The sequence below is a fragment of the Saccopteryx bilineata genome, chromosome 1 (genome assembly GCF_036850765.1).
Source record: "Saccopteryx bilineata isolate mSacBil1 chromosome 1, mSacBil1_pri_phased_curated, whole genome shotgun sequence".
Taxonomy (NCBI): Eukaryota; Metazoa; Chordata; class Mammalia; order Chiroptera; family Emballonuridae; genus Saccopteryx; species Saccopteryx bilineata.
Window position 1 is genome coordinate 95,324,366 of NC_089490.1, and position 71,151 is coordinate 95,395,516.

General features: G+C 40.9%; 2 protein-coding genes and 2 non-coding genes across 6 annotated transcripts; 1 reads left to right on the forward strand and 3 right to left on the reverse strand.

The window, feature by feature from the left end:
• Positions 1–2,367: 2,367 nt before the first annotated feature.
• On the reverse strand, positions 2,368–12,543 carry LOC136319972 (single-stranded DNA cytosine deaminase). Its single transcript, XM_066253116.1, has 5 exons — positions 12,460–12,543; positions 6,748–6,895; positions 4,915–5,185; positions 4,520–4,635; positions 2,368–4,083 (listed from the first exon to the last, which is right to left on the reverse strand). The coding sequence occupies exons 1-5, from the start codon at positions 12,465–12,467 to the stop codon at positions 4,030–4,032; spliced, it is 597 nt and encodes a 198-aa protein (XP_066109213.1). The 5' UTR covers positions 12,468–12,543; the 3' UTR covers positions 2,368–4,029.
• A 23,077-nt stretch (positions 12,544–35,620) lies between these two features.
• On the reverse strand, positions 35,621–49,805 carry LOC136325981 (microfibrillar-associated protein 5-like). Of its 3 annotated transcripts, XM_066261238.1 has the most exons (10): positions 49,616–49,791; positions 49,022–49,081; positions 48,044–48,079; positions 44,756–44,800; positions 44,392–44,424; positions 43,916–43,951; positions 41,884–41,913; positions 41,060–41,147; positions 39,994–40,067; positions 35,621–38,312 (listed from the first exon to the last, which is right to left on the reverse strand). In XM_066261238.1, the coding sequence occupies exons 2-10, from the start codon at positions 49,077–49,079 to the stop codon at positions 38,200–38,202; spliced, it is 513 nt and encodes a 170-aa protein (XP_066117335.1). In that variant the 5' UTR covers positions 49,080–49,081; positions 49,616–49,791; the 3' UTR covers positions 35,621–38,199. The 3 variants fall into 3 exon arrangements, with proteins under 3 accessions (XP_066117335.1, XP_066117354.1, XP_066117345.1); XM_066261257.1 differs by lacking the exon at positions 43,916–43,951 and having other exon boundaries at positions 49,616–49,805; XM_066261248.1 differs by lacking the exon at positions 44,392–44,424 and having other exon boundaries at positions 49,616–49,801.
• On the reverse strand, positions 42,261–42,368 carry LOC136321731 (U6 spliceosomal RNA). The gene has a single exon (XR_010728848.1). It is a non-coding gene; the product is annotated as a U6 spliceosomal RNA (small nuclear RNA).
• LOC136321644 (U6 spliceosomal RNA) lies at positions 46,987–47,092 on the forward strand. The gene has a single exon (XR_010728789.1). It is a non-coding gene; the product is annotated as a U6 spliceosomal RNA (small nuclear RNA).
• Positions 49,806–71,151: the final 21,346 nt, after the last annotated feature.

The following is a 71,151-nucleotide window of genomic DNA, read 5'->3' on the forward strand; positions in this document are numbered from 1 at the left end:
ATTGAATTCCTGACCATTTTCATCATCCCCCCCAAACCCCCACACCCATTAAGTAGTTACTTTATTTTCTTCTCCCTCTAGTGCAGGGGTAGTCAACCTTTTTATACCTACTGCTCACTTTTGTATCTCTGCTAGTAGTAAAATTTTTGAACCGCCCACCAGTTCCACAGTAATGGTGATTTATAAAATAGGGAAGTAACTTTACTTTATAAAATTTATAAAGCAGAATTACAGCAAGTTAAAGCATATAATAATAATTACTTATCAAGTACTTTATGTCAGATTTTTGCTAAGTTTGGCAGAATAATTCTTTATAAAACAACTTACTGTAGTTAAATCTATCTTTTTATTTATAATTTGATTGCTCAGCTACCTCCCACCATGAAAGCTGGAACGCCCACTAGTGGGCAGTAGGGACCAAGTTGACTACCACTGCTTTAGTGCCTGGCAACCACTAATCTTTTTGCCTCTATGGGTTTACCTATTTTGGTTATTTCATATACTGTAAATGGAATCATACGTATAATATGTGGTATGTTTTTCTGGCTTTTTTTTCCTTAGCACAATGATTTAAAGTTTTATTCATGTTGTAGATGTATCAATACTTCATTTCTTTCTATGACTGAATAAAATGGATATACTACCTATGTTTATCCATTCATCAATTGATGGACATTTGAGTGTTTCACTTTTTTGGCTATTACACATAATACTTCTATGACTATTCATGCACAAGTTTTTGTTTAAACATATGTTTTTAATTCTCTTGGAAATATAGCTAGAAGTAGAATTGCTGGGTCATACAGTATTTCTATGTTTAACTTTTAAGAAACCAACAATTCCTTTTTCATAATGACTACACAATTTTATATTTCTAACAGTCAGTATAAGAAGTTTCAGTTTCTCTACATTCTCATCAACAACTGTTATTATTGACTTTTTGTTTGTTTATAAGCCATCTTAGTATGTTTGAGAGATATCTGTTTGTGATTTTGATTTGCATTTTCCTAATGACTAAAGATGTTGAGCATTTTTTTTTTAATTTAGAGAGAGAGGAAGGGAGAGAAAGAGACATAAACATCAATCTATTCCTGTATGTGTCACGACTGGGGATTGAACTGACAACCTCTGTGCTTCAGGGTGATGCTCTAACAAACTGAGCTATTTGGCCAGGGCCTTGAGCGTCTTTTTATGTGGTTGTTAGCCGTATATCAATCTTCTTTGGAAAACTATCTATTCAAGTCTTTTGGCCATTCTTTTTTTTTTTTTTTTTTTTTTAGAATTTATTTATTAATTTTTAGAGAGAGAAGAGAAGAGAGAGAGAGAATTCTGGCATAGAGCACTGTCATTAACTGCTGATTTTCTTTGCTTTTTTAGATTTTATTTATTCTTTTTTTAGAGAGAGAGAGAGAGAGAGAGAGAAAGAGGGGGAGGAGCAGGAAGCATCAACTCCCATATGTGCCTTGACCAGGCAAGCCCCGGGTTTCGAAGCAGTGACCTCAGCGTCCCAGGTCGACGCTTTACACACTGTGCCACCACAGGAGATGTAAGCATTCTTTATATTCTGGATACTAGACTCTTATCAGATATATTAGTTGTAAACTTTCCCCCTCATTCTGTAAGTTGTCTTTTCACTTTCTTACTACTGTCCTTGGATGCACAGAAGTTTCTGATGAAGTTCCATTTCTCTTGTGTTTTTTCTTTGTTGCTTATGCTTTGGGGGTCATTTAAGACAATGATCATTTCCAAAGTCATGAAGACTTCAACCTATATTTCCTTGTAAGGCTTTTATAGTTTTAATTCTGAAATTTAGATATTTGAAAATTTTTGAGTTAATTTTTGTCCATGGTATGTGGTAGAGGCCCAACATTATTCTTTTTCATGTGGATATCTAGTTGTCCCAGCACCATTTGTTGAAAGACTATTCTTTCTCCCATTAAGTGGTCCTGATGTCCTTGTAGAAATTAGTTCAATGTAGATGAATGGGGTAATTTCTGGACTCAAGTGTATTTCATCATTCTGACTTTTTTTTTCAAATTGTGAGAGAATGTTTATTTAGAAAGTTAGAGAGTTAGTAGAAGTGAGCCAGCTAGGCTGCACAGGCTCAGTAAACAAGTTACAGAGGGAGAAGAAAGGACCTTGGAGCTTAGGAGAGAGAAAGGCAAAGGTAACGAGACTGGGGTGGGGAAGGAAAAGGTGGAGGATTGTTCCTAAGAGGAAGAACGTGCTCCGTATTTTTTGATTTAACTTTATAAATCATTTTTAGAATAATTTTGTTCAGCTTTTATCTCCAACACTATTTGTCATTTATTCAGTTGATTGAAATCAAATTTGTTGTGAGAAAAATTCACCAAAAATCAAGAGAATGGATTTATAGCAATATTATGACATGTTAGACTATGTTACAATTATGTACACTTTGTTATTAGCATCATTTCAAAAGGTATAAATGTATGAGACATTAAGGGATTCATTTCAATATCTCTAAAAAGAAAATTATAATAGTAAAAATATTAGATACTATATAGCATAATAGAAAATATGAATGGATACATGAAATAAGAGTTTTAATATTTAACTTTCACAAAGTTCAGTACTTTGATAATCACAAAGTTAAGATGAAAACAATACAATTGTGCATTCAAAATTCCCTGCCTTCCCAAATATTATTCTCTTCTGTTACATTTTCTTATATAGTAAACTTTTTTTGTGAGAGAAGCATCATATACATACAAAAAGTAGAAAACCATGACCTGGTTGACACTACTAAGGTTAAAAGACCCATAGCAGAAAACAGATTTTTCTCTTCTCAATATTCATGACACACCCTTCCAAACACTCATTAATTATCATGTGTGAAATTTGGGTTGCGGTTTCCAAAGTATGGACTACTTTAAAAGAATGTGTGTTTCCAGATTTGTTACTGGAAGCATCAATTCATTTTGGATATCATTTGCACAATCCTCATATTAATTTTTAAGGTCCCTTATTATAAAATAGCCTGATGGTGACCATGTATATTTCATGCCAAGAAAAAAATTATCTTATGTACAAACATAAAAACATCTTTCAGCTAATTAAAGCATACAGCACATGCTTGGACAGTAATGCTTTGAAGATTTGGCGTGGAGTTACAATTAATCCAGAGTTTCTCATTAAGAAGTTCTACAGATCATGGCCTGATGGAAGTTTGTTCACTTGAAAAATGAACACACACACACACACACACACACACACACACAAAAGAGTGTAAAAATATATCACTGATATCATTGAAAACTCAGAATAAATCTGATTTTGAAAACATTTTAGCACTGGCCAGTTGGCTCAGCGGCAGAACGTCAGCCTGGTGTGTGGAAGTCCCAGGTTCAATTCCTGGTCAGGGCACACAGGAGAAGAGACCATCTGCTTCTCCATCACTCCCCTTTCTCTCTCTCTCTCACTCTCTCACTCTCCCCATCCCGCAACCATGGCTTGTTTGAGCAAACTGGCCCTGGACACTGAGGATGGCACCATGGTCTCGCCTAAGACGCTAAAATAGCTTGGTTGCCAAGCAATGGAGCAAGGGCCCCATAGGGGGCTTGCAAGGTGGATTTTGGTTGGGGGGCACGCAGGAATCTGTCTCTGTGCCTCCCTGCCTCTCACTTTAATAATAATAGTAATAATAATAATAATAATACCCAAAACATTTTATCCTCTCTATTCTTTTGTGGATTTATCCTCTGCTTTTTCTCCCTGCCTAAAGTCAAAGAACATTGACACTTTAGGTGCTCCCAGACTCTGCAGTTCTGTCATTCGCCAGTAGGGGACGCTGTTGCATTAAAACTGCACCAGTTGCAGCATTACTCTGCTGGGTCTGTATTTCTTTATTTTCAAGGCAAATATTTTTTTAAAAGTCATATATATTAATATTATTTCTCTAAAATCTAAGAAATTGCGAGTTGAAGAAAAACAATTCTTGAAGGATTGTTCATTTACCCACTATCTTCAGAGATATTTCATTCTACGTAACATTCTTGAAGGTTGGTATCAAAGTCCCAAAGTACGAAATGCATCTCGTAAATCATCAACCTCATATAGGGGCTGTAGAGAAAAAGAGATGTAAACTGAGTGGATGGCTCTGTAACGTTTTGGAAGAAAGTAAGTTGGGAGGGAGGAGGAAGAAGAGATAGGAAGAGGAGAGGAAAGTATTTCACCAGGAGGGAAATAAATCCGGAGGAGGGTCTAACAGCACAAAACATGTGGGTGAGGAGAGAGAAGGGGAGTGAACAGAGGGCTCTGACTTGTGAAACAACAGAAGAGCAGACTCAATCGTAGGAGAAGGTATAACAAAAAAGACAAAGAGAATATAAGGTTTCCATCAGAGGAGAAACAAGGAGAGAGTGAGAAATGGACAAACACACACAAGAAATGTACAGACGCACATATGGACACGTAAGAAAGATAAAAAACAATATAAACGTAGTTCTAGGAAAGGAGGACTCGGAGGAAGAAAACGAGAAGCGAAGGAGCCCCTTACCAAAAGGATGCGTCGAAGCTGCCTGGAGAGACGAACCGAGTTTTCATGCAGTCCCTCCCAGGCTCTGAAAGTTCTCTCACGATTTTCCACAAAAGTATTCCAGCAATAAAAATAATCTTTAAAAGAGTAGGGGCAGAATATAGCTCAGATCCCAGATCAAAAGGAAAGAAAGGCATCCCCAGCTCCTTTTAAATTTTCATTTCCCCCAAAGCATTGCGTCCAAGCCATTCATTTCTTCTCTCCAATTCTCGCTGATAATTTTTGGCTCCAAAGGTGAACTAGAACCCTGGTACAATTATGTCCCCTGAATGTGCCCCCTGATTTTTCTCTGCCTGAACTGCGATCCTGAAGGACAGCTGCTGCCCTGAGCCGGAGCAGAAAGGCTTCCCTCCTACCTTTGAAGGTCATGACGGCGATTTGGACCCCCGCGCGGTGCAGCCGCCGCAGCCCCTCGGGCTCAGCCTTGCGGTCCTCGCAGAAGTAGAGGCGCGCAGTGAAGATCCTCAGACTGAGGTTGGGGTTCCCTCTCAGAAAGTCAGCCACGTGCCGGGCACAGTCGTAGCAGGGACTCCAAGAGGTGAACCAGGTGACGCGGTAGCACCTGCCGGGGTCCAGGTCCCAGGCGGAGATGTAGCGCAGGAAGAGCAACTCCACGTGGCAGCCCACCTGGGGAGAGAGCAGGGGACGCCGCGCACCTTCACTGACCTGCACTGCGGGGCTGGTCGCTTTCCTGTGGTTAATTCATCTCCCTCCCGCAGTGATCTTTTTGGGGGGACGTCTACAGTTTTGTTCTTAGGTCAAACAACTGCAGGAAAAGACACAGTGGTGAGCCAAAACCCTTTGCACCCTTGGTGCTGCAGGGTGGAGAAAGGCTAAGGGTTTTCTGTGGAACCGGGAGGATCAAATGAGTTGAGTTTGAATGGAGTAGCCTCACACAACCTCAGTAGAGATTTAATTTGTGTTTGTGAGGTTAGGTTTTGTGTTTTTGAGGAGGAAAAATGGCTTGTAAGTGACCACTACATGGAAAATTGATTGTTCGGAGGGCTGGAAGAGGTAAAATAGATTTTCATGAGGCAGCTGGTTGAATGTTGTAAAAGCAATCAAATAATGTGTTTGTTCATCGTATAATCCCTGTGATTGTAATAATAATTACATTAGTGAGATACAGCAAGTCCACTTAGTATGGTAGAGAGGTCAGAAGTCCCAGAATCTGAAGACCTTGGTTCCATCACCCCTCATGAGACTTAGACAAGTGACCAAATTCTTGGATCTTGTAATCTTATCAGTAAAATAGGCTGGGCTGGTGTTATGAGGATTACATGAGAGGGGAGTAAAGGGTCATAACAAAAAGCCTTCTATGCTTAGAACATATACCACCAAATAAGAAAGGGATTAGAAAGTAGAACAATTGCAGCGAGATAATTTACACAATGCAAAGAAGGCAAAGAGAACTAAGTAGTAAAATCAGCAGTCACAGGGAGCCAGACAATATCATCCCACCCATGGGCTCTTCCCTGGGATTCCACCAAGACCAGATGTCACCACATGTTATTAGAGAGGAAATATTCACTGGCAAAAGATTATGTAAACCCATCTGGGTTTTGGTGATGACATTCCTTACAAATGTTATTCTCTGATCTTCTAGGTGTTGAGAGATTGATTTAATTAATCAACCAATTGTGGCTTCCCTGCATTTTCCGGGGCTTGCCATGCTGAATGCACTCACTGGCCTATGCTCTATGTGAGCAGGAAGAACTAGAAATCATTTGGAAAACAGAATAGATTATCATTCATTTTTCCTAAATTTTTCTTCCTTAATTTTCAAAAATTTTAAAGACACAATTTGTTTTCACATTTAAAGCTTAGCTTGAATGAGCTGATAATATCCCCCTAAATCAGAAAGCTCTTACCTTTGGTTTCCTCCTTAATCTCAAAGGCAATTTGGATGCTGGGGAAAGGGGAGGAAAGTTTGGGGGCAGTTATTCTTGGCACAGAAGTAAGGCATGGCATAATGTGGCCAGCATGATGGGGAAGACAGTAAATGACATGCTTTGGGAACTATCTATTATGGTTGCATAGACATGTAAAAAAGGAAAAACCAAATTTTGAGGATTCTAGAGAGGACAAATACAAAACAGACAGAAAGTAGTATCATCAGCAGGTAGGTGGCTCTAAAAGTGCTCACAGTTTAACTTTTAATTGTCTGAGAAGCAAATAGTAATTGATACCTTGTTTCGAAGGTGACCAAAGTCCAATGAGAAGGAGGTGGCACTGTCTCGCCGCTTCACCACATAGCACAAGTAGGTCTCACGGCGCCCCCTAGCCCAGCGGACATTTTTGAATTGATAGAGAAACTTCCTCTGCTTCATCAAGAGACTGTGGATGAGAGGAGGAAGGAAAATGCAGGAGGACTGCTAATTCTTTGGTCACTCATGGCTTTCCTCAGCTGTTTTTAAATCAACAATTACTTGGGCCAAACCAGAGAAGATGCTCTTGCTTCCTTTTCTAGAAGCCTGGAATCCATTGTAAACCCCCCCTTTACATGGCCCTGGCTGATTGGCTCAGTGGTAGAGTGTCTGCCTGGCCTGTGGATGTCCCGGGTTCGGTTCCCGGTCAAGGCACACAGGAAAAGCACCCATCTGCTTCTCCACCCCTCCCCCTCTCACTTTTTTTTTTCTCTCTCTCTCCCCCTCCTGTAGCCATGGCTCTATTAGAGCAAGTTGACTCGGATGCAAAGGATGGCTCTAAGAGCTTGGTTGCTGAGCAATGTAGCAATGCCTCAGATGCCTCCCCTTCTCTCTCTCTCTCTCTTTTTTTTTTATTATTTTTTATTTTTCTGAAGCTGGAAACGGGGAGGCAGTCAGACAGACTCCCGCATGCGCCCTACCGGGATCCACCCGGCACGCCCACCAGGGGGCGATGCTCTGCCACAATCAGAGCCATTCTAGTGCCTGGGGCAGAGGCCACAGAGCCATCCTCAGCGCCCGGGCAAACTTTGCTCCAGTGGAGCCTTGGCTGCGGGAGGGGAAGAGAGAGACAGAGAGGAAGGAGAGGGGGAGGGGTGAAAAAGCAGATGGGCGCTTCTCCTGTGTGCCCTGGATCGGAATCGAACCCCGGGACTCCTGCACGCCAGGTCGACGCTCTACCACTGAGCCAATCAGCCAGGGCCTGTCTCCCTTTCTCTCACTGAATGAATAAAAAATTCCAAAAAAACCTAACACTTTACATGCTTATATATAAGACCAATTGAGAGAGAGCAAGAACCCCAAAGCCATCTGGTTCACAGGACAGTTCCCTCCCACAGCTGTCTTCTAGATGCTGACTGATTACTTGGAATGACAACCTTGCCCCTCGGTCCCATAATTCTATTTCAGGTTTCCCTTGCATCTCTACCTAAATGCCCGATCTGTACTTCAAACTCTATGTGGTCAAAACAGTATTTCTAAACTGCTCTTGTCCTGACTATCTTGCTTCTCCTGACTTTTCCACCTCAGGTAACCAGGCTTGAAGCCTGAAATCATCTCTGATTTTTCTCCCTCTTCACTGCTTATATTTAATTAATGATCTACATTTATTGATTCAAACCTCCAGATAGTTCTTGAATTTGTACCTGCTCTACTCTCTGTTCTCTGTGTCAATCCAAGTCCTCATCTTCTTTATCTGTTGTCCTGGCCTCCTAACTGGTCTCTCTGTCTCCAAGTGCCTCCAAAATAACATTTTCCATGCTGGACCTGAGTAATCTTATCCAAACCTGGTGTGGTCATGTCATTCCAGTGCTGAGAAACCCTTAGGGATTCCGTTTGGCTCACAGGATAAATGCCAAATGTTTTAATGTATTATGTAGGCCAGTTTTTACCTTGGACATCACTCTGCACTTCTGGCTTCCTTTCCTAGTACTTTCATCCTTTCCCCCCCTTCAGGTCCCCTCTTGGAGCAAGGCCTCTGCTGCTAGTCTCCTTTCCTCTTTCTGTCTAGACATTTGCTGATGGCACTTCCTCTAAGAGCTTCCCTGTCTTTCCGCTGGTCAGAACCTATACATCCTTCAAAGCCTAACCACAGTTTCAACTGTTATAGTAAGACCTTTCTCATCACCACTATCCCAAAATCACTAGGCAAAAATCGAATGATAACAACAAAACACCCTTCTGTAGTGTTCCATTGTTTTCCAGCTTATCCCTATCAATGCATTCCTCCTTTGTTATCAATTGATTGCCGATACCTGTCTCCCCAACTAGACTTTGTGTTTTGAAAGTGTCACTTCATGAGTAATATATGTACTTAAAACTATCAAAGCAATACTTTATGTTGTCAACTTGAATACTAGAAAAAAAAAAAGAAAGTTATATAAAAATTTAAATGTTAAAGAATTAAACGTTTGGAATATCAGTCAGTGTCTAATGATAATTGGACATAGTGTCTAATGACAATTACTGTTAAAATTATGTTTTTCTTTCTGATCTTTTACAAGCATATAGTTACATGGTTTTTATTAAACTGATTTCATATGTAGTTTTGTACTCCGATGCTCTTTTTCTTTTTCTTAGTGAGAGAGACAGACAGAAAGGAAGGGAGACAGATGAGAAGCATCGATTCTTCATTGCAGCACCTTAGTTGTCCATTGATTGCTTTCTCATATGTGCCTTAACCAGGGGGCTCCAGCAGAGCGAGTGACCCCTTGTTCAAGCCAATGACCTTGGGCTTCAAGCCAGTGACCTTTGGGCTTAAGCCAGTGACCATGGGGTTATGTCTATGATCCCACGCTCAAGCCAGGGACCCCATGCTCAAGCCGGCAACCTTGGGGCTTTGAACCTGGGTCCTCTGTGTCCCAGTCTGACATTCTATCCACTGTGCCACTGCCTGGTCAGGCTATTCTGATGCTCTTTTAAGTTGGCAAAGTAATCTAAATATTATGGTACATTCACACACAGGACTGGCCTGTTTTCCTCTGTTTCCTAGCTCCTAGCAAGGTGTCTTGCATATCATAAGCACTGAATTGAATTGAATATGTGGAAGTACTCTCTGCTAACTCAAGTTCCTTTGCAGTTGTGAATGTAACAGAAGTTTTACAGTGTGGTTGATACCAAATCTCTAACAGTGCCTCTGGTTTTTGTCCCTAGTTTTATTCTGAAATGTCTTTATCCAATTTGTGGAAATAATGCTGCCACCTAATGGCGTTAAGCAGAAGTGCAAAGAATTTGTAAAAATAAACACACAGGAATTTGAATACCGTTTGCTCGCAAGAGAATTGAAACTTTTTTCACTTTTTTTTTACATTGAAGTATAATTTACATACTTCACCCACTTAAAATGTACAATTCTATGAATAAGGGCAGATGTAAATACCCCAAACTGCTACCACAATCAAGATACAGAACATTGCCAGGCCACCCCTCCCCCAAAGTTTCCTCATTCCCCTTCTCAGTTCCTCCCCTTTCCTGCAGGCAACCACTAACCTGCTTCTGTAACTATTAATTACTTTCCACTTCCAGAATTTTGTATCAATCATGCATTATCTCTTCCTTTGTGTCTGCTTCTTTCACTTAGCATGACTTTGAGACTTTTGTAGTCTGTTCCTTTTTACTACACAGAAGTGTTCCATTGCACAGACAGAGCACATTCTGTTCATTCATTCACCTGTGGATGGACCTGTGGAAGGTTTCCACTCTGGGGCTATTGTGAATGAAGCTTCTGTGAACACTCATGGATCAGCCTTTGGGTGGACATATGTTGAGAATAGTTATTTTAATAACGTGATATAAGTGACAGACTCTGAATTTAAAAGTTAACTACCCAAATAGTCAAAATGCCAACCTTATTAAATAAATAAAGACAAGAGCTTTTTTTTTTTTTTTTTTTTCTTGACGAGACCTTTTTATAGCTGTCAAAATTTAAATGTCTCACATATGGAGCTTGCTAGGACATACTTTAAATCCTGAGGCAGAGAATTAGATTTGTCACCAATATACACATTATATTTGTCAAACAATAGAAAAATTAGGTAATTATATTATTTTAGAATTAAAAATGCATGTTTGGTTGGGATATGAAATGGATGTTAATGAAGATGTGATAATAATTGGCTTTATTTTAAAATGACAATAATTTATTATGGTAAGTACCATCATTACTATTACTATTGTTACATACTTAGTATATAATAACCCATGCCATATATAAGTTGAATACATAGTAAGCGCTTAATAAATACTAAAGAGGAAAAAAAAAATCTCTTTAGGGCCCAATCAGTTTGAAATAGATTAGACATTATCTCATAGCCATGAATTCCTTTTACATTTACCCTCCTAGGCTGTAGGGATGAGAAAGGCCGGAGTGGGGAGTGATGGGGGGGGATGGGATGGTAACTATATCATGCACTGAAAGCCGTGTGGCAGGGACTGTTACTATGAGGAGGAAAAAGTGTTCTTCTGAAAGTTTTAGAAAATAATATGGCATAGGAAAAGAATTCAGAGGGATTTTTACTTCCCAGTCCACATGAAAATGCAATAGTTCTTCACTGCATCTGTCAGAAGTGACTGGTCACAATGAGGTGAATTGCATGACTGTGACCTGTTAATTAACTTCCTTGATCCAGCACTTCCCTGCAACTGTAGCTAGGAGTCTGTTTCCAGCACCCTGTTCTCTTGTTGTCTCTTCTGGGCACAAAGGACTTTGCAGAGGCAGTTTGGTATGCCTACAGGTTGCCAGCTGTTTGAACAGCTGTGCTCCCTGAGGCAGAACGCTGGCTGCACCCCCAGCGATGTAGACCAGAGACTGATGGGTTAAAAATAATCATGACAGTCATTCTCTCTTGCCCTGTGCCATCACTAATGGGCAATGCAGATACTATTTTCCCTAATCTTAATTACATATTTCCCTTTTTTTCTTGTTGAGTTGCATTTTTCCTTCTTTTTAAAATTTGTCTTTTTCCAAATTCCAACTACTGATTTTACCCCTGTTATGCATTTCATTAGACATAAGTATCTTCACTGAGCCCTTGACTTCTGACTTACACCTCAGGTTGGCTTTCAAACTTTCATAGAAACTGAGCAGACATGTGACATTTTTTGCCCTCAGGAAAATTTTCTGAAGAAAACTTACTTTGCCATTAAACATCTTAACTCTGTTGTATAAATTCTTTGTCAAAGAAGTAAATTAAGGTAAAGTGTGCAGATTTGGTATCACTGTCATATAGTTGTAGTAATCATCAAAGTAGGAATAAAATAAGTCCTGTGAAGGAACTTAGCTGACATAAACTGCATGTGGAGACACTGGGAAAAATCTTACAGGACACACATTTAAGGAGAAAGTGTGGCCATGTCTAAAGTAATTGAAAGACTAGGAAAAGAATAAAAAAGCCATTAACTGCCTAACAATTGAATCTATAATGTTAAATAATTTGCTTGACTGAATTTTTTCCCTTGTAATAGACACATAGTGACTTTCAAGAAATTAGTTTTGAATACAAGCATTTCAAAAGGTAATTTCTTCACCATGTAACTAAACTATTCAGTAGAGTTTCCCTAGAAAATTTTATCTTCAAGTGGATTTTACAGTTGCATATTTACAGAATTATTATTACAATTACCACCACTGTTTTTAGTATAGCATTGTTATTTTCCTTTCGTGATTTGAGTCTCTAAACATTTACTGTGTTGGTATTGTTACCACAAACTACATAGTTCTAACTGCAGTACAAATCTCAGGACAAGTCAATACACGGTCATAAAAGTGCTTTTAAATATGAAAGTGAGAGAGAATTAGGCAGACAACATGTAAGATCTGAATAGGTGAGACAGACCCAGAGACATAAATCTACATATTGACCAAACAAATCCTATGAATCAGAGAGTGCTAGGAGAGAAAGGGACAGATACCAACCCATTACTCAGATCTGCTCTGAGAGACCAGCCAACACAGCCACCCAGGAGGAGACTGTTTACCTGTCCATAGTGGAATCCACAGTGTCTTTCTTGGCTGCCAAGTCCTAGGCCCAGGAGAACTTGCCTCCAACACAGCTGCTTCACTGACTGCCAATGCATGGGCCCCACACATTCAAATTTGAACTCACCCTTTGGGCTCCTCCCCCCACAGAACCATCACCACCAGGTACCCCACAAATCTTCCTCCTGTTTGGGTTCAGTAAAGATGGGCGGGGTTGTCATAGACAGAGTCACATAGGTAAGATGATGGAGGGCCACTCTGCTTAATGTATAGATAGGTTCCTTTTGGGAATCTCTATTTGTATGCTGGACATTTTATTTTATTTATTTTATTTTTTTCTTAAGTGAGAAGTGGGGAGGCAGAGAGACAGACTCTTGCATGGGCCCAACTTGGATCTACACAGCACCCCCTGTCTGGGGCTGCTGCTCCTTGCTCGTTGCTCAGCAACCAAGCTATTTTAGCATCTGAGGCCTGGCCATGGAGCCGTCCTCAGTGCTGGGGCCAACTTGCTCAAGAGGAGGGAGAGACAGAAGGGAGAGTGAAAGGAGAGGGGGAAGGGTGGAGAAGCAGATGGTCACTTCTCCTGTGTGCCCTGACTGGGAATCAAACCTGGGACGTCCACACACTGGGCTGATGTCCTACCACTGAATCAACCAGCCAGAGCTGTATGCCAGACATTTTAAACATGCCTAAAATTGAGTACCTGTTCTCTCTTGCAACACATAACCTGCTCTTCCTGCCATCTTCTCTACCTCAGTGGCAATGTCATTCTTCCCACTGCTCAGGCCAACCTGCCAGTTTTCCTTTATTGCTTTCCTCCTTTTAAATCCCATGCCCAATCCATTAGCAAGTCCTGTTAACTCTGCTTACAAAGTAAATTCAGGAACTGGACCACTTTTTGCCACCTCTAGGTCCAAGCAATCTGAATTATTGCATTTAGCCTACCATCTGGTCTTCCTGCTTCCATCCTTCTTCAGTTACAATCTGTTTTCCACACAGCATTCAAAATAATCCTTTCAAAACATTGGCGGCATGTGTCAGGCAAACTCAATAAATGGCTTATGCAATATAACTTTTCTCTGCTGAGGTTGCAGGTTCAATCCTCAGTCAGGGCAGATAGGAGGAGCAATCAATGAGTGTACAACTAAAAGGAACAATTAAGTAGAACAGGGAATTGATGGTTCTCTTTCTCTCCCTTCCTGCTCTCTCAGATCAATGAAAAACTTAAAAAAAAAATAAAACTTTTCTCCCACATAACAAAATTTAGACAATTGATCTAGCAAGTAATTCTTTCTAAATCTAACCGAAACATGGACTTTGAGCTCTTTGTTTTGACAAAAGAGTACCTGTTGGCCACATTTTTAACAGAAATGTTTTCTTCATCTCTTAGTTCAATGATGAGCCTCATTAGCCTCAGGTGAAGAGAAATAAAATACTGCATATTGGAAAACATACAAGACCAGGCAGTGAGGAAGAGAATATAGAAAGGTGGCTATTGAGTCAATTCCTCCAAATTAGTTTTTGAAGCAGATTATCTGTGGATATTTGTTCATCCCATTTTATAAAGTAGATTTAATAGAGTGATGGCCTTTTTTTTTTTTTTTTTTTTTTTTAGCGAGTGTGAGAGAGACAGAGACAGACATGAGAAGCATCAACTCATAATTGCAGCACTCTTAGGTGTTCATTGCTTGCTTCTCATTGTGCCTTGACCAGGGAGCTCCAGCTGAGCCAGTGACCCCTTGCTCAAGCCAGCAACACGGGGCTCAAGTCAGCAACCTTGGGTTTCAAGCCAGTGACTTTTGGGCTCAAACCAGTGACTATGGGGTCATGTTTATGATCCTACGCTCAAGCCAGTGACCTCAGGGTTTCTTTTAAAATACTTTATTAATTTTAGAGAGGAGAGAGAAAAAGAGAGAGAGGATGGGAGGAGGAGCAGGAAGCAGCAACCTCCATATGTGCCTTGACCTGGGAAGCCCAGAGTTTCTAACCAGCGACCTCAGCATTCCAGATTGACGCTTTATCCACTGTGCCACCATAGGTCAGGTGACCTCAGGGTTCGAACCTGGGTTGTTCCAGGTCGACACTCTATTCACTGCACCACCACCTGGTCAGGCAATATTTCTTTCTTTTTTGAAAATCTTTTTTTTTTTTTTAGTGATAGAGGGAGAGTCAGATAGAGACAGACAGACAGGAAGGGAGAGAGATGAGAAGCATCAATTCTTCGTTATGACACCTTAGTTGTTCATTGATTGTTTTCTCATATGTGCCTCGACTGGGCAACTACAGCAGAGTGAGTGACCCCTTGCTCAAACCGTGACCTTTGGGCTCAGCCAGCAGCCATGGGGTCATATCTATGATCCCACGCTCAAGCTAGGGACCCCATGCTCAAGCTGATGTGCCTGTGCTCTAGCCAGATGAGCTCGTGCTCAAGCTGGCGACCATGGGATTTTGAACCTGGGTCCTCTATGTCCCAGTCCGATGCCCCATCCACTGTGCCACTACCTGATCAGGTGAAAAATCTTACCTTTTAGTGTAGAGACTACATAAATATTCTCTCCAACACACGTTTTATATACTCAGTATTTGCAAATGAAGGCTCTGGAAAGTAAAAATATTCTGTTGTGTTTGTTTTAAGGCTCTACCCCTTTGAGGTCAATTCAAAAGTGCTTTTAAGAGTTACTTATGGCCTGTCCAGGCAGTGGTGCAGAGAGGATAGAGCATTGACTTGGGATGCTGAGGACTCACATTGGAAACCCTAAGGTTGTTGCCTTCAGCACGGGCTCACCAGCTTGAGCATGGGGTTGCCGGCTTGAGTGTGGGATCATAGATGTGACCCAGAGGTCTCTGGCTTGAACTCTAAGGTCACTGGCTTGAGCAAGGGGTCACTGGCTTGGCTATAGCCCCCTGCTCAAGGCACATATAAGAAAGCCATCAATGAACAACTAAGGTGCCACAAAGAACTGATGCTTCTCATCTCTCTCCCTTTCTGTCTGTCTCTGTCCGTCCCTTTCTTTCTTGCTCACTAAAATAAATAATAAATAAAAGTGCCTGACCTCTGGTGGCTCCGCGGATAAAGCATCGACCTGGAATGCTGAGGTTGCTGATTAGAAACTCTGGGTCAAGGCACATATGGGAGTTGATATTTCCTGCTCCTCCTTCCTTCTCTCTTTCTCTCTCTCTCTTCTCTCTAAAATGAATAAAGTCTTTAAAAAATGTTAAAAAAAATAGAAGTGACTTATGAGCACCATCTTTGAAAACTGAAATTCATTCATTTACTATTGCTTGAAAGCCTGTTGTGAGAAAGCATAAGGCAAAGCTTTGAAGGGGAACAATGATGTATATTAAAGTTCTCAAAAGACTTGATAATTTTGTTACACACTTTAAAATAAACTATGCTTAAATGACAATAAGAAAGAATTAAATGTTAATAAAGAGCAAATCTGAAAATTGCAGAATCATAGCATCTCAAAGTTGAGGGAACCTTAGTGTTCATCTAGCCCTATTCTCTAACTATGGATGTCTGGGGATAGGCCTAACTCAGAATGCATGGCAATATGGCAAGCAGTAAGTCAAAACCAGGACAAAAATGTCATGTTATCCTAGAACATAAAAGTTATCCAAAGACTAGGAGAAACCAGTATTTTTTATTTAAAATAAAAAGAGTAGATTAAAACATGCACATTAGTTTTCCTTACACTTATAACTTTCCCCCATTAACCTTTCCCACCCTCATATAAAAAATAAAAGATCTCACGACATGGAAGATTTCAATGATTTTTAATTCTCCCCTGTATGTAGAGTAAGCCCACAGGTGGCAGTCTCACAGTGTGGTTGCTGGTGTAGCACATACGAATGTTGAAGATAAAACATGGATCCCAGAGCCATTCAACCTAGCATGGGTTGCTTGGGATTTTATCCTCAGATATTTTACAGTTTAACAGGGAAAATATTTGAAAAACAATGATTCAGTAATTCTCCATAAAAAGCATGAGTCCTTGGTAAGGCATCTCGAACATCTGTCTCCTGCCCTCTGGTATAATCCAAGTAACAGGACACGTGTCACCACTTAGTGTCATGAGTTCAGAGAGAAAGGATTCTATCCTCATAGAGTCATTCCAAGGATCTGCTTAGCTACTATGTGTGAATGTGAAAGCACGGTATCTGAAATATGTGGAATATGCTTAATAAAAGATTTGTCATCCTGCCTGACCTGTGGTGGCGCAGTGGATAAAGCATCGACCTGGAAATGCTGAGGTCGCCGGTTCGAAACCCTGGGCTTGCCTGGTCAAGGCACATATGGGAGTTGATGCTTCCAGCTCCTCCTCCTTCTCTCTCTCTGTCTCCCCTCTCTCTCTCTCTCTCTCCTCTCTAAAATGAATAAATAAAAATTAAAAAAAAAAAAAAAAGACAAAAAAAAAAAAAAAAAAAAAGATTTGTCATCCTTTTTCCAGCTGATGAACAACAGGAGCGAGAACAAGACCGTTGGGATGTGCATTTTATGTTTGAGTCTGGTTTGAGTGATGGCTCATAACAAAACAATGGTGACAGATAAAATTGACATGTTTCATACAAGCTTATTATTTTTTGGTGACAGAGACAGAGAGAGAGAGAGAGAGTCAGAGAGAGGGGCAGATAGAGACAGACAGACAGGAAGGGAGAGAGGTGAGAAGCATCAAGTCTTCATTACAGCACCTTAGTTGTTCATTGACTGCTTTCTCATATGTGCCTTGATTGGGGGCTACAGCAGGGAGAGTGACCTCTTGCTCAAGCCAATGGCCTTGAGCTTCAAGCCAGCAACCCTTGGGCTCAAGCCAGTGACCATGGGGTTATGTCTATGATCCCATGCTCAAGTCAGTGACCCCACACTCAAGCTGGTGAACCCATGCTCAAGCTGGCTGAGCCTGAGCTCAAGCCGGCGATTTCAGGGTTTTGAACCTGGGTCCTCTGCGTCCCGGTCCAATGCTCTATCTACCGCGCCACTGCCTGGTCAGGCTCATACAAGCTTTTAAAGGTAAACTTAAAAACCCTAGGGCAGCCTGGTTTGTTTATTTTTTTATTTTTCTAACAAAATTGAGAGTTAAATAGCTGCATAGACTATAAAAAAAATGTTATTAGGCCCTGGCCGGTTGGCTCAGCGGTAGAGCATCGGCCTGGCGTGCGGGGTACCCAGGTTCGATTCCCAGCCAGGGCACATAGGAGAAGCACCCATTTGCTTCTCTACCCCCCCCCCCCCCCCTCTTTCCTCTCTGTCTCTCTCTTCCCCTTCCGCAGCCAAGGCTCCATTGGAGCAAAGATGGCCCGGGCGCTGGGGATGGCTCCTTGGCCTCTGCCCCAGGCGCTAGAGTGGCTCTGGTCGTGGCAGAGCGATGCCCCAGAGGGGCAGAGCATCGCCCCCTGGTGGGCAGAGCTTCACCCTTGGTGGGCGTGCCGGGTGGATCCCGGTCAGGCGCATGCGGGAGTCTGTCTGACTGTCTTTCCCCGTTTCCAGCTTCAGAAAAATACAAAAAAAAAAAAATGTTATTAAAGAAGTATGATTTGTCCAGCATAAGAAAACAATTCTATTTCTCCAAAAGCTTTATTTCTTGTTTACCTTTCTTCTTTTAACAGAAGAAAAAGTACATTTTTTTTATCATTACAATATTATATTTTATTCCTGGGGATTTGGAGTCAGTGAGAAGATCTTAAAAAAAACAACAACAAAACCCCAATTTTGTGGGGTTTCATTCAGCTATTTTTCAAGGTTATTTTTCTCACTAACTACCTTTTTCCTTTATCAACTCCTCTTGAAAAACCCCAGGACAGCCTGGTTCATTTTTTTTATTTTTTTTTTATTTTTATTTATTTATTTTTTGATGACAGAGAGAGAAAGAGAGAGACCGATAGGGACAGACAGACATGAAGGGAGAGAGATGAGAAGTATTAATTCTCATTGTGGCTCCTTAGTTGAGCATTGATCGTTTTCTCATATGTGCCTTGACTGGGGGTCTACAGCAGAGTGAGTGACCCCTTGCTCAAGCCACTGACCTTGGGCTCAAGCCAGAGACCGTGGGCTTTGAGCCAATGACCTTTGGGCTCAAGCCAATGACCATGGAGTCATGTCTATGATTCCGCGCTCAAGCCAGCGACCCCGTGCTCAAGCTGGATGAGGCTGTTCTCAAGCCGGCAACCTTGGGGTTTCAAAACTGGATCCTCGGCATCCCAGTCTGATACTCTACTGTGCCACCACCTGGTCAGCTGGTTTGTTTATTTTTTAACAAAAACAATATGACTTGGAAATTGTGCCTCTGTTGGCTATATCGTGTCTTGGACAACTGGACCTCACCACTGTTCATCTTCACGACAAGAAGCACAAGATGAGATTTCATTATGGCCAGTATGTGAGTTGGAGTGCTTCAACTTCTGCTTTTCCTGATTTTTGTTTTTCTCAGTTTACTGCCAGCCATTTTACTTTATTTCTCTGGGATATGATGTTGAGGGAAAAGGCCTTTAAACACATACAGGAGTTACTCAGCTTCTGCTGTGCGGCTGCCTAGCACTTACTGAGGTTGAGACAGCACCTAAGCAAGAATTTATCAAAAGCCGGGGGCTGGGCAACAAGCTAAAGAAAGAGAGTTATTCTGAGTGGCAAAAGTGAACTAAAGAAGCTCCATCGATCATGCATGTACAAGATATAGTAGAGAGTAGTGGGAAAAGTTCGGTTTTGTAATCAAGCACATAAAGGCTTGAATTCTATCTCCACCAAAGAAAGGGTCTTGCCTAACACTCTATGATTTATTTTTCTCATGTGTAAAATGTGAACAAATAATAACAGCTAACCTTTATTGTGCACTTACTTTATGCCTGGTTCTGTGCTAAGCATGTTGCATATATTATCTCATTTAAGTCCAACAGGTAGGAATTATTATCCAAATTTTCAGGCCACCGAGGCTCAGAGAGTTGACACAACTATCTTGCAGAATTTTTAAAAGTATAGGGGGTCCTCAGGTTAGGTTACGACAGTCTTGACATACATTGTTTTGAGTTTATGGCGCTCACTCCCATAAAAACTTAAATTGAGACATGAGTGTTTTGGCTTACACTGTTAGCATTGTACTTACAGGCTGCATGGGTGAACCAGTTTGGTTGTGCACAGCGGAAGAATACGCAGTAATGCAGCATATGAGTAAGAGAGTTGGCATCCCCCAGTATGCTTACCTACACCATTTTGTTTGTTTGTTTGTTTGTTTATTTATTTATTTATGGCAGAGACAGAGAGAGTTGGAGAGAGGGACAGATAGGGACATACAGACAGACAGGAAAGGAGAGAGACGAGAAACATCAATTCTTTGTTGCAGCTCCTTAGTTATTCATTGATTGCTTTCTCAAATGTGCCTTGACTGGGGGGCTAAGGCAGAATGAGTAACCCCTTGCTTGAGCCAGCGACCTTGGGCTCAAGCTGGTGAGCCTTGCTCAAACCAGAAGAGCTCATGCTCAAGCTGGCAACCTCAGGGTCTCGAACCTGGGTCCTCCACATCCCAGTTCGATGCTCTATCCACTGCGCCACTGCCTGGTCAGGCACCTACACCATTTTGGACTGGTAAAAGCACAAGTGTTCCGTTTGTGTTAGGCTAGGGCAAGGGTCGGGAACCTATGGCTTGTGAGCCAGATGTGGCTCTTTTGATGGCTGCATCTGGCTTGCAGACAAATTTTAATAAAAAAAAATAATGTTAAAAATATAAAACATTCTCATGTATTACAATCCATTCATTTCTTACTTCTCATGTTCATGGTTGCAGGTGGCTGGAGCCAATCACAGCTGTCCTCCGGGACAACACCAAATTTTTATTGGACAATGCATAATGTACACGGGTCGGTGTATGGCTCTCACGAAATTACATTTTAAAATATGTGGCATTCATGGGTCTCTCTGCCAAAAAGTTTCCCGACCCCTGGGCTAGGGTATGTTTTGACTTACACCAAAATTTAGGTTACTTCACTGTCATAAGGAATAAAACTTTATTCTAACCCAAGGATCCCCTGTAATGCAAACAAGGTCTTGGCCAGACAGCTCAGTTGCTTAGAGCATCATCCTGATAGTAAATGTTGCAGGTTAAATCTCCCCTCAGGGCACATACAGATTGATGTTTCTCTTTACCTTCCTCCATCTCTTTCTCTCTCTCTCTCTCTCCCTTCTTCTCCTCTAAAATCAATCAATAAATTTTTTTTAAAAAACAATGCAAACAAGTGAATCAACATGTTGCATAGTACATGAAAGAATAGCTATTTTTATAAAATATTATCTTACAATAGCTGATATATTTAGAAGACCAGACATTTCAAAGACAAATTGTGATCACCAATAAGTTATCTGTTTCTATGGTTCAAAGTTTTGTGATTAGTAACAAAATGTGTTACAAATGTGTTCTCATACTACATTTCTGTCTAAATAGTCCCTAGTAGTCATTGCAATCTAATTTCCCCACTGCTGTAGAAAGTGCTGGCATCATATTGGCAAATTCTTCTTTGGTTCTCTTGATAATTATAAATGACTATGTTGCTGGTTTATGTATTTGCTATACTACACTTCTTCTAGTTATTTTTTTCTTATTGTTGTTTTATTTTTATAATTTTTTACAAAGGATTTTATTTATTCATTTTTTTTAGAGAGGAGGGAGAGAGTGAGAAAGAGGGAGAGAGAAAGAGAGAGAGAGAAAGAAGAGAGAAGGGGGTAGGAGCAGGAAGCATCCACTCTAACAGGTGCCTTGACTGGGCAGACCCAGAGTTTCAAACCAGCAACCTCAGAGTTCCAGGTTGATACTTTATCCACTGCACCACCACAGGCCAGGCTATTTTTTTCTAATTAAAAATTTTTTTTGATTTTAGAGAGAGTGGAAAGGAGGGAGAGACAGAAAGAGGAAATATCGATTTGTTGTTCCACTTATTTATGCATTCATTGGTTGACTTTTGTATGTGCCCTGACCAGGGATTAAACCCACAACCTTGGCGTATTGGGATGATGCTCTAACTAACTGTGCTACCTGGCCAGGGCTATTCTTATTTTGGCGTACTTTTTCTACTCATAGAAAAAAGTTTGCTGTAAGCAGTGTGCCCTGTTACATGGCAGCAGCCTCACACCATCTCGTGTTTACTGAGTGTGTTTTTTTTAAAAAAAATTTATTTAGAAAGTTAACTTTAACATGGTGACATTGATCAATAAGAGTACATAGGTTTCGCCCTGGCCGGTTGGCTCAGCGGTAGAGCATTGGCCTAGTGTGCAGAGGACCCGGGTTCGATTCCCGGCCAGGGCACACAGGAGAAGCGCCCATTTGCTTCTCCACCCCTCCGCCGCGCCTTCCTCTCTGTCTCTCTCTTCCCCTCCCGCAGCCAAGGCGCCATTGGAGCAAAGATGGCCCGGGCGCTGGGGATGGCTCTGTGGCCTCTGCCTCAGGCGCTAGAGTGGCTCTGGTCGCAACATGGCGACGCCCAGGATGGGCAGAGCATCGCCCCCTGGTGGGCAGAGCATCGCCCCTGGTGGGCATGCCAGGTGGATCCCGGTTGGGCGCATGCGGGAGTCTGTCTGACTGTCTCTTCCTGTTTCCAGCTTCAGAAAAATGCCAAAAAAAAAAAAAAAAAGAGTACATAGGTTTCAGGTAAACATTTCTATAGCATTTGAACTCTTGATTATATTGTATACCCATCACCCAAAGTCAAATCATTTTCTGTCACTATATAGTTGTCCCTCTTTACTCTCCTCCCCCTGGTAACCACTTCACTTTTATCTATGTCCATGAGTCTCAGTTTTATATTCTACCTTTGTGTGAAATCATACAGTTCTTAACTTTTTCTGATTTACTTATTTCACTCAGTATAATATTCTCAAGGTCTATCCATGTTGTCATAAATGACCCTATGTCATCATTTCTTATGGCTGAATAGTATTCCATTGTGTATATGTACTACTTCTTCTTTATCCAATTCTCTATTAAGGGATATTCGGTTGTTTCCATGTCTTGGCCACTGTGAACAATGCTGCAATGAACATGGGGATGCATGTGTTTTTATGTACTAATGTTTTTGAGTTTATTGGGGTAGATACCCAGTAGAGGGATTGCTGGGTCACATGGTAATTCTATTCTTAAATTTTTGAGGAACCACCATACTTTCTTCCATAATGGTTGTACTAATTTGCATTCCTGCCAGCAGTGAATAAGAGTTCCTTTTTCTCCACAGCCTTTCCAACGTTTGTTATTCCCTGTCTTGTTGATAATAGCCAATCTAACAGGTGTGAGGTAGTATCTAATTGTAGTTTTTTTAAAAATTTTTTTCTGAAGTGAGAAGCAGGGAGGCAGAGAGATAGACTCCCACATGTGCCTGACCAGGATCCACCCAGCAAGCCCACTAGGGGGCGATGCTCTGCCCATTTGGGAAGTTGCTCTATTGAAATAGAGCCATTCTAGCACCTGAGGCAGAGGCCATGGAGCCATCCTTAGTGCCCAAACCAAGTTTGCTCCAATAGAGCCTTGGCTGCGGGAGGGGAAAAGAGAGATAGAGAGAAAGAAGGGGGGGGGGAAAGGTAGAGAAACAGATGGGTGCTTCTCCTGTGTGCCTTGGCTGGGAATCGAACCTAGGACTTCCTCACACCGGGCCAATGCTCTACCACTGAGCCAACCAGCCAGGGCCTCTCATTGTAGTTTTGATTTGCATTTCTCAAATAGCTAGTGAAGCTGAATGTCTTTTCATATATCTGTTGGCCATTTATATGTCCTCCTGGAGAAGTGTCTGTTCAGGTCCTCTCCACTGAGTGTCTTGATTGCATTATTTTTTCTCTAGTAATTAATTTAATCTCACATTTTTTTCTATAGTAACATGATATACAGGCTATGAAATCACCTAACAACACATTTCTCTGAATGAATTCCCATTGTTAAGAAGTCCCTGACTGTATCAGCAGCTCCAAATTCTTTAGTATGTAATTCAGCAGGGTTTCCTCCTCCTCCCCGTTGGTGCCCACATCCTTCCCCCACCCCTCATCCATCTACACATTGGCTAACAGTACCAGCGAATATCTCTTCCTTTGTTAGCAGAGGCGGGCAGGAAGAGTCAACTACCTCAGCACAATTAGACACTAACCCAAAACTTTATCACCCAGAAGAACCACAGATGTATTGCCAGCAACTTACAGTTGAACAGTTATTTATTTAATGTCATATAATTAGTGAGTGCCATGACAGGGCAGGCCCTGAAACACCAATTCTTTTATATTTAGATAAACAAAATGATAAAAAAGTATTATTTTTATTTTTTATTGACTTTAATTTATTGTGTTTACATAGATACAAGTGTCCAGCAGACTATACCCCCCCATGTTTCCCACAACATTCCCCTTACCCTGCTCCCCCCACCACCCTCCCCACTTCCTTCCAGGATTTGCTTTTCTACTCTCTATAATGCTGTGTTATGTATATATAATTTCACCAATCTCTTTCCCTTCTCTGATCCCATCCTCTCATCCCCTTTCCCTCTGTCCTCTTTCCCTCTGGTCCCTTTGATCCTGCCTCTGCTTCTATTCCATTCCTAAGTTCACATTATTCAGTGGATTTTTCAAATGAGTAAGGTCATATGATATTTTTCTTTCTCGACCTGGCTTATTTCACTTAACATAATACTTTCCAGGTCCATTCATGTTGTCGCAAAAGGTAAGATTTTCTTCTTTTCCATGGCCCCATAGTATTCCATTGTGTATATGTACCACAGCTTTTTAATTCACTTGTCCACTGCCCACTGTGCCACCGCCTGGGCAGTCTCCACTTGTCTACTGACGGACACTTGGGCTGCTTTACAGATCTTGGCTATTGTAAAGAATGCTGCCATAAACATGAGAGTGCATTTTTTCTTTTGAATCAGTGATTTGGTGTTCTTGGGATATATTCCTAAAAGTGGGATGGCTGGGTCAAAAAGCAGTTCCATTTTTAATTTTTTGAGGAATCTTCATATTGTTTTCCACAGTGACTGCACCAGTCTGCATTCCCACCAGCAGTCCAAGAGAATTCCCTTTTCCCCGCATCCTCACCAGCACTTATTATGTATTGTTTTGTTAATGAGTGCCATTCTGACTGGTGTGAGGTGATATCTCATTGTGGTTTCAATTTGCATTTCTCTAATGGTTAATGATGTTGAACATTTTTTTCATCTGCCTATTGGCCATCTGTATGTCCTCTTTGGAGAAGTGTCTATTCATTTCTTTTGCCCATTTTTTGATTGGATTGTTTATATTCCTAGTGTTGAATTTTACAAGTTCTTTATAAATTTTGGTTATTAACCCCTTATCAGATGTATTGGCGAATATGTTCTCCTATTGTGTTGTTTGTCTTTTGTTGTTTGTACTGTCTTTAGCTGTGCAAAAGCTTTTTAGTTTGATATAGTCCCATTTGTTTATCCTGTCCTTTATTTCACTTGCCAGTGAAGATAAATCAGCAAATATATTGCTGCAAGAGATGTCGGAAAGCTTACTGCCTACGTTTTTTTCTAAGATGTTTATGGTTTCATGACTTACTTTTATCCATTTTGAGTTTATTTTTGTGAATGGTGTAAGTTGGTGGTCTAGTTTCATTTTTTTGCATGTACCTGTCCAATTTACCCAACACCATTTGTTAAAGAGACTGTCTTTACTTCATTGTATGCTCTTACCTCCTTTGTTAAGTATCAATTGTCCATAAAGGTGTGGGTTTATTTCTGGGTTCTCTGTTCTGTTCCATTGATCTATATGCCTGTTCTTATGCCAGTACCAAGCTGTTTTGAGTACAATAGCCTTGTAGTATAACTTACTTGATATCAGGAAGTGTGATACCACACACTTTATTCTTCTTTTTCAAGATTGCTGAGGCTATTCGTGTTCTTTTTTGGTTCCATATAAGTTTTTGGAATATGTATTCTATATCTTTGAAGTATGTCATTGATATTTCAATGAGAATTGCATTGAATTTTTAGATTGCTTTGGGTAATATAGACATTTTAATGATGTTTATTCTTCCTATCCATGAACATGGTATATGCTTCCACTTGTTTGTATCTTCCTTGATTTCTTTTATCAGTGTTTTATAATTTTCCTAGCATAAGTCTATAACCTCCTTGGGTAAATTTACTCCTAGGTACTTTATTTTTTTGTTGCAATAGTAAAAAGGATTGTTTTTATAATTTCTTTTTCAGACAGTTCATTGTTGGTGTATAAAAATGCCTCTGATTTCTGAATATAATTTTAAAGATCATGGTTTTTATTTTATTTTATTTTTTTTTAACAGAGACAGAGAGAGAGTCAGGGACAGACAGACAGGAGTGGAGAGATGAGAAGCATCAATCATTAGTTTTTCGTTATGCTTTGTGACACTTAGTTGTTCATTGATTGCTTTCTCATATGTGCCTTGACCATGGGCCTTCAGCAGATGGAGTAACCCCTTGCTTGAGCCAGTGACCTTGGGTCCAATCCGGTGAGCTTTTGCTCAAACCAGATGAGCCTGCTCTCAAGCTGGCGATCTCGGGGTCTCGAACCTGAGTCCTTCCGCATCCCAGTCTGAGGCTCTGTCCACTGCGCCACCGCCTGGTCAGGCTGAATATAATTTTATATCCTGCTACTTTGCTGAATTCCTTTATCAGGTTCAGTAGTTTTTTACTGAGACTTTAGGGTTTTCTATGTACAGTATCATATTATCAGCAAATAATGATAGTTTTATTTCTTTTTTTCCAATTTGGATGCCTTTTATTTCTTCTTCTTGTCTGATTGCTGTGGTTAGGACTTTCAGAACTATGTTGAATAAGAGTGATGAAAGGGGCCACTGCTGTCTTGTTCCTGATCTCAAGGGGATTGCTTTTTATTTTTTCCCATTGAGTATGATGTTGGCTGTTGATTTGTCATAGATGGCCTTTATTATGTTGAGGTACGCTCCCTGTATTCCTACTTTGCTGAGAGTTTTGATTATAAATGGGTGCTGGATTTTATCAAATGCTTTTTCTGCATCTATTCATATAATCGTGTGATTTTTCTCTTTCCTTTTGTTTATGTGATGAATCACATTGATTGATTTGCAAATATTATACCAGCCTTCCCTCCCCAGAATAAACACCACTTCATGATGTATGATTGTTTTCATGTATTGCTGGATCTGGTTTGCTAATATTTTGTTGAGAATTCTAGCATCTAAATTCATCAGGGATATTAGCTTATAGTTTTCTTTCTTTGTATTGTCTTTACCTGGCTTTGGAATCAGAATTATGCTTGCCTTGTAAAAGGAGTTTGGAAGTCTTTCCTCCTCTTGAATTTTTTGAAATAGCTTGAGAAGGATAGGAGTTAGTTCTTTGAATATTTGGTAGAATTCACCTGTGAAGCCATCTGGCCCAGGGCTTTTGTTTGTTGGGAGATTTTTGAGAATTTTTTTCATTTCATTTGTTGTAATCAGTTGGTTTAGGTTTTCTGATTCTTCCAGATTGATTTTTGAAAGATTATATGTTTCAAGAAATTTGTCCATTTCACGTAGGTTGTCTAATCTTTTGGTGTACAGTTTTTCATAGTATTTTCTTAAAATCCTTTATATTTCTGCTGTGTCAGTTGTTACTTCTCTACTCTCATTTCTAATTTTATTCATTTGAGCCCTCTCTCTTTTTTTTCTTGGTGAGTCTGGTTAAAGGTTCATCAATCTTGTTTACCTTTTTAAAGAACCAGCTATTGGTTTCATTGATCTTCTGTATTGTTTTCTTAGCCTCTAAGTAATTTATTTCTCTTCTGATATTTATTATTTTCTTCCTTCTACTTCTTCTGGGCTTTACTTGATGTTCTTTTTCTAATTCTTTTAGATGTAGGGTTAACTTGTTTATTTGAGCTTTTCCTAGCTTCTTATGGTATGCCTGTATTGCTATAAACTTCCCTCTCAGGCCTGCTTTTGCTGTGTTCCATAGATTTTGAGTTGATGTATGTTCATTTTTATTTATTTCAAGGAAAATTTTGATTTCTTCCTTGATCTCCTTGTTAACCCATTCCTTATTTAATAACATGCTATTTAGTTTCCAAGTGTTTGAGTGTTTTTCAGTTTTTCTATTGTAGTTGATTTCTAGTTTCATGCCATTGTGATCTGAGAAGATGCTTGATATGATTTCAATCTTCTTAAATTTACTGAGACTCGTTTTGTGTCCTAACATGTGGTCTATCTTAGAGAATGTATCATGAATATTTGAAAAGAATATATATCCTGCTACTTTAGGGTGAAAGGTTCTGAAGATATCTGTTAAAGCCAGTTGATCTAATGTGTCCTTTAAGTCTGATGTTTCTTTGTCAATTTTTTTTCTTGAGTATCTATCCAGTGATGTTAGTGGGGTATTAATTCTACTATTATAGCATTGCTGTTGATCTTGCCCTTTATGTTCATCAAAATCTGCTTTATATATTTAGGTGCTCCTATATTAGGTGCATAGATATTTATAATGGTTATATTTTCCTGTTGAATTGCTCCCTTTATCATTATGTAGTGACCTTCTTTATCCATTACTGTAGCCTTTGTTTTAAAGTCTATTTTGTCAGATATAAGTATTGATACTTCAGCTTTTTTTCATTTTCATTTTCATGAAATATTTTTTTCCATCTCTTTACTTTCAGTCTCTGTGTATCTTTTGTTTTGAGGTGGGTCTCTTACAGACAGTATATGTAAGGGTCCTGATTTCTTATTCATGTGGCTACACTATGTGTTTTGATTGGAGCATTTGATTTTATTTACATTTAAGGTTATTATTGATATGTAGTTGTTTATTGCCATTTTATTCTTTAAATCTACATTCCTCTTTTACTAGATTCCCCCCGCCCCCTTTGTTTTGTTTACATCAGGCCCCTTAACATTTCTTGCAGCATTGGTTTGGTTGTAATGAATTCCTTGAGGTTTTTTTTTGTCTGGGAAGCTTTTTATTTCTCATTCAATTTTTTTTTTTTTTAACAGAGACAGAGTCAGAGAGAAGGATAGATAGGGACAGACCGGAACACAGAGAGATGAGAAGCATTGATCATCAGTTTTTTGTTGTGGCACTTTAGTTGTTCATTGATTGCTTTCTCATATGTGCCTTGACCGGGGGGCTAGAGCAGACTGAGTAACCCCTTGCTCAAGCCAGCAACCTTGGGTCCAAGCTGGTGAGCCTTTTGCCCAAACCTGTTGAGCCCGCTCAAGCTGGCAACTTGGGGTCTCGAACCTGGGTCCTCAGCATCCCAGTCCGACACTCTATCCACTGCACCACTGCCTGGTCAGGCTCTCCTTCAATTTTAAATGATAGCTGTGCTGGATAAAGAAGTCTTGGTTGTAGGCTCTTGTTCTTTGTTACTTTGAATATTTCTTGCCATTCCCTTCTGGCCTCAAGTGTTTCTTTTGAAAAGTCAGATATCATCCTTATGGGATCTACTTTGTAGGTGATTGACTGCTTTTCTCTTGCAGTCTTTAGTATTCTTTCTTTATCTCTTAACTTTGGTATTTTAATTATTAATATGATGTGTATTGGTTAGGTCTCTTTGGGTTCTTCTTTAATGGAATTCTCTGTGCTTCTTCAACTTGTGTGACTTTTTTCTGCATCCATTTAGGGGAGTTTTCACAGCTATGATTTTTTCAATCAGGTTCTCTATCCCTTGTTCTTTCTCTTCTTCTTCAGGAACCCCTATTATGTGAATGTTGTTGTTTTTTTCATGTTGTTACAGAGCTCTCTTAGAGTTTCCTCAGACTTTTTGATCCTCTTTTCTTTTTGCTGTTCTGCTTCGTGATTTCACTTATCTTGTCCTCTAAATTACTGATTTGATCCTCTGCTTCATCCAGCTTACTTTTAATTCCTTATAGTATAGTTTTCATATCTGATATTGTGTTTGTCATTTGTGTCTGATTCTTTTTTATGATTTCAATGTCCTTTTTGATGCCTGCTATCTCTTTGTTTAGGTGCTCATTTTGTCCATCTGTTGTTGCTCTAAGATTCTTGAACATCCTACCAATCATTATTCTAAACTCTGCTCTGGTATCTTGGTTAGTTTCATCTCATTCTGTTCTTTTTCTTGGAATTTTTCTTGTTGATTCATTTGAACTGTATTTCTCTGTCTTCTCATTTTGTCTCTGTATAGACTGCTACTTTGGATGTGCTGTTTGTGTAACTAGCTGAGTATAGGGTTGGTGTTGTCTGCCTCCAGCTTTCAGTTGTGTTGTTTCTAGATCTTCTTGAGTTGGCTTCAGCTGTTTGTAATCCCCTGTGGGCTACTTGTCTGCTGCTACTGCTCTTTCTGCTGTTTGTGACAGTGTTTTCTATGCCTTAGCTGGATCAGATGTGAGGAGCCTTTCCTTAAGATACCACTCTCACTAGGGTAGTTTGGTCCTGAGCTGATGCTTTTTGTATCTGGCCACTGGATGTACTAGCTCTGGACATCCCTGGCTGGAATCTGGAGCAGACCAGTGGGGGTCACTGCTTTTGACTGGCCCTTAGCAACATTCTTGGAGCTACAGGTGCTCCAGAATTTGTGGCTGCCTCTGCTGGGCCCTGATGCCATTGTAAATATCAGCTGCCCTCCTAGGCTGGCTTTTATCCACTCTTGGCCAGTGTGTGTGGCCTCTCTATTCCTAAAATGTGGTCCTTCCACTGCCCCCCCCCCACTGCCTCTGCCTCCTTGGGCATTCAGGCACCAGTGTGGACTCGCAGGCTGCAGCTTGAGCTGCTCTACTGGTGGGGGGGGACTCCTCACCTTGCTGGGCTCTGCCTTGGTTGCATAGGCTGCCTCTCCAGGCTCCACCCCCTGCAGGCATGAGGGACTTCTCTTCCAGCTCTGCCCCTCTCCTTCATCACGTGGGCCTCTGGGTACTGCCCTCCGTGGGCATGTGAGCTGCCTTTCCGGGTTTTGCCCTCTTTTTATTTTATTTTTTTACAGAGACAGAGAGAGAGATAGATAGGAATGGAGAGAGATGAGAAGCATCAATCATCAGTTTTTCGTTGCGACACCTTAGCTGTTAATTGATTGCTTTCTCATATGTGCCTTGACTGTGGGCCTTCAGCAGACCAAGTAACCCCTTGCTTGAGCCAGTGACCTTGGGTCCAAGATGGTGAGCCTTGCTCAAGCCAGATGAGCCCATGCTCAAACTGGTGACCTCGGGATCTTGAACCTGGGTCCTCGGCATCCTAGTCTGACACTCTATCCACTGCACTACTGCCTGGTCAGGCTCGAGCTTTGCCCTATGTGGGCGCATGTGATGCCTTTCCAGGCTCCTCCTCCCGCCGCCACCACATGGGCTGCCTTGCTGGGCTCTGCCTCTGTCTGCCTCGTGGGCCAAGCGCTGTGTCAGCTGCTGCAGCTGGGCCCTCTCACTCTTCAGAGGGTACTCTATAGATGGGAGAGTGTGTAACCCAGACCTCAGCACTCAAAACCTGTCTCCCTGATGCGCCCCCTGCTTCTGTCTCTCTGCACTGACTGGAGCAGGAGAGCCTCTGGTGGGTGGGGTAATTGCTTCCCTTTACTTGCTTGGTTTTCCCAGGAAAAATGGTCACTTCAGGCTTGGGGAGTGACTCAGTACAGAAGTCCGGGTGGCTGTCCCCCACACTCTCTCCCTCTGCCCCTAAGACTACACTCTCCTCTCGCAACTCCAGTCCTCTTGGCGCTCCCCACTCCTGGAGCCCCAGTAAGTGGCTGTGAATGAGGTTTTCTGCACTGTCCCTTTAAGACAGAGCCTGGGTCTGAGAGTTCTGTCTCCCTCTTGCAAACAGTAACCCGGCTCTTCTTTCAGCTAAATACTGTTTGTATGCCTCCTCTAGTCTCTGGGGCTCCAGGCTGGGGTTCTGGTCCTGTGGCTGAGGACCCACAACTCTCTGGGCAACCCACCCTGCCATGAGAGACCCTCTGGGCTGCCCCTCACTCCTGGGAGGGGGGCAGCTCTTTCCGTGTCTCCACCTTTCCTACTAGTTCAGTTCCTTTGGTGATGCTTGGTTATAGATTCCTCTTAGTTTAGTCCAAAGTTGCTTTTTCAAGATGATTGTTTCTAAGTTAAGTTGTAATCCACTTTGGTTCTGGGAGGTGGGAATTGTAATGTCTGTCTACTTCATTGCCATTTTCCCTCTCCAACATGTTTTATTATAGTTAGAATTGTGTCAATTTGAGGTCTAGATGTTCTGCATAAATGATAATAATATTTTTTAGTTATGTAGTAAGAGAGAAATTATCCTTGCTCCATGTCATTAGAACATATAGTGATTCTTATGAATTGTACTTTAATTATGAATTAAATTTATAATTTAATTTATGAATTATTGTACTTTAGTGATCAATTATTATGCTATGTCATATCTTTCTTAGCTTTTCTAAGATAATGCCAACATAAAAGAGCATATTTGTTTAACTTTATAAAGTGAGAGATTACTTATTGCAACAAAGAAATTGGTTTCTCTCTTTTTAAAAAATTTATTCATTTTAGAGAGGAGAGAGAGTGAGAGAGAGAGAGAGAGAGAGAGAGAGAGAAGGGAGGAGGAGCAGGAATCATCAACTTCCATATGTGCCTTGACCAGACAAGTGCAGGGTTTTGAACTGGCAACCTCAGCATTCCAAGTCAATGCTTTTTTAAAAAATTAATTTTAATGGGGTGACATTGATAAATCAGGGTACATATGTTCAGAGAAAACATCTCAAGGTGAGGTCAATGCTTTATCTACTGTGCCACCACAGGTCAGGCAAAATTGGTTTCTCTTAATGAAGCAGCTATTGTTCATGATTTTATATTAACAGTTTTATAGTAAGTTTTGCTTTCAATATATATATTGATTTTGATGTTAATATTACACATTTCATAAGCTTATTTGTATTAATATTACTTTATCTCTCTTCTTCCAAAAATTTCATCTATTTTAAAGAATGGATGGATACATATATGGATGTAATTTTATACAAATGAAAACAATGCTTTTTTTTTTTTACAGGGACAGAGAGAGAGTCAGAGAGAGGGCTAGATAGGGACAGACAGACAGGACAGGAGAGAGATGAGAAGCATCAATCATTAGTTTTTTATTGTGACACCTTAGTTGTTCATTGATTGCTTTCTCATATGTGCCTTGACCATGGGCCTTCAGCAGACCGAATAACCCTTTGCTCAAGCCAGAGACCTTGGGTCCAAGCTGGTGAACTTTGCTCAAACCTGATGAGCCTCATGCTCAAGCTGGCAACCTTGGGGTCTCGAACTTGGGTCCTCCGCATCCCAGTCCGATGCTCTATCCACTGCGCCACTGCCTGGTCAGGCAAAAGCAATGCTTTTAAAAAAAAAATTTTTAGCAGCGAGAAAGGTTAGAGATATGAGAAGCATCAATTGTAGTTGTGAAACTTTAGTTGTTCACTGATTGCTTCTCATATGTGCCTTGCCTGGGGGCCTTAGGCTGAGCCAGTGACCCCTTGCTCAAGCCAGTGACCTTAGGCTTAAACCAGCGACCATGGGATCATGTTGATGATCCCACATTCAAGCTGGCGACCCTCCGCTCAAGTCGATGACCTCAGGGTTTCGAACCTGGGACCTCAGCATCCCTGGTTGATGCTGGTAAGTTGGAAGCAATGTTTTTCTGTGCAGTTCTAATTTACCCTATTTGTAACTCCTGGATTTGACCATTTGAGACAGAACAACATGTTAGGAAACAGTATATAATGACGAAGTTGATGCCTCAGTGGCTGGCCATCAACCCCTTAAATACAATTCAGATTGTTTTCCATGATAATATTTCATACACTTTCTCAAAGCTGATCTGTTCCCTTTTATTAGGGGTTTAGGAGAGGAGGTGAATCTCACACAAATTTATGAGATCTTTCTTTCTCAACTCAATCTTTATGGATTATTTTCTAATTTAATAAAGTACACTCTAAAGCCACACAATATAGATGTATGCCTAAGTAAACACACAAAACAAAACAAAACAAAATTAAAGGGAAGAGAAAAACACTAGAGATAAAGGGAAAAAAACCTGCAGGGCCCCTAGGTTCGGAAAATACTAGAACCTTATTGAAAGTGATTGGACACATTGAAAAAAATGCCATAATCAACTATTTTTTTTTAAATTTGAGGGTTTGAAGTGAGGCGAAGCTTGATTTGTCAACAGGAAGATATGGGTTTTGCACCTCTATTTATATAAACATTTGCTTTTTCAACTTAGGTTCTGCCCAGAAGTTGTCGTCTGACTGATGCTTCTGGTTTTGCTTGACTGGCTTTTAGAAAAAACAACAACTGCACCCAGCTGTTTCTCCACCACCGAGAAACTCAGCAAGTCACTTTCGCTGATGCTAGGTTGGTGAAAATGCTAAAAGCTATAAGGATTTTGGTTTTTATTAGAGTGTTGTGTTTTAAACCAAATCTCTGCTTCCCTGAGTTGACAGAACTGTAAGGACAGTCCTGTCTCTCTTCCATTGTGTTCCCAATAGCCCCCCATTCAACCCAATAAGGTGACAGATTGCTCAGGCTCTCTCCACCACACTTTCCACGTTCCCTTCTCCCATACAGCTTTGTGAATTCCCATCACCTTGTCTCCTGGTTCCCCTGCCCTGATGTCAGCCTATCATCACTCTCCCAGCTGCTTATCCCTCTTGCCTGGTGCTCTTCTAGCTTCTTTTCTGTTTCTTTCCAGATTGCTTTCTTCCCTGTGTGGCAGCTGCTTCAGTACAGAGGAAGGGGGGCACTTACAGAGGTTGCAAGTTACTTGCACCTTCTGACCAGGTGTAAAGCATGTGGTTAAACATTCAACTTTTGCCGCAGCACCCTGAAGCAGAGGAGGGCGAAGCTTGTGGCTAGCAACATATACTGCTTGATGTCATCAAAAGTAAGGCCCAGAGTGGGAGACTAGCTGGGGTTTGCACCATCTGCCTATAAGTCAAAAGAATACTCAGAGAAAGTGTGCATGGAACTATATTTAGAAAGTCCAGTGCACACTTGAACTTCCAGAATGTGTTCATTCAAGAAAAAAGGAGAAGTTTCTTCAGTCATAAGTGTGAAATACAGGTATGGGAAAAGTTAGGTTCAGAATAGGATCAACTCAATTTTGGAAGAGAAAATAAGGGTGAAACTTATAGGTAGGAAGAAGAGCCTGCTATCTAATATTAATACCTTAAAGAGTAAAAGGTTTTCAAATCTTCTCATGGGAGTAGTGAGGAAAGAAAACTGGAACATCAAGGTCAAGGGTAAAAACAAAACAAAACCCATAACAAAAAGGAGGTGAGCGGGACTCTGCTAATGGGGAAGAGAACACAGAAGGAAAGAACTGGGGCCAAAAACAACCCCCTAGAAAATTTCACCTGGGACCATTCTTAGGGAAAAGCTATACAGGAAAGTAAGGCTTTATAAGGATGAGGTAAGAAAGACTGGGAAGTGAGTTAGAAATGTTGGTTTTGCCTGACCAGGCAGTGGCACAGTGGATAGAGCATCGGACTGGGACACAGAGGACCCAGGTTTGAAACCCCGAGGTTGCTAGCTTCAGCGCAAGTTCGCTGGCTTAAGCATGGGATCATAGACACGACCTCATGGTCACTGGCTTGAGACCAAAGGTTGCTGGCTTGAGCCCAAGGTCACTGGCTTGAGCAAGGGGTCACTCACTCTGCTATAGCCTTACAGTCAAAGCATGTATGAGAAAGCAAGCAATGAACAACTAAGGAGACAAAGGAGCTACAACAAAGAATTGATGCTTCTCATCTCTCTCCCTTCCTGTCTGTCCCTCTTTCTGTCTCCTGTCACAAAAAGAAAAGAAAAGAAGGTAAAAGAAAAGAAATGTTAGTTTAAATATCAAGAAGAGTAAAAGAGGCAGAGAACCTAAGAACAATGAAAAAATGGCAAAGCACAGGAATCTGATCCTGCAAAAGAGGAGTGAAAATAAAACATGAACTTCCACTTTGCAAGACAGTTGGTCTTGAAGGGGCAGAAAAGAGAAAGAACTTTCTGGTAAACTGAGATGGCTGCATCCAGAGGAGAGTAAATAAATTTGGAATGTTGGAGAACCAATGGTAAAGTTATGGAGTGAAGAAAGATACAATAGAAAATAGCAGAATAAAGAAATTTGAGCAGTTGGTACATTCAAAGTGGGATCAAAGCATGGATTCAGGTCTTTCTAAACATAAAATAGAAAAGAAATAACCAGACACAACACTTCTCTCCTCTGAGAAGGAAATTGGGAAAAATATTAGTTTAAAATATTTAATTTGTAATAGATACAATACTGGGATTGAGAACGCTACCTCTTGTTCAATATACAATATGAGGGTCAGGTTCATGAAGACATTCTGACATGATTCTTGGAAACTGTGTCTATTAGATTTCTCTACAATGACTACATTATGCATCTAATATTTCCGTGTATATATGAGTACATTTAATTCTAGAGACTGTGGAGCAGAGAGTATATGCTCTGGGCCCCCCCCCCAACATTTTCTTTTAATTAGTTGTGCAAATCCCATTAAACTAAACTGCTTCCTAACAGCAGAAATCCAGTCCTCATTAGGTGGTTTCCTCAGTAATGTGAAATTCACTCCCTGCCGAGTGGCATTCTGTCATATGTAACTGATTGTTTCAAAGACTCCTAGTTCCTACTTGAATTCCATTGGTTTTATAAGGTTACTAAATTATTCAGATGTAAGGTCCATATATGTAATTTATCACTCTAGTGAAATTTTGTTCTTTTTTTTTTTTTTTTATCGTGGACTGCGGTCCATTAAATATAGGACCTCCTATAAATATTTCCCTCCTTATAAAGCAGACATGTTTGTTGTGAATTAGACTGCATCTCTAAGCTTCAAGAAATATGAACAATGCTTTTAATTCTTGAGAATCATAGAATTAAAAGAAACCTTAGAACTAGTATAAATTAAATCCTATACGTTAAGATGGGGAAATTAAACCAGGGCCTAATGAGGAATCATGACTTTTTTTTTTTTTTTTTAAAGATACCTTTATTTTTATTTTTTTTTTACATTTTCTTTTTTTAAAAATTTTATTTATTCATTTTTAGAGAGGAGAGAGAGAGGGAGAGAAAGAGACAGAGAGGGAGAGAGAAGAGAGACAGAGAGAGAGAAGGGGGAGGAGCTGGAAGCATCAACTCCCATATGTGCCTTGACCAGGCAAGCCCAGGGTTTCAAACCGGCGACCTCAGCATTTCCAGGTCGACGCTTTATCCACTGCGCCACCACAGGTCAGGCCGAATCATGACTTTTTGAGGCTACCTGTTTACTGCTAGACCCAGGATAAGATGTGGATTGTCTAAATATTGTGCTTCTTTTCCTGTTTTCTATAAGCCGCTCAGTAAACTTTATGCCTGCCTAGTAGAGCTCAGGTCTGAATGCCCTTCTTAGGCCCCCAATCAGGCTATTGTGTAATCATTTCTACAAATCTTGGTAGGAGGTGAGAATGGAAGAAGTAGCAACAACTCACAGAAACTCAGAGCAGTGATATGGTTTGACATTAGTTGTCTAGTTAACCTGTGGAGATGGACTAACCCTGATACTCCCCTAAATGAGTAAAAAAATGAGACTTACTTTTTAGCCCTACTTGCTGATTGGACAACTGCATCAAAAGTTGAATAGGGGCCCTGTCCGGGTGGCTCAGTGGATAGACTCTCTCAGGCCAAGGTTGCAGGTTCAATTCCTCATGAGGGGACACATGAGAAGCAACCAATGAGTGTACAACTAAATGAAACAACTAAGTGGAGCAACAAGTTGATGTTTCTCTTTCTCTCTCCCTCCCCCCAACTCAAATAAATGGAAATTTAAAAAAAAATTGAATAAGGAATCATGAGTCCAAGTTCCATACCTGGCATGCTCCTTTCTCTTTACCTCAGCCTCTGAGCTTAGCAGAAGACAACATTGTGGGTCTTTATATATTGTTAGTAGGATTGTATAACTCTTGGCCCTAGAGAATTTTCTAGGACTACAAAAATTATCACAATTTTTTCTTTTTCCTTTTAATCAAGTGAGAAGCAGGAAGGCAAAGAGACAGACTCTTGCATGCGCCCCAACTGGGATCCACCCCGCAATACCTGTCTGGGGCTGATGTTCTGCCCATCTGGAGCTGCTATGCTGTTGCTTGGCAACCAAGCTATTTCAGTGCCTGAGGTGAGGCCATGGAGCCATCCTCAGTGCCTGGGGGCAACTTGCTCATTTGAGCCATGGCTGCAGGAGGGGAAGAGAGAGAAAGAAAGAGAGAAGGGGTAAGGGGAGAGTGGAGAAGCAGATGGCTGCTTCTCCTGTGTGTCCTGTCTGGGAATTGAGCCTGGGACTTCCACTTGCTGGGCCAATGGGCTATTGCTTAGCCAACCAGCCAGAGCAGAAACTTTTGAAAAAAAAGTAAATGAAGTTCTATGGCTAACCAAAATAGACAATAATAGTTTCTTTCACCTTCATTGCTAGCTTGGACAGATTCAATAGTAAATATTATCAACATTAAGTTTATTTTCCTTTGAAATTGTATGTAGAATGTTTGTATATAAGCCACCTGGTCATCATTTATCTACTATGTCTATGATATTGGGAAGCCATGGAACCATGCAGTAATACAGACTTTGTATTATAAGTACCGAAAATACGATAAATATTTCAGTCTGGGTGAAAAATCAAGGAGTAGGGGCAAAAGTTAAACATTGCAGAGTTTGGTTTAAAAAATACTCATGTGTATGGGTTAGCTGACAATGGTTAGACAGAATTTCCCCTTCCTAGAACATTCTCTTCCTCCCATCCACAAATTTTTTTCTTTTTTCTTTTTCCTTGATGATCACAGACCACTCGGTCTCTGCAAATGTACATTTTCACAGGGAGGAAGTCGGAAGTAGTTGGAGCGTCGGAGTCGCCTTGGGGGCAGACCTGCCATCTGCCGGCAAAGTTCATCTAGAAGAGAAGCAGAGCATGATGGGATGAGAATGCAGGAAGTAAGGAGGGCTTATGTTTTAAGGGAAAGAGAGGATGGCAGTGTGGTAGAAGGAAAAGGTTGGAGAAACAGATCTGAGTCAGAATCCCAGCACTGCCACTTACTAGTTATATACCACTTACTAGGAACTTTCTTAACTTTTCTGACTTCACTATCCTTTTCTATAAAATAAGCATTAAAAAAAAAAGCCTGACCAGGTGGTGGCACAGTGGATAGAGCATTGGACCGGGACACGGAGGACCCAGATTTGAAACTCTGAGGTCACCGGCTTGAGTGCGGGCTGACTAGCGTGAGCGTGGGGTCACTGACTTGAACATGAGATCATAGACATGACACCATGGTCGCTGGCTTGAGCCCAAAGGTCACTGGCTTGAAGCCCAAAGTCGCTGGCTTGAGCAAGGGGTCACTGAATCGGCTGTAGTCCCTCCCCCCATCAAGGCACATATGAGAAAACAATCAATGAACAACTAAGAAGTCTAGGGAGCCACAATGAAAAATTGATGCTTCTCATCTCTCTCCCTTCCAGCCTGTCTGTTCCTCTCTCTGTCTCTCTCTGCCACACACACACACACACACACACACACACACACACCTCCCTCAACAATTTAGTCGTGAGTATTAAAATGAAATAATGTATGCAAAGTACCTACCACGGGCATCAGTAAGTGTTAATTTCCTTTATACATCTAGTTCCCACTTTTTCTAATAGCCAAAAAATGAGTTTCAATCACTCAATACATATTTAAGTGTTTACTATGTGCAAAGAGCTAAGTTGACTCGGTCCCCAGAGACCCTTGAAAGTGCCTAGAGTCCCAAATACTCATCCTCAATCTCAACGTGCTTCCCTTGCAGGTGGCTTGTGCAGAGCAAGCGGCAGGTTTCCTCCTGCGAAGTCAAGTACCGCTCTGACTCAGGAGCCCCCGCCAGGCGGCCGCTGAGTCAGAAGCCGCTGGTCTGTGGTACCCGTTCCAACCACAGCCACCGCTGGGGGCTGGTGATGGGGAAGGTGAGAAATATCTTTGTTTCCACCACACATGGTCCCACACTTTTGACACTTCTACTTGTTCTCATAGTCTTTCTACCTTTCTCTACCTCTGAAATTTCACAATGAGCAATGTAAAGGGTGCTTGGAAGTGGTGGACTCTTTATAATGTAGCCAGTTTCAAAATATCCAGTGTATTTCTAATTTAATTAATGGCTCTATCCAAACATTATTGTCTTCAAATTAATGTGCTTTTTGTTGTTGCTGCTGTTTTTCAGAGTTGCAAACATGGCTGCAGACTAGCAGAGTCTATTATTTGTGATGGCTGACAGCCTTTTTTTTTCTGGAACTCCAGTGAATGATCTTCAAAGCAGCCAGAGCTTCTGAAAGCTCTACATTCAAGAGAGCATGGGAGTTACAGTCTAGTTGGAAAGAGATCTAGGGGCACCTTTGGTAGGGTTATGTTTATTATATATTAAGTATGCTGCTTTACTTACATCACTTATTTGGATTAACTTGGTGGGGCAGGGACTGATGGGAGTGAAGGGGTGGCCTAAAGCCCTCCTCCAAAGCCAGACTTTGGGTCCATTAGCATTGTGCTTTATCTACCTCTCTCATACCTGTCCCTTCCCCTACTAAAAACACAGACATCATCTTACCTTTCATAGCTTCATGCTCTTTACAGACAAGGCGGGAACAAATCTCCTTGTTGATGATGTACATGCGTCGTAAGCTGCCAGAGTCCCAAAGTCATGGTTAAGGAAGGAGACAGAAAAAAAGCATTCAGAGGGAGAAGTAGCTAGGCCTAAGATGCTTATTCAATTCCTGTATTCCCTATTCTCTTTCTTTCTTTCTTTCTTTCTTTCTTTCTTTCTTTCTTTCTTTCTTTCTCTTTTTCTTTTTTTTACAGAGACAGAGAGAGGGATAGATAGGGACAGAAAGACAGGAAGGGAGAGAGATGAGAAGCATCAATTCTTCATTGTGGCTCCTTAGTCTCCTTTAGTTGTTCATTGATTGCTTTCTCATATATGCCTTGACTGCAGGGCTACAACAGAGCGAGTGACCCCTTGCTCAAGTCAGCAACCTTGGGCTTCAAGCCAGTGCCTTTGGGCTCAAGCCAGCAACCATGGGGTCATGTCTATGATCCCACACTTAAGCCAACGACCCGGCGCTCAAGCTGGTGAGCCCGTGCTCAAGCCAGTCACCTCAGGGTTTCAAACCTGGATCCTCCGCATCCCATTCCAATGCTCTATCCACTGTGCCACTGCCTGTTCAGGCCCCCTACTCTTTCTTATCTGAATTTCCTTGAATATTTCAGAAAATGATATTAATTATTCTTCTTAGTGACACTCTGCATACTCCACCTAGAATAAAGCTTAATACTTACCCCTCCCCACCATTTTCTACCTTAGGCTTGGGTCTTTTATTCTAGCCTTTTGCTATGAGGTACTAAATTCAACAAACCTGTGTTTCCCCCATGACTATCCTTCCTCCAGCCCATGCCTTTATTTGCCCTCCAGCATCTGAACTTGTTAGCTTGTTCTCAGTATATCTCCATCCAGACTCCAGGTTCTGTCTGGCCCCTTCAGGAATAGCTAGAAGGGTTATGCTAAAATCTTCTGCCCCTCCAAAGACTGAAATGCCATAGTGGGTACTCAGTAAATAGTTGTTGGCATGAAAACACTATCATGGGAGATGTTCTCTGGGTAGTCCGGGCTCCCTTACCTGGTAAAGCATAACTGATGAATGCATTGCTTGACTGGCCGATGCACAGAGTAGAGTCTTGTGCAAGCAAATTTCTCATCCCGGCACTCTGAAGAAGCCCAACACAAAAATATAAGGAGAGCCATAACAAAGGGAAAGATAAAAACAAAAGTTTAAAGGGATGGAGGAGGAAAGATAAAGTGGGGAAAACACATGAAGTAGTTAGTCTCTACAAAGGATCACTGTAAACTAGGGCACCTCCTTCCTGCTCACCAAAGCCGAGCAATAAGAAATTGAGTAAACTGAAATTTAGGTGCTTCCCTATCTGGAAGTAGAAGTGACTAAAATCATCTCTGAGGGCTTTTCTAAGAAAAAGTCCTTCTAGGGTTATCCAGGTGACATAGCAAACAAACTGAAATGCTGACAACCCCATTCTGAAGAATGAGAGTTCTAAAATGGGTAACTACTTTTCTGTTGCAGTAGTTTCCAACCCTAGCTGCACATCTGAATTTTCAGTACGTTAGAGAAAGCAATTTTAGCCATGACGTTTATAGTGATATTGAGTTCTTGGAGTCAGTTCCTAACACCCGAACCAAATGAAGTCCAAAAGATTGTTTGGCATCATGCAACAGTGGTCCAATCTTTAGACCATGACTTTTAGGACAGGAGCTCATATAACAAGGTAGGGGTGGTGGTGGGAGAGGGAGAATAAAGTATACTACAAATATTCTCTGAGAAAGAATCGGAGGTGAATTAGAAGATGTACTCTCCAAAGAACAAGGAGGTAAGAAATCCTAGGGAAGAAAAAAAAGCTTAAGAAAAAGACATATAAAAGACAACCATACCTGTGGAGGCATTTTTATCATTGGGCGAGGCTGAAAGGCAGAAATTTTATTCAGTTATTATTAGTTCTAGAAAGCACTACCTCTGAAACTGTCATGTTACCTCACTTGAGACCCATGTGGGCACCCACATAGATAAGCAACAAATGAGTTGATAACTCCTTAGTAGCTCCTAAAAGAAAAGCCATAATGGTTTGTTTTGATTCCCACAATTGAAGAGATTTAGAAGTTAAGATGGGAAATATGACTGTGCTTTTCTCTCCTAGAGAGTTGAAAAATTTATTATATTGAGGGCATCTTTGTGTTGTTGATAATAAGTAAATTTAACAGGAACCCAGGCAAAGAGCCATATGCTTAGAAGAGCTTCATGCTAGAGTTAAAAAGAGAAAAGACTTTTGTCCTATGGAAGCTCTTTTCCCTTGCACAGTGGCCATGCCAACTTCTCTGTATTGTTCCAATTTTAGTATATGTGCTGCCAAAGTGAGCATTGGAAGCTCTTCAAAAAAGAAAAAAGAAAAAAATTTTAATGTAAATCAGATACACTATCATGTGTTCTTTGATAAAATGTATTCAGTAAAGAATAGCAAAGGTCATACCCATAGCAGATCCTAACCTAGGGGAGGTTAAATATGGGCCTAGTTTGTAGAATGGGGAGCAAATCAAGGGACACAGTGAATCTTGAGGGTACAGACTAACCATGGTAACCACCTGTAAAAAAATGTGATCAGGAAGTTGTTAATAGAATAATATAGGAAGTGTGCTAGGTGAGCTCATCTATCCCATAATTTCAGTTGCAAGTTTATATGCTGAGAATTCTCAAGTTTATCCTTCTAGTACAGATCTCTCTCATAAGCTCCAGACCTATAAATCCAACTGCCATGTTATGAAAGAGTTCATGGATTTTTCAAAGATCCCTCAAATCCAACACATCTCAAATTGTCTTAATTTTTTTCCCTTTACCAATTCAAATTGTTCTTCGGTGACTGGTACTATCATTCACGCAATGGCCAGCATCTACCTAATAAAAAGTTGAACAGTCTCCTCTTTTTTACAGCTCACATACAATTCTTACTATCTCTATCTTAGTTCAGGCTACTATCTTTTATTGGGACAATTGCAACATCCTCATTGGTTCCCTAATTCACAAATCTGATCTGATCCTCCCTTTGCATAAACTGTACTCTGATTGGTTTTTTCATTTCCATCCTGAAATTTTGCCCACATTATTTTTTTACCTAAAAGCACTTCCCCCTTCTATTCACTTGATTCACTTCTACTTGACTTTCAAGAAGCAGCTTAGTCGATGTGCCCTCCATAAAAACTTTGTTTTAGGAAAATAACCTCCAACATTGAATATTGTCAAGGACTTTTAAAAAAAAAATCTCTTCACTTATCTATTAGACACACACACACACACACACTTAGTAAAAAAACTTAGTTTTTGTTTACTTTTATATCTTTATATCCCCGGCACCTAAGTAACAGACTTTCAGTAAATATTTGTTTAAAAATATTCTAGTTTTTATCTCCTTTTCTCATGTCTTACCGCTTGTTTCTTATGGTTTTGACTCTAATCATTCAAAAAACTCAGATTCCCCCATACACCAAGCTCTGCTTTACTTTCACATGTTTGAAGAGCTGTTCTCCTTGGCTGGAATGCACATCCTTTCCCTGATTGCCTGGTTTGCTCCAATTCTTCTTTCAAGATGCGGTTTGACCATTACTTCTTCTAGAAAGTTTTTCTTTATCTCCCCATACATTTCTTTGTTTATATGTCTTGTCTTTACTCATCTGCTCTTAGAACCTTGGAAAGATCATGTGTTGGTATTTTGTATATCAAATACTTAGCACAGTTCTTACTTGTTAGGGGGACCAAAAATGTCACTAATTTAAATTGAACTGTTGGAAGAAAGTGTTGCACAAACTGTAACCCTGTCTAATTAGGATCCTTCACCACTGTGCTGCCTTCCATAATGGGGTCTGGGGAAAACCCAGAATGGCCCCAGTGGCCCTGGGATCCGAGATCTGAACTCACCCAGCTCATCTGTGGAAGGCACGATATCAGCCAGAACTGAAAGGCACAAAACAGCAGGTATGAGGAGGGCTTTGAATGGTCAATGGAGAAGGTAAAATAAAAAAAGGGAGAATGGCGATATTAGGGCAGGGTCAAGGCTATGGCTGGGTTTGTGTAATATGTCCAATGAAATAGAGTTAATTGAAGTAATTGTGAATATTTTTTGAAGAATATTTGTCTTATTGACATTATACTAATTTTGGGGAGCCTTTATCATTCATGCCTTATTTTAGCTATTAATCTATTGTCTCCTCTATTTAGAGGACTAAGGGAGCTCTCTTTCTTTTTATCCCACTGTCACTGAGAATGACATGCCCACAATCCCTCTATGCCTTTCCCAGAGATAAAAACATAAGATTAATTCAAGTGCTGAAATTAATATTGTGAATAATAATGAGAATAATGCCATTTTTTAAAGAACTGTAGTAAAAACCTACCTGTTTCATCTGTAGAGGGCTCATTTACCAGATCTGCAAAATGAAGGTAGGAAAAGTAGAAAAAGAAGCAGAATAAGGGATGATGATCTCAAAGGAGACAAGAAAGATTGAGGTGAAAGACTATGGATGGTGGGGCAAAAGTCAGGGACTCCCACAGAAAGAAATGGAGGAGAGAAAATGATGGGCATGCTTATAGCATCAGTGGCATCTGAGATAGACAGTAGAGCTCTGCATGAGCTCAGAGTGCCCACCAACTTCTTTTCTAGTCTTTATTTTTCTTTATACAGATATCGTCGTCATCATCAATCCCTCTATCCCCAGTATAAAAGCAAAGAAATAAACAAACAAACAAAGGATAACTTACTAGGATCTTCTGTGTATGTTTCTGGAGGCACTTGAGTCACATCAGCTAAATAAAAAATCAGAAAATATTTTCTGAGCATTCTATTTACCCTACCCACCCTTGCACTCGCAGTAAGTGGAATTGTCTAGCATGGTGGCCAACACAGAGTAAATATCCCACAATTGTTTTTCTTTGCTTCCCAGTCTAAGTTGTTTCTTCCTGTAACCCCAACAAATGTCACACTTTCCTACTTTTATGAATATACCCATGTAGTCCTTGGCCTAGAATATCCTTTTTCCTTTGTATTATTGAGAAGAATGAATAAACTAAACTGTATGCCCATCAGATAATCCTCCACAGGCGTGACTTTCTCAATTAGGTTGTTTATTTTGTGTGTGTGTGTGTGTGTGTGTGTGTGTGTGTGTGTTTTGTATTTTTCTGAAGCTGGAAACGGGGAGAGACAGTCAGACAGACTCTGCATGCGCCCGACTGGGATCCACCCGGCACGCCCACCAGGGGCGACGCTCTGCCCACCAGGGGGCGTCGCTCTGCCGTGACCAGAGCCACTCCAGCGCCTGGGGCAGAGGCCAAGGAGCCATCCCCAGCGCCCGGGCCATCTTTGCTCCAATGGAGCCTTGGCTGCAGGAGGGGAAGAGAGAGACAGAGAGGAAGGAGGTGGGGGGGTGGAGAAGCAAAAGGGGGCTTCTCTTATGTGCCCTGGCCAGGAATCGAACCCGGGTCCCCCGCATGCCAGGCCGACGCTCTACCGCTGAGCCAACTGGCCAGGGCTCAATTAGTTTTTTAATTAAGCATTAGATTTTATTGTCCTAATAGATGATAACACATTTAGCTAATCTGAGTTAACTATGTGCCAGCCACTGTTAAATTCCTGTTTTTAGAGATGATAAAACTGGGCACCAGAAGAATAAATAATTTACCCAAAATCATAGAGCTTGCTAATAAGTATAATGGATTGATGGCCTTTTTGCAATACTTACTCAAAATGAAAGTTATCTTTATCAAAGACACTGATTTTGATAATTTATCACTTTGATGTCATTGGCTATCTGTCTGCTGATAAGCTTATGTACAAAAGTGTTCACAAATATTGGTAATTTTATTACTCTCAGTGAGAAGTGAGGTGAGAGAGGGGAGGGGTAATTCCTGTGTTAATAGACAATGCCTTGTAGTTGATCATTGGAAAGTAAAGGCAGGAGATGAAGGAATAAAAATTGTCCAGGTCTTAAGGTGGAATCTATTGGTATAAGTTAAGAAAGCTATTTAAAACCACAAATAATAACACTTCCTGGAACAACTTGTTTTGACTTTAAAAAACAAAATAACAAAACAATGTTGACATCTAAATAGTAATTATAGATATCCCATCTATAATGAACCTTCATTGTAGAAAGTTTATAGTCATAATCTGTTTTAGTCACTAGGGGTCAGCAAATTTATATTGTTTGGTTTGACTTTTTTTAAAACTTTAGAATCTGTATGTCAGATTCAAATTTGGTGAGAATAGCATTTTAATAAAGCACATCAGAGTTATTGACCATTGTAGTCGAGGCAAACAGAAATGAAACATGAGGAATTTCTCTGTTTATTGCTTACTTCATCCTTTAAAAACAAATTCCAGAAAAACCATCAGTTCTGACAACAAAGCATTTTTTATCTTTAATGCTCAGCATCAACTTTCTTCTTTCAGAACAAATTTTGTTGAAAGGAATCCAGGTCTGTTTCAATCCAACAGGATTTTTAAAACCACGGATCTGAATCATTCCGGAGACTGACAGGGGAGTGGAGCCTCCCGGGGTGTAGCCCGACCTGGCCCCGTTTCCCTCGCGGAGCCTCTCGGGGTGGAGCCCGACCTGGCCCCGCTTCCCTCGCTCCAGCCTCATTCCTGGCCAGCCTCTCCCAGCAGCAGAGGAGAAGCAGAGAGGAGCCAAGAGGGCGAGGGTGCATCCCAGCCGCCTCGGGATTCCAGGGCAGAGCACTGCACGGCCACATATCCTCAGTTTACCCACCCTTTCAACAAGCTACCACCATAAAACACTTCACAAGAATTTCTGTTCTCCGAAAAGAAATCTTAAGGAGACATTTTCACCTTAGCTTATATTTCTGATTTTAAAAAAGAAGCATTACAAAGTCATAACACAGGACTGAACCTTAACCATCACAGAGAAATGAATTCAGATTTTTAGTTTTGTTAGTGCAGGAATCTGATCTAGGTTCAAAAATTTTGGGATTCAGTTCTCACCTCAGCAGCACATACACTGAAATTGGAATGGTACAGAGAAGATTAACATGGCCCCTGCGTAAGGATGATAACAAATTTGTGAAGTGTTTCATTTTTTTTTTTTTAAAAAAAAGGAAAAAAGAGAAATTTAGGGTTTCAAATCTATTTGCTCACAACAGAGAAAAAAATTAATTCCAGAACTCACATGATATAAGAAATTATATCATGCCCCAATGCATACATAAAACTGAAACAATACTTTATTCTTGCAATGGACTTGAATGTACTCTGTTTTTATTTTAGTTTATCTTAATTCTTTAAAAAATGCCAGTTGTGCCCTGGCCAGATATAGCTCAGTTGGTTAGAGTGTCGTCGCAACATATGAAGGTTATAGGGTCAATCCTGGTAAGGGCACAGACAGAAACAGATCAATGTTTCTGTCTGTCTTTCCCCCTCCCCACTCCCAAAATCAACCAATAAATTAAAATTAATAAAATAAAAAAAAATACCAGTTGTGACCCACTAATTTGATTTTATGACCTGTTTATGGGTTCCATATTGCTGCGCTCACCAGGGTTGGGAAAAGTCAGAGATAGATTATACTTATGTTGAATGTCGGGAGGCAGAGTGGAGATGTTGACTGGAGTTCCCTTCGTTAATCTGAAGGAAGGGGATCTTTGGAAGCCCAAACTTTCAGGTTCCATCCAGTTGTACCACAATTTCACTGTGGTACTGAGATGACTTTGCATTTTAGTTTCTCCATCTTTACATGGATAGCAAAATGCTTTCTGTTAGGATTAATGGGCATTTTCTGACAAGGATAAGAGTTGTAATAGGAGAGAGTTGAAGCAAAAGGTGGGCGTAGAGGAAGTGTTGGGGAAAGTATTTTAGTAGATAGAAAAAACACACATATTTATCCCATTTATGAATAGGATAATAGGATTGTGGTAACTGGTGATTAGACCCTATTTCCTACATCTTGTTGTATTACCATTTCTTTAACTCTGACCATTCATTTACATCACGCTGATAAGAACTGCTACGGAGCCCAGATCCGAGGGTTCACCTACCTTCTTCTTGACCACTGACCCCTAGAGGCGTCCAGTCTGTACCAAAGGAAGAAAAAAAAGGAATGTGAGTGACTCCAGCCCTATACCTCAAAAAGCTGTTATGAAATGAACCAGAAAATGAAGGGGAAATGTTTGTACTTTGTCTTTCTGTGTTTTATTTTTATGTGGTCCACTACAAAATGACTCAGATCATGAGTGCTACACACAAATGTGGAAACACTCAAGAAAGATAACGAATTCCTGAGAACAATCTCTATTATGCCCTGACTCAGCATGCCTCTGTCCTCCTTCCCAACCAGAAGGAATGGGGTCCTGTTGCACAGAGACGGCCAGCAGCCTTTCTCGTGTGCCCTGTCCTTCCATTCCCACAGCCGAGCCTCTAGCTACACTACTGAACAAGGCAAAAAGCATTTTCTCACAGTCTGTATCTGACAGAATGAAAACAACAAATAGAGTAGGTTTGTTTGTTTTTTAATCTAAGGTTCATTTTTTGTGGCTAATTTTCTAGCTAGCTTCTGTGAAATCTGTGAGGATCATTTGCTGGTGCTAGTGTTGGGTACGTGTTCCTGTTTTTCTGCAGGATTTAAATTTGATCTGGTTTCTTATGAGTTGGTCTCTGTGTTTATGTATGTATGCATTTGTGTGTCAGCCTTGTTTTCCTTTGGTATTTGTCTACTTGGTTATTTATATGTGCGACCCTCTTTTGGTTAATATGCATTGTGTGTCTCTTTGTTTCACCCTAGTTTCATAACTCTCTGGATATCCTTTCCCAAGGCTGAGGTCATCTCAGCCTTGTGTTTTTAACACAAAATCTGTTCCTTTCTTCTCCTTCATAGCAATTCTAGAACTCAAGAGCAAGCAGCTCTCTCCCAATTCCCCTTCAACCTGCTTCTATTCCACTCTAACTCACATCTCCAGACACATGTATAGCCGAGGAGCTGGCATTGCAGGGAGAAAAGAATAAAGGTAGGGACTCACCCGAGGGAATGATGAGTGCAGTGAGAAACAGCAGCACCTTGGGTCCCAAAAGCAGCATACCTAACAGGGATGGTGGGGAGAGTACAGATGGTAATGCTCAGGACACATCAGCATTCCAGTTCCAGGGAAGGATGTCTGTGGCCTCTGTCTCTTTGTCTTCTCAAGAGCTTTCCTGGTCCTCCATAAGACTCTCACCCTTTCTCTCTTATCTGTCACCCAACATTTATTTCTCAATTCAAAGTCTATTCTTTGATCTCTTACCAGTATTCTCACTCTCATTACTCTTCTCTACCAAGTCAAAGGAAATTTTATATTCTAAATAATCTAGGTTTGCCCCTACACTGTGGTGTTTTCACCCCTATGGTCTGATCTTCTCTTTTGATATCTGTGAATTGTTTGTATGATCTGCTCATCTCAGTGTCTTCTGTCATTCGAATTTCATGGATAATTGGGATGTCTGCTCAATTTTAAGTTCAGTGACATTCTCCATTGCCTCCCTCCAGCCCTTCAATGCATCCATTCATACACACACACACACACACACACACACACTCCCTCTGTTTATTTAGGGTTTTGAACAATCAAACAACTCACTGTCTATGGTCCTCTGCTCTTTCCACTGAGTCCTTTGGCTGCTGACTGTGTCTCTCTCCTTCTCACGCTATTTTACTTTGGCTGGAGAATAAGATGAACAGGGCCACTCCCTGGGAAGGACTTCAAATTTGGCCTCCTGAAACAATGAGATGAGGGAAAGCAAAAGAGAGAGAGAGAGAGAGAGAGAGAGAGAGAGAGAGAGAGAGAGAGAGAGAGAGAGCGCCAGGCTAGAGGAGTGCAATGAGGCTGAAGTGAGAAGGGGGATGGGAATCTGCATCACTCACACCCTCATTTCAAAGGTCATGACCACATGGTGAGGGATACTGCTGCTCCCTAGAAGGGTTAGGCCAAGCTCATGTATGCCTTTCTTCCATGAACCTGTTTTCCCTCTCGCAGTCTCCCTGCCCACCCCCCCCCCCCGCTTTCCTTGGGGTTCCTTCTCACCTAATTGGTTCTATCTCACCCTTGGAATGCTTTACTGCTCATCACCAGATTCTGTTTCTATCTCTGGCTGTCTTCCATGTCTGAAGCATTTTGTATCCTCCTTTCTCACTTTTGTCCTTTTTGGACATTCATCTCTTCAATACCAACAAATTCCTTTGTATCCTTGTATTTCTCTTCTTTCTTTGCCTCTTTCTTGACCCACACATGCAGTCTCTAGTTGGTGGTTTTTGCTTCCTCTGGGTATCCCATTTGTTCCCACATCCAAGCAAAACAGACACCACGTGCGTTTTGTCCAAGAGGAGGGCTGTCTGTCTGAAGGTTTGAAAAAGTTAAGGAACACAGTACCTTCTAAATCCCTGTGAAGTGTGGAGGAGCTCTGTGAGAGCAGATGCCAGCTGCACTCTGTCTTTTGGCTTTAAGTTTGTGCTAAGAATCTTGGTTTCAAGAATCTTTTTTTTTTTTTTTTTTTTACAGAGACAGAGAGAGAGTCAGAGAGAGGGATAAACAGGGACAAACAGACAGGAATGGAGAGATGAGAAGCAGTCAATCATCAGTTTCTCATTGCGCATTGCGACATCTTAGTTGTTCATTGATTGCTTTCTCATATGTGCCTTGACCACGGGCCTTCAGCAGACTGAGTAACCCGTTGCGGAGCCAGTGACCTTGGCTCCAAGCTGGTGAGCTTTTTGCTCAAACCAGATGAACCCACGCTCAAGCTGGGGACCTCAAGGTCTTGAATCTGGGTCCTTGGCATCCTAGTCCAACGCTCTATCCACTGCGCCACCGCCTGGTCAGGTGGCTTCAAGAATCTTATAGACAAAATGCTATCAGAAGCCCAAAGAAAATGGAAAGCCAAGTTTATGTTTACTCTGCCTGACTTATTTTCCACCAGTGCTTCCCCTCATATCACGTGATATTACTTTCTCAGATCCAGGAATTTTAAAGACTTTATTGTTCTCATTCAAGGAAACCTAGTGGTTAGATTAACTCCACTTTGCAGAGAATCAACTGGCATTTTAGAAACTCAAATACGAGGAGTTGACTTTCTGTGTCCTAGAGTGTGTAAGTGTCAAAGCGTCTGTTAACTCCTATAGTCTACGTTGTGTACGTCCCTGGTGAGCTAACTTAGAGAGGAGTACGGGTGGACACAGAGAGTAGATAGAGTTAATAAATTACAGACTAGAAAAAGGGAGGGTGAATTATGAAGGAAGGAAGGAAGGAAGGGAGGAGGGAGAGGGGAAAGAAGAAAACTAACCAGCTGTGTATTTAGAAAAAAGGGAAAGAAATGGACATAATGAGAAATAAGCAAACAGCACCTCTGGTTCCTCTGAGGGAGTTCCCAGTGTTCCATTTCTGACATATGTGGATTCTGGTGAGTTCCTAGAACAAATGTGAGTACAGATTCAGCTCTTTACTGGTCTGCTTGGCCCAGAACTTGCTCTTCTTCCATCTGCTCTACAGTGAGAGTACAGAGGCTGGAAAACAGATGTGACTCTAGTCTGGGGAGAGTCAGAGAAAGAAAAGGCAGGGGGTAGAGGTGCGGGTGGGAGAAAAACCAAAAGGCAGATGCAAAGCAGACCTAAGGCAGGACATATAATAAAGAGCCCAGAGCAACAATCATGTTTTCCATGAAGCTCAGACAGATGGAGAAACTGAACTAAGGCCAGTCATTTGGCAGGGAGAGCAATGACCTCAATGTGCTGGCCTCGCTAGAGACTGCAGTCAGGAAAGCCTCCCTAGGCGGTAGGAGGAGGCGCTCTCCTGAGGTCCTGAGAGGGAGTCTGCAGTTAGGGCAGTGAGAATGGAACAGAATGTTTAGGGCAAGGCAGAGGCAGAAGGCAGGCAGGGAGCAAAGGAAAGGGAAGAAGCAAGGCAAGAGCTGGCAGAAGAGCAGAAACCACCATCTATTCTCGGGCTTCATCGATATGCAAGAATGCAGTTTGTTTTAAAGTAGTTTGGTTAATTATTTTTCCTCTTCATGACAGCTATGGAAACTCCCCATTTGTTTTATTATTTTTATAAAGTATTTTACTTTTTAAAGAATTTATTTATTGACTTTAGAGAAAGAGAGAGACAGAAACATTGATCTGTCCCTGTATGTGCCCTGACTAGTGATCGAACCCACAACCTTTGAGTATCAGGACGATGTTCTAACCAACCAAACTACCTGGCCAGAGCAGCTCCCCATTTGTTTTAGAGCCCAGGCTCGGATCCCCAAATTTAGAGAAACTCAGATATATTTTGCCTAAGGTAATTTGGTCAGATCTGTTAATTACTTTATCAGTTTATCATTAAATCACATGAAGTCAAAATCAGCCTCAATGGTCAAAAATGAGCAACTGTCATCCACAGATGTGAGCCTATAATTTCTGAGGTTCTCACTGACACAGGGAAGAGCTCCCTGGGCAGCAGAAGTCCCAGTAGACACAGGAGGGATCTCTTAGGCATAGAGAACACATTCTCTGGCAACATTCTCCTCCATGGAAATGGCTGGCAGGTGCAGAAGTGACTTACTGAAGGCAACCTAATGTTTGAGTTACCTAGGAAATTTTTAGTTTTCAAAAAAGGTCTCCAAGCGATAGAAGATGGGCAAAATACAAAGGAAGAGAAGGGAGGCAGAGATACAAGACAGAACACTGGATTTATTCATCTGTTTATTGGCCTGTAAAGAATACACCCATTAGCTGAAGGCCTCTGGGCAAATGTACAGAAATGTTATTACTACAGCCCAACCCAACTAAATTAAACCCAGGGCCTAAGCACACACACAGAAATTTCCATAAAAGGAAGGAAAGGAAGGGAGGAGGGTTATATGAAGTGGGGGAGGGTGAGGGAGGGAAGAGAGAGCAGTGTGTGTAGAGGAATGAAGCAATAACGTAGAGACAGCCAAACATAAAAGACAGACTCAGTGCGCGACTTAGGAGGCTGCCAACATATGTGCTCAGAAACTGGGCTAGGGAGAACCTCCCACTTCTTAGTACCCCGTCCCTGCTGTAACACTCTGTTCTCCATGCCTCTGCACATTGCACTTTTTGTTCCTTTCTCTGTGATAACCTCTTCCCAACTCCAGTAACTTATCTGTGCATGAAAATCTCATTTAGATGCTGCCTCTTCCCAGAAACCTTTCCTGGTCCCCTTGGAAAGTGTCTGAAGAATTCACCATCCCCTCTCCTGAGCAGTCTCTTTGTTTTTATAACTATGTCATCCACTTTATTGTATTCCTTCTTTTACATATTAGCATTTTGTATTAGACTGAGAGTTCTTCGATAGCAGAGGGTAAATTTTACTCACTGCTAGCTGACATAATAGAAGCATAACAACTCAAAATTTTGTCATTTGAGTTGAGGTGAAGACTTGAAATAGTAACTTTCTATTTCAAGATAGAAACATTCAAAGACTGAGTCAAATGCAAAGAAGTAGGGGCTAATATTCTAAAGAAGAAAGTAGTTTGAGAGGACAGCAAGTGGAACAACCAGCCAGTGCATTGAGATGAGGGAAATAGAAGGAAAGAAAATAGGCAGAAGAACAGGTATTCCAGAAACAAAGGAATTTAGCACAAAGGCTGTCATTAAAATCAGTGCATGTAAAACATGTGTGACTTATGTCTACAACAATCAGTGCTTTTGTCTCATTCGGCTTTATGTGAGTTTTCTGATGGGGTTAGTGGTCTTGCATGGTTACACCCACACTCCTTTGACCATGCAAATGTAAAATGCATGTTCCAAGTTCAGGATTCTGTTAAGGATCCTGAAATAGAACTCACGGCAAAAATTTTGAATAAATGAACACTGGCTACACACAAACAAAATAGGACAAATACTGGCAGTTCATTAACAGGCAGAAAAATCTTCATCTCATCAATCAAACAAAATCAAAGAAAGCCTCAAATTTGCAAACATGAAAAGAAACCGGACAGTTCATATTTACATAATTATTAGCAAATGTGTTTAATTACTAACACAATAATAGCTAATATAATTATTCAATTTAGTGCATTTATATGATTTAAATATACTTTTATTTTTTATAGATGATATGTGCTGGGCAGCCTGCAAGATGGCTCCCAATGATCCCTATCTCCTATTACCCCCTTGTATAAACCTTACCCCTTGGGTGCAGGATGAATTTAGGGACCTCCAGCAAATAGAATGCAGCATAGACAGTAGGATATATCTTCCCAGATCAGATAACAAAGAGACTCTGACTTCTAATTCTGGGCTTCTCTCCTGATCTCTTGTTTGCTTGTTTGCTCTGAACACAGCCAGCTGCCAGAATGTGAGCTACACTATAGAAATGCCCATGTGGCAGGAATGGTTGTCTCTAGCCAACAGCCAGCAAACCAAGGAGTGCTCAAAGCCATGTGAATAAACTTGGAAGTGAATTCTCCCTGTTGGGCCTTGCGAAGAAGACTGGGAGGCTGGGGGAAAAAGGTGAAGGAATTAAGCAAAAAAGATAAAAACAAAAATAGTAAAACCCTCATAGACATAAACAACAGTATAGTATGGTGGTTACGAGAGGGGAAAAGGAGATAGCAGAGGTAGAAGACGGTAAAGAGAAGTTAAATGGTGATGGAAGGAGACTTGACTTAGAGTGGTAAACATACAATGTAATATAGCCATGATGTATTATAGAATTGTACACCTGAAACCTATATAATTTTATTAACCAAAGTCACCCCAATAGACTCAATAAAAGAAAATACTGCAGCCCCAGCCAACACCTTGACTGTAGCCTCAAGAGATACTCAGAGCCAGAGGTATGCCACTAAACTGTGCTTGGATTCTTAATCAACAGACACTTTGGGAAAATAAATGTTTTCCCAAAACTCCTAGGTCTTGTGCTAAAAAGAATGATTACGCTTCTTTTGAAATCAGCATATTCAGAGGAAAGCAGAGAGAAAAAGAGGGATTAAAGGATAGAAGAGAGAGGGGGAGAAGGAACAGAGAGAAGGGAGAGACGAATACTAAGGAGGGGAAAAGGAGGGAGGGGGACAGAGGAGATGGGAGAGAGTTCGAGAACTCATGTGGAAACCACAGAATTATTTAATATTCACGATGAATCAAATTTTGAAATAATTTAGTACTACAACTTACTTGAAATGTATAAAATCTAAGAAAATATAGTTCGTCAGAAAGAGCTAAAGGAATTTATTTTTCCTGGAGAAGAAAATCTGAAGGAGAAATTTAGTAATTTTAAAATGTATACTAGTTTGAAGATTTTGGTAACTTTATATTTACTGCTTCCACAAAAATTAGGACAGAAAAAAATAAATTTAGTAAAGTGCAGCACAGGGAATACAGTCAATAATATTCTAATAACTATGTATGGTGTCAGATGGGTACAAGATTTATCGGGATGATCACTAGGTAAATCATATAATGTCTAATCACTGGGGTGTTCACCTGAAACTAATATAATACTGTATGTTAACTGTAATTTAAAGATAAGTGATTAAAAAGTAAATATATTTTAGAGCTTACTTTAAATTATATCTTGGAGTGATCTTGTGAACAATCATTAGTGATTTATTTGTTTATTCAACAAACATTAAAATATTTTTATACTCTAGCCTTTCTGTTATAAGCACTTCTGTCGTAGCAGAAATAAAACAGTATTTTGCTTTTATATTGCTCTCATTTTCTAAGGAAAGTTACAGAACTTAGTTCTTTGCGGATAGACTTTTTCTCCAGTGACCTGGCATTGCTGTATTTCTAGCAACAGAATGGTGGATTGGGTGGTTAATAAAGGTTAGAACTAAATGTCATCACAGGGAAATTAGAATTTGCTTGTTGTTCAGCGGGATCACCTGCACCTTAAAAATGTTTTTGGTCTAAGAGTGAAGGAGGCTATGAGAGCTGTCCCTATACAGTGATGGGCAGAAGTACAGGCTACTTCTTCACGCACTGTATACCATCTGGTCGTTATGAACTTTTCATATCTTTTCCCTTGAAGAGCCTTCTCCCCAGTTCCCTTAATAGTGTTAACAAACCACACCAAAACTCAGTGATTTACAAGAAGAATGTATTATTTTCCATGATTTTGTATGCTGATCAAGCAGTAATTCTACTTTCATGGTGTTGGCTGAAAGATCCAAAATGGCCCTCATTCAGAGGACCGGTTGGTGCTCCCTGCCATCAGCTCTCTGATGGGAGTGCTGGCAAGAGCTGGTGTCCATGCAGATTCTAGACCTGACTCACCTGGGCTGCTGACCACAAGGCGGTGGGTTTAGAGAGGGCGTATTCCAAGAAACAAGGGAGGAAGTGCAGATAATCTTAAAATTCAGCCTCAAAAGTTATCCAGCATTACTCCCACCATGTTCTTTTGGTCAAAATAAAACAACACAGTCAGTTCCAATTTTTTTTTTTTGCATGATCTCACATATGTGTGTAATTTAAAAGCAAACAACTACAACAAAACTAAGCTCACAGATACAGAAAACAGATTGGTCATTGCCAGAAGTAAGGTTGGGGATAGGAAACGGGTCAAAAGGTAAAAACTTTCAGTTATAAAATGAATAATTCATAGAGATAAATTAAATATATTAATTATTCCATAAAGTGTGGCACATGCATGCTGATTAGAATAATCAACCTGCTCTTGCTTTTAAAATTCGCTGGTATAGCCGTCAGGGCCTGGACTTTTATTTTTGGGGAGGTTTTTAATGGTTTTTTCTATTTCTTCTCTACTGATAGGTCTGTTTAGGCTTTCTGCTTCTTCTTGACTCAGTCTAGGAAGGTTGTATTGTTCTAGGAATTTATCCATTTCTTCTAGGTTGTTGAATTTAGTGGCATAAAGTTTTTCATAGTATTCTACAATAATTCTTTGTATATCTACGGTGTCCGTGGTGATTTCTCCTCTTTCATTTTGTATTTTGTTTATATGAGTTCTTTCTCTTTTTTCCTTGGTAAGTCTTGCCAAGGGTTTGTCAATTTTGTTGATCTTTTCAAAGAACCAGCTCCTTGTTCTATTAATTTTTTCTATAGTTTTTCTGTTCTCTAATTCATTTATTTCTGCTCTGATTTTTATTATCTCCTTTCTTCGGCTGGTTTTGGGTTGTCTTTGTTCTTCTTTTTCTAGTTCCTTAAGGTGGGAAGTTAAGTGGTTCACTTGGGCTCTCTCTTGTTTGTTCATATATGCCTGAAGCGATATGAACTTCCCTCTTATCACTGCTTTTGCTGCATCCCATAGATTCTGATATGTCGTATTGTCATTTTCATTAGTCTGTATATATCTTTTGATCTCTGCACTTATTTCTTCTTTGACCCATTCATTTTTTAAAAGTATGTTGTTTAGTTTCCACATTTTTGTGGGATTTTTTTCCTCTTTTTTGCAGTTGAATTCTAGTTTCAAGGCTTTATGATCAGAAAATATGCTTGGTACAACTTCAATTTTTCTGAATTTGCTGATATTGTTTTTGTGGCCCAACATATGGTCAATTCTTGAGAATGATCCATGTACACTGGAGAAAAATGTATACTCAGTCACTTTGGGATGAAATGTCCTGTAGATGTCTATCATATCCAGGTGCTCTAGTGTTTTGTTTAAGGCCACTATGTCTTTGTTGATTCTCTGTTTGGATGACCGATCTAGAGCCGTCAGCGGTGTATTGAGGTCTCCAAGTATGATTGTATTTTTGTCAGTTTTTGTTTTAAGATCAATAAGTAGCTGTCTTATATATTTTGGTGCTCCTTGGTTTGGTGCATATATATTAAGAATTGTTATGTCTTCTTGATTCAGTGTCCCCTTAGCCATTATGAAATGGCCATTTTTGTCTCTAAGTACTTTTCCTGTCTTGTAGTCAGCATTATCCGATATGAGTATTGCTACACCTGCTTTTTTTTTGGATGTTATTTGCTTGGAGTATTGTTTTCCAGCCTTTCACTTTGAATTTGTTTTTATCCTTGTTACTTAGATGAGTTTCCTGTAGGCAGCATACAGTTGGATTTTCTTTTTTAATCCATTCTGCTACTCTGTGCCTTTTTATTGGTGAGTTTAATCCATTTACATTTAGTGTAATTATTGATACTTGTGAGTTCCCTATTGCCATTTTATATCTTGCTTTCTGTTAGTTTTGTGTCTTGTTTGATCCTTCTCTTTCGTTTTTCTATCTTTTGTTTTTATTTGGTTGTATTCCATACATCTTTCCTCTGTTGCTATCTTTTTTATCTCATGTGCTTCTGTGGTGGTTTTTTCAATGGTGGTTACCTTTGAGTAATGAAAAGGGTCCCTACCCTGTTCATTGTAGCGAACTATTTTGTGAGTACTTTTGCACTCCATCGTCCTTTGCTACTGTTAATCTCCGTCTTCTCCCCCTCTTTCTTTTTGTTGTTGTCACAAATAAATTTGGTTTTATTGTGTTCTTCTTGGAGCTTTTACTTGTGGCTCTGTTTTTTTTTGTTCTTTGTATCTGATTGGAGAACCCCCTTTAGTAAATCCTGGAGTGGGGCTTTTCTGATGATAAATTCCCTCATCTTTTCTGTATCTGTGAATGTTTTTATTTCTCCTTCGTATTTGAAGGATAGCTTTGATGGGTATAGTATTCGTGGCTGAAAGTTCCTCTCTTTCAGGACTTTAAATATTGGGGTCCACTCTCTTCTAGCTTGTAGAGTTTCTGCTGAGAAATCTGATGATAATCTAATGGGCCTTCCTTTATATGTTGTATTCTTCTTTTCCCTGGCTGCCTTGAGTATTTTTTCTTTGGTGTTGGTTTGTGTCAATTTCATTATGATATGCCTTGGAGTAGGTTTGTTGGGGTTAAGAAAACTCGGAGTTCTGTTTGCTTCTTGAACTTGAGGCTTTAGTTCTTTCCACAGGCTTGGGAAGTTCTCATCTGTTATTTGTTTGAGTATGTTCTCCATTCCATTTTCTCTCTCTTCTCCCTCTGATATACCTATTATTCTTATGTTATTCTTTTTGATGGAGTCAGATAATTCTTGTAGGGCTATCTCATTTTTTTTAATTTTTGAGTCTCTTTCTTCTTCTCTCTGTTGTGCCTCAAGTTGCTTGTCTTCTATTTCACTAATCCTCTCTTCTATCTGACCTGTTCTATTAGCTAAGCTTGTTACTTCGTTTTTCAGCTCGTGAATTGAGTTTTTCATCTCTGTTTGATTTGTTTTTATAGTTTCAATTTCCTTGGACATATATTCTTTGTGTTCATGGAGTTGTTTTCTGATTTCCCTATATTGCCTTTCTGTGTTTTCTTGTATATCTCGGAGGATTTTTAGGATTTCTATCTTGAATTCTCTGTCATTTAGCTCCAAGGTTTCCAATATATTAAATTTTTTCTCCATAGATTTTTCCTCATCTAGCTGTGTTACCTCTCTTTCTTTTGTATCCATGATATTCGATTTTCTCTTCCTTAATGGCATCTGAGGGTGGTTTTGTTGATAGTATTAATGAGATTTAATAAAGAATAAAAAGTTAAAAAAAATAAAAAAATAACAAATCGAAAAGAGTTGTTTTTTTTAAAAAAAATTAATAATGAAATAAAGAAAAATAAAATAAAATAAAAATTTTTAAAAAAGGAAATTATTCCCCCCCCTCTTTTTTTCCTCTCCTCTCCTCTCCCCTCTTTGTTGAGAAAATCTTGTGGTGGACTGTGAGTTATAACAAACAATGCCTGTGATGGAGGGCCTGAATTGGGGAAAAGTAATAAAGGGGCAAAAAAGAGAGAAAGAAAAAAAAAAGTAAAAAAAATAAAAGAAAAAAGAAAAAAAAAAGAGCGTATGGACCCACAAAAAGCAAATAAGGAAAAAATTTGGGTCAAGAATAAAATGATTTGCTTTTAGGTGTTGGTTTTCTAAGAGTTATGATGAGAGGAATAAGAGGAAAATGGAAAAATGGGGGGACAAATTAAAAACTTACTATTGTATTTAGTGGAACAAGAACTAGATAATATGGAGAGCCAGGGATGGGAGCACTGCTAGTGAGTTAAAAAGGTGAAGTAAAACCCCCCCAAAATGCCACAAACATAGGTTTGAGTCCCAGATAAGATAATTTGTTTGTTATTGAGGTTTGAATGAGAGGAGATGTAAAGGACAAAGGAAGAAACTAATATAGAGGGAGAAAAGAAAGAGAGAGAGAGAAAAAAAGAGGGAACCACTAAAAGAAGAAAAAAGAAAGGAGAGAGAGAGAGAGTTAAGGGTTTTGGAGTGCAACCCTCATAGAGAAAAAGGAAGAGAAGAGAAATGATAATGGGAGATGTAACACTTATGGGTAGTGTAGTTCAAGGAGAGGAGAGAGTAAGACCGGTAGAGAGTTAATCGGCCAAATTGGAGGAGGAAAAATAAATCTCAAGAATGAAGATAAGAGAAACAAACGAACAAATATAATAAAATGGGATAGGTTATAAAGTCTGCAGATTATTCTTGATTTTGAGAGGTTATCTTCTTGCTTTTTCTTTTCTCTCCCTCTTCCTGGTCGGTGACTCTGTACCCCGGGTTCTGCCCCTTTGGCACGCTCAGGTAGAGGTTTGCAGTTGATAAGTCTCTATGGCAATGTCATGTATTGTGCTTTATTCTCGTTGGGAGTCGAGGCTCATTAGCATTTATAGGCTCCGACAGTGAGAGAGTCTGTGTTCCTGGAGCCTTTCTCCTAGTCTTTCCTTCCTCAATTAGTAGCCTGATAGTCCAGGTATGGGGTTGCTGCTGCCTCTGCCTGGATAGTAAGAGGCTCAAATTGCTGGCAACTCCCCACTCTATTTCCACTCAGCACAGGGCTCTGGGTAAGGCTCAGTCAGTCAGAGCTGCTAGCATAATCAGGCGGGCTTTCCGCCCACTCGAAGACCTCTGGCTCTGCCACTCTATCCGGTAACACAAGCGGGCGCCCACTTCCGGGGCGCTTGGAGGAAACTCTCACTCACTGTCTGCAACCAGGATATCCGGCCAGCAGTCTCACGCTCTGAGTGAAACCCCCAACCGCAGGGAAAAGTTGCAGCGTTGGAATTGAGTCTCGCTCCGTCCCCGTGTGCGGCTTTTGCAAGGCGCTGGGGCGGCCCGAGATTCCGCTTTGGCCCACACAAAGGCCCCTGACTCTGCCCCTCTGTGCGATAACACGGGCGCGCACTGCCGAGGCACTTGGAGGAATCGCTCACTCCTTATCTGCGTGCGCAAACCAGGATATGAGGCCGGCCGTGGTTCCCTCTGAGTGAAACAGCCTCCAGCACGGAAAATCTCCACCGTTGGGATTAGTTCTCACTCCCTCCCGTGTGTGGCTTTCCCAGGGCGCTGGGGCTGCCCAGAGACTCTGCCCTCAGCCCACAGAAAGGCCTCTGACCCTGCCTCTCCGTGGGGCAACACGGGCACCCACTTCCGCGGCTTAGGAAGAAATCTCTCTTCCACTAACTGCGCACCGACCAGGAGACCGGGTAAAATGGCTGCTCCGCTTGTCTTTCTTTGTTTGGGTTTGGCGCGAGTGTTAGCTTGTATTGCCCGGGTTGCCGCAGGATCAGATTTTCCTCGGCTAGGATCTCTGAGCCACAGCCTGGTTCGGCCGTTTTTGCTGCGGGGGCCTGGATCTATTCACCCCCTTTGCCCGCCTCAGTTTCTATATTCACAGTTACCAGAGAAAGCCGCCCTGTTTAGGTTAGTGAGGAAGGCGGAGCATTTCTTACTCCCTATTTCCTTTGGGGTTTGGTTATATATTTAGCCAATTTTTCACTCAATCATACCTTTGGGTGTATTGCGAAGAATCTGGAAGCTCCAAGTATAGGTTTTTCTGTTTCTGGTTGAAGATCTTGTTGAGTTTTGGGGGAGATTTATCGGTATCGCTTCCTACTCCGCCATTACTCTGACGTCATCTCCTGCTCTTGCTTTTAAAAAGCTAAATCAAACCTTAACTTTTTCAGGAAGACTCAGTATATATATTTTTTTTTCTGAAGCTGGAAACGGGGAGAGACAGTCAGACATACCCCCGCATGCGCCCGACCGGGATCCACCCGGCATGCCCACCAGGGGCGATGCCCTGCCCCTCCGGGCATCGCTCTGCCACGACCAGAGCCACTCTAGCGCCTGGGCCAAGGAGCCATCCCCAGTGCCGGGGCCATCTTTGCTCCAATGGAGCCTTGGCTGCGGGAGGGGAAGAGAGAGACAGAGAGGAAGGAGGGGGGGGTGGAGAAGCAAATGGGTGCTTCTCCTATGTGCCCTGGCCGGGAATCGAACCCGGGTCCCCCGCACGCCAGGCCGACACTCTACCACTGAGCCAACCGGCCAGGGCCAGGAAGACTCAGTATTTTAAACCACCCTAAGCTCTCATTATTTTGATTATCCTTTTTATAAATTTTTTTTATTAATTTTAAATTTATTGTGTTTACACGAATTCGTGTCCCTCTGAATAAAACTCCCTCACCCCCACCCTTGTGTCCCTTTTTATACCCCCTTTGCCACCCCTTCCCCTAACCTCCTCCCCCCTTCCCTCTAGGATTTGCTGTCCTGTTATCTATATCTCTGTGTTATGTATATATAGTTCCATCAATCCCTTTACCTTTTCTGATGCCATCCCCTCATCCCCCTTCCCTCTGACTGCTGTCCCTCTGGTCCCTGTGACCCCATCTCTGCCTCTATTTCAATCCTCAGTTCACTTTGTTCATTAGATTTCACATATATGTGAGATCATATATCATTTTTCTTTCTCTGCTTGGCTTATTTCACTTAGTGTAATAATCTCCAGGTCCATTCATGCAGTCACAAAAGGTAAGATTTCCTTCTTTTTCACAGCTGTGTAGTATTCCATTGTGTAATCCACTCATCCACTGACGGACACTTGGGGTCTTTCTAGATCTTGGCTATTATAAATAATGCTACAAGGCCCTGGCTGGTTGGCTCAGTGGTAGAGCGTCAGCCTGGCGTGCAGAAGTCCTGGGTTCAATTCCCGGCCAGGGCACACAGGAGAAGCGCCCATCTGCTTCTCCACCCCTCCCCCTCTCCTTCCTCTCTGTCTCTCTCTTCCCCTCCTGCAGCCGAGGCTCCATTGGAGCAAAGATGGCCCGGGCGCTGGGGATGGCTCCTTGACCTCTGCCCCAGGCACTAGAGTGGCTCTGGTCCTGGCAGAGCGATGCCCCAGAGGGGCAGAGCATCGCCCCCTGGTGGGCGTGCCGGGTGGATCCCGGTCGGGCGCATGCGGGAGTCTGTCTGTCTCTCCCCATTTCTAGCTTCAGAAAAATACAAATAAATAAATAAATAAATAACTAAATAAATAAATAATGCTGCAATAAACATGGGGTGCATATCTTCTTTTGAATCAGTGATTTGGTATTCTTAGAATATATTCCTAAAAGTGGGATAGCTGTGTCTAAAGGTAGTTCCATTTTTTTATTTTTTATTTATTTTTTTCATTTTTCTGAAGCTGGAAACAGGGAGAGACAGTCAGACAGACTCCCGCATGCGCCCGACCCGGGATCCACCCAGCATGCCCACCAGGGGCGATGCTCTGCCCACCAGGGGGCGATGCTCTGCCCATCCTGGGCGTTGCCATGTTGCGACCAGAGCTACTCTAGCGCCTGGGGCAGAGGCCACAGAGCCATCCCCAGCGCCTGGGCCATCTTTGCTCCAATGGAGCCTTGGCTGCGGGAGGGGAAGAGAGAGACAGAGAGGGAAAGCGCGGCGGAGGGGTGGAGAAGCAAATGGGCGCTTCTCCTGTGTGCCCTGGCTGGGAATCGAACCTGGGTCCTCCGCACGCTAGGCCGACCCTTACCGCTGAGCCAACCGGCCAGGGCAAGGTAGTTCCATTTTTAATTTTCTGAGAAATCTCTATACTGTTTTCCACAGTGGCTGCACCAGTCTGCATTCCCACCAGCAGTGCTGGAGGTTCCCTTTTCTCCATACCCTCGCCAGCACTTATTCTGTGTTGTTTTGTTAATGAATGCCATTCTGACAGGTGTGAGGTGATATCTCATTGTGGTTTTAATTTGCATTTCTCTGATGATTAGTGACATTGAACATTTTTTCATATGCCTATTGACCATTTGTATGCACTCTTTGGAGAAGTGTTCAGTTCTTTTGCCCATTTTTTGATTGGATTGCCTTCCTGGTGTTGAGTTTTAGAAGTTCTTTAAAAATTTTGGTTATTAACCCATTTTCAGGTGTATTGGTGAATATGTTCTTCCATTGTGTGGTTTGTCTTTTTATTTTGTTCATGGTGTCTTTTGCTGTGCAAAAGCTTTTTAGTTTGATATAGTCCCATTTGTTCATCCTGTCCTTTATTTCACTTGCCCGTGGAGATAAATCAGCAAAAATATTGCTACAAGAGATGTCGAAGAGTTTACTGCTTCTGTTTTCTTCCAAGATGTTTATGGTTTCAGGACTTACATTTAAGTCTTTTATCCATTTTGAATTTATTTTTGTGAATGGTGCAAGTTGGTGGTCTAGTTTCATTTTTTTTGCATGTAGCTGTCCAGTGTTCCCAACACCATTTTTTATTTTTTTGTATTTTTCCGAAGCTGGAAATGGGGAGGCAGTCAGACAGACTCCCGCATGCGCCTGACTGGGATCCACCCGGCATGCCCACCAGGGGGCGATGCTCTGCCCATCTGGGGCGTTGCTCTGTTACAACTAGAGCTATTCTAGTGCCTGAAGCAGAGGTCACAGAGCCATCCTCAGTGCCCAGGCCAACTTTGCTCCAATGGAGCCTTAGCTGCGGGAAAGGAAGAGAGATACAGAGAGGGGGAGGGGTGGAAAAGCAGATGGGTGCTTCTCCTGTGTGCCCTGGCTGGGAATCAAACCCGGGACTCCTGCACGCCAGGCTGACGTTCTACCACTGAGCCAACCAGCCAGGGCCCAACACCATTTATTAAAGAGAGTGTCTTTACTCCATTATATGCTCTTACCTCCTTTGTCAAATATCAATTGACCATAAAGGTGTGGGTTTATTTCTGGGTTTTCTGTGTTGTTCCATTGATCTGTGTGCCTGTTCTTATGCCAGTAATCAAGCTGTTTTGAGTACAATGGTCTTGTAGTATAATTTGATAACAGGAAGTGTAATACCACCCCTTTATTCTTCTTTTTCAAGATTGCTGGGGCTATTCATGTTCTTTTTTGGTTCCATATAAATTTTTGGAATATTTATTCTATATCTTTAAAGTATATCATTGGTATTTTAATAGAAATTACATTGAATTTATAGATTGCTTTGGGTAATATAGACATTTTAATGATGCTTATTCTTCCTATTCATGAACACAGTGTATGCTTCCACTTGTTTGTATCTTCCTTGATTTCTTTTATGAATGTTTTATAATTTTCCGAGTACACGTCCTTTACCCTCTTGGTTAAATTAACTCCTAGGTACTTTATTTTTTTGTTGTTGTTGCAGTAGTGAAGGGGATTGTTTCCTTAATTTCTCTTTCAGGCAGTTTATTGTTGGTGTATAAAAATGCCACTGATTTCTAAATATTAATTTTATATCTTTCCACCTTGCCAAATTCATGTATCAGGTCTAGTAGTTTTTTTTACTGAGACTTTAGGGTTTTCTATGTACAGTATCATGTCATCAGCAAATAATGATAGTTTTACTTCTTTTTTTCCAATTTGGATGCCTTTTATTTCTTCTTCTTGTCTGATTGCTGTACTAGGACTTTCTGAACTATGTTGAATAAAAGAGTTGAAAGGGGGCACCTGTCTTGTTTCTGATCTTAAGGGGATTGCTTTTACGTTTTGCCCATTGAGTATGATGTTGGCCATTGGTTTGTTATAGATGGCCTTTATCATGTTGAGGTATGTTTCCTATATCCCCACTTTGCTGAGAGTTTTGATGATAAATGGGTGCTGAATTTTATCAAATGCTTTTTCTGCTTCTATGGAAATGATCATGTAATTTTTCTCTTTCCTTTTGTTTATGTCAGGGGTCCCCAAACTTTTTACATAGGGGACCAGTTCACTGTCCCTCAGACCAATGGAGTGCTGGACTATAAAAAAAACTATGAACAAATCCCTATGCACACTGCACATATCTTATTTTAAAGTAAAAAAACAAAATGGGAACAAATACAATATTTAAAATAAAGAAGAAGCAAATTTAAATAAACAAACTGATCAGTATTTCAATGGGAACTATGGGCCTGCTTTTGGCTAATGAGATGGTCAATGTCTGGTTCCATATTTGTCACTGCTAGCTGTAACAAGTGATATGACCGCTTCCAGAGCTGTGACAAGTGTGTCCCGCATCAGCAGAAGTAGTACTGTACGTGGAGTACTGCGCTTTGTGGTGCAGCCACATACAGTACTCCAGTACTCACTGACCACCAATGAAAGAGGTGCCCGTTCCGGAAGTGTGGCGGTGGCTGGATAAATGGCCTCAGGAGGCCGCATGCAACCCGTGGGCTGTAGTTTGGGGACCCCTGATTTATGTGATGAATCACATTGATTGATTTGCGAATATTTGTACCAGCCTTGCCTCCCCAGAATAAATCCCACTTGATCATGATGTATGATTTTTTTTTTTAAGTATTGTTGGATCCAGTCTGCTAATATTTTGTTGAGAATTTTAGCATCTAAGTTCATCAGGGATATTGGCCTATAGTTTTCTTTATTTTTAGTGTCTTTACCTGGTTTTGGAATGAGGATTATGCTTGCCTCATAAGAGGAGCTTGGAAGTTCTCCCTCCTCTTGAATTTTTTTGAAATAGCTTGAGAAGGTACATGTTAGTTCTTTTTTGAATATTTGGTAAAATTCACCTGTGAAGCCATCTGATCCAGGAAGTTTTTTGATAACTGTTCAATTTCATTTGTTTTAATTGGTCTGTTTAGGTTTTCTGATTCTTCCAGATTGAATTTTGGAAGATTATATGTTTCTAGGAATTTATCCATTTTGCCTAGGTTATCCAATTTTTTGGCATACAAATCTTTATAGTATTTTCTTACAATTCTTTGTATTTCTGTGGTGTCAGTTGTTATTTCTCCACTTTCATTTCTAATTTTATTTTGAGTCCTCTCTCTTTTTTTCTTGATGAGTCTGGTTAAAGGTTTATCGATCTTGTTTACCCTTTCAATGTACCAGCTCTTGGTTTCATTGATCTTCTGTATTGTTTTTCAGCCTTATGTCATTTATTTCCACCCTGATCTATATTATTTCCTTCCTTCTATTTCCTCTGGGCTTTATTTGTTGTTCTTTTTCTAGTTTTTTTAGATGCAGGGTTAACTTGTTTGTCTGAGCTTTTTCTACCTTCTTAAGGTATGCCTGTAATGCTATGAACTTCCCTCACAGGACTGCTTTTGTTGTGTCCCATAAATTTTGAGTTGTTGTATGTTCATTTTCATTTCTTTCAAGGAAAATTTTTATTTCTTCCTTGATCTCATTGTTAACCCATTGGTTATTTAATAACATGCTATTTAGCCTTCAAATGTTTGAATGTTTCTTAGTTTTTCTATTGTAGTTGATTTCTAGTTTCATTCCATTGTGATCAGAGAAGATGCTTGATATGATTTCAATCTTTTTAAATTTATTGAGACTCGTTTTGTGTCCTAACATGTGGTCTATCCTAGAGAATGTACCATAAGCACTTGAAAAGAATGCATATTCTGCTGTTTTGGGGTGAAAAGTTCTAAAGATGTCAATTAAATCCAGTTGATCTAGTGTGTCATTTAAGGCTGCTGTTTCTTTGTTAATTTTCTGTCCATAGGATCTATCCATTGATGTTAGTGGGGTATTAAAATTCCCTACTATTATAGTATTGCTGTTGATCTTGCCCTTTATTTTCATCAACCTCTGCTTTATATATATTTAGGTGCTCGTATATTAGGTGCACAGATATTTACAATGGTTATATCCTCCTGCTGGATTGCACCCTTTATCATTATGTAGTGACTTTCTTTATTTCTTACAATAGCCTTTGTTTTAAAGTCTATTTTGTCAGATATAAGTATTGCTACCCCAGCTTTTTTTTTCATTTCCATTTGCGTGAAATACTTTTTTCCATCTCTTCACTTTTAGTCTATGTGTATCTTTTTTTTTTTTAATATTTATTTTTTTTATTTTATTTATTCATTTTAGAAAGGAGAGAGAGAGAGAAACAGAGAGAGAGAAGGGGGAGGAGCAGGAAGCATCAACTCCCATATGTGCCTTGACCAGGCAAGCCCAGGGTTTTGAACCGGCGACCTCAGCATTTCCAGATTGACGCTTTATCCACTGCGCCACCACAGGTCAGGCTATGTGTATCTTTTATTCTCAGGTAGGTCTCTTATAGACGGCATATGTAAGGGTCCTGTTTTCTTATCCACACAACTACCCTATGTGTTTTGATTGGAGCATTTAATTCCTTTACATTTAAGGTTATTATTGATATGTAATTGTTTATTGCCATTTTATTCTTTGAATCTACAATCTTATTTCTAGATTTTTTTTCCTTTGCTGTTTTTACAGCAGGCCCCTTAACATTTTTTGCAGTACTGGTTGGTTATAATTGATTCCTTGAATTTTTTTTTTTTGTCTGGGAAGCTTTTAATTTCTCTTTCAATTTTAAATGATAGCCTTGCTGGATAAAAAAGCCTTGGGTATCAGTTCTTGCTTTGCATCACTTTGAATATTTCTTGCCAATCCCTTCTGGCCTCAAGTGTTTCTGTTGAGAAGTCAGATGTCATTTTTATGGGGGCTCTTCTGTAGGTAATTAACTGCTTTTCTCTTGCAGCTTTTAGTATTCTTTTTTTGTCTTTAACTTTGATACTTTAATTATAATGTGTCTTGCTGTAGGCCTCCTTGGGTTCCTCTTTAATGGAACTCTCTGTTCTTTTTGAACTTGTGTGACTTTTTTCTTCATCAATTTTGGGAAATTTTCAGCTATGATTTCTTCAAACAAGTTCTCTATTTCTTGTTTGTTCTCTTCTCCTTCAAGAATCCCTATGATGTGAGTGTTATTTCTCTTCATATTGTCACAGAACTCTCTTAGAGTTTCCTCAGACTTTTTGAGCCTTTTTTCTTTTTGCTGTTCTGCTTCCATGCTTTCAATCATCTTGTCCTCTAAATCTCTGATTCAATCCTCTGCTTTATCCAGCCTGCTATTAATTCCTTCTAGTGCAGTCTTCATTTCTGATATTTATTTGTCACTTCCAACTGGTGTTTTTTTATGATTTCAATGTCCTTTTTTATGCTTGGTATCTCTTTATTTAGGTACTCATTCTGTCCATCCATTGTTGCTCTAAGACAGGGGTCCCCAAACTTTTTACACAGGGGGCCAGTTCACTGTCATTCAGACCATTGGAGGGCCAGACTATAAAAAAAACTATGAATAAATCTCTATGCACACTGCACATATCTTATTTTAAAGTAAAAAAAACAAAATGGGAACAAATACAATATTTAAAATAAAGAACAACTAAATTTAAATCAACAAACTGACCAGTATTTCAATGAGAACTATGGGCCTGCTTTTGGCTAATGAGACGGTCAATGTGTTCCTCTCACTGACCACCAATGAAAGAAGTGCCCCTTCTGGAAGTGCGGCAGGGGCCGGATAAATGGCCTCAGGGGCCGCATGTGGCCCGTGGGCCGTAGTTTGGGGACTCCTGCTCTAAGATCTTTGAGCATCCTAAAAATAATTGTTTTCAACTCTGTATCTGATGTTTTGGTTACTTCCATCTCATTCAGTTCTTTTTCTGGGGATTTCTCTTGTTGATTCATTTGGGCCACATTTCTCTCTGTTTGCTCATTTTGTCTGTGTATTAGGCATCACTGTCTGACTTTGAAATTTTTGTGTGGTCTTTATGAAGAAGATGGGCTTGGTGGTACTGTCCTCCAGGCCACTTGTTTTCCTTGTTCTAGGAATGCTTCTTGAGGGTACTATTTTTCCTCTTGTTGTATGTGAGTATTAGATGCAGTTGTTCCTTTCATGGGTACAGTTATCCATGAAACATGTTATCCATGGGTACAGTTATTCAGGCTGGCTGGCTCTAAGGGTCTACCTTGATTTTGTGTATTACACACTGTGCAATGTCTGTCCTATTGGGTGCATTTATCCTTCACAGTGTCTGGTGCCTGCTAGACTGCACCTTTGGGTGTGCTGCTTGTGTAGGTAGTTGATTCTAGGGTTGGTGCTATCTGCCACCCACTACCAGTAGTGTTGGCTCTAGTTCTTTTTGGGTTGGCGTTAGCTGTTGTTTGTAACCCTGTGTGGGTTACCAGTCAGCAGCTACTGCACTTTTTGCTGTTTGTGCCTGCATTTTCTGTGTCTGGGTACTGTGGGAGGGGCCAACCTTTGTACAATGATCAGATTTCTCCTGCTTAGATATGAAAACAGCTCCATAAGATCCCCAAGCTCTGTAAGAGTTGTCTCCACTTTTCAGCTGCTCATACTCCTCTTGCAGCTGCCTGGTCTTCCCATAGAGTCTTCTGTAGTAAGACTGTAGTGTGGGCTCAGACTGGCCTCACTCAACCAACCCCTCTACAGGTTGCACACTTGGTGGGTTAGGGCTGCTGACATTGTGAATACAACGTTTGTGGGACCCCCTACTTCAGGAGTCTCTTGGTCAGGCACTCAGTACAGGGAATGTGGCCCCTACTCCTGAGCTTGGTTCCTCAGTCACTGCTGCATGCTCAAGTTTTATTTCTCCCCTACAAGGTGAGCTGCAGGTTCAGACCGAGTGTGGTCAACAGTCCCCTCTGCAGAAGTTCTTTCAGCTGTTGAGACCCTGGTCTTAGGGAGGAAGGATGAGAGAGACCTCTCCTGGGGTTGACTGTGCCCCTCCCCAAGGTGGTTAAGCCCCTTGACCAGATCCAGTGGTAGATTCACAGGGACCCACACTTTAAATGTCCATGCTCCAAGCCTCTCTCCCTTCCTCCTGTGGAATCTAGCCTAGAAGGACAGAATATCCAGCGCCCAGGCCGGCTGACTGTGAAGTTTCACCCTATCCAATGCACATGAGCCACTGTGCTGGTGCTGATCACAGAGAGTGGAACTTGCCTCAGCTGGGCCCATTGTGAAGAGCTTTTCCTTAGGATACCACTCTAGCAAGGGTTGTTAGGTCCTGAACCGATGCTTTTCACAGCTGGCCCCTGGATGTGCCAGCCCTGGGCCTTTCAAGCAGGAACCCAGTGTATACCAGTGGGAGACACTGCCCGTGACTGGCCCTCAGCAACCTTCTTGGAGCTACAAGCAATTCAGAGTTTGTG

Bases quoted from the DNA above. Each gene is read 5' to 3' on its own strand.
- LOC136319972 (XM_066253116.1), bottom strand. The intron at 4,636-4,914 runs GTAGGAGGGAAG...ACTCTTTTAAAG, and splicing joins CGCCGTCATGACCTTCAAAG to ATTATTTTTATTGCTGGAAT. The intron at 4,084-4,519 runs GTAAGGGGCTCC...TTTTCTCTACAG, and splicing joins AGCTTCGACGCATCCTTTTG to CCCCTATATGAGGTTGATGA.
- LOC136325981 (XM_066261238.1), bottom strand. From the start codon at position 49,079: ATGCTGCTTTTGGGACCCAAGGTGCTGCTGTTTCTCACTGCACTCATC. The intron at 43,952-44,391 runs GTAGGTTTTTAC...TGTGCCTTTCAG, and splicing joins GCCCTCTACAGATGAAACAG to TTCTGGCTGATATCGTGCCT. The intron at 40,068-41,059 runs GTAAGGGAGCCC...GGACTCTGGCAG, and splicing joins CATCAGTTATGCTTTACCAG to CTTACGACGCATGTACATCA.